The sequence below is a fragment of the Diorhabda sublineata genome, chromosome 8, assembly GCF_026230105.1.
Source record: "Diorhabda sublineata isolate icDioSubl1.1 chromosome 8, icDioSubl1.1, whole genome shotgun sequence".
Lineage (NCBI taxonomy): Eukaryota > Metazoa > Arthropoda > Insecta > Coleoptera > Chrysomelidae > Diorhabda > Diorhabda sublineata.
The window spans coordinates 22,965,400-23,037,488 of NC_079481.1; the positions used below are offsets into that span (position 1 = coordinate 22,965,400).

A 72,089-nucleotide genomic window follows, 5' to 3' on the forward strand; every position below is an offset into this window, starting at 1 on the left:
TATTTTTATAATACATAGCCAAGAACAAAGACAATTTGGACATAATCGGATACACATACAGCCTGATTATGCATCAAATAACATTACTTGTTAATAATTCCAGACCTGTTAAATATAAAAAATGTAAATTAGAAGTTTACAGGAAGCACGAAAATTCCAATTTTAGTGAACATATTATTTTGAAGAAGTTCACTTTGTTACAGGACAATTAGATCTGGAGGAAACTGTATTGAGCAAGCTTTATATAAATATCTTCATGTCCTTAATATCACATTATATAAAATCAGTAATAATATGATAACAAAATAGTATACAAAACCAACTTGGTCCTCAAGATATTTGAACTTCAATTCGTGTCATCCTATGTCACAAAAAAGATCAGTGATTAGCTATTAGTTTAGCTGATAGATCTATCCAACTATCGAATCCTGAATTTGGATGCTTAACTATTCAAAAAGCGAAGAGTGGAGGTGAATAAGTTATAAAGGGCATACTACATCCAAATATTTCACTAAATTAAAATCTAAAACACCTAGAACCAAAAGAACTAATATTATATATCAAGTACCTTGTAATGATGATAGTGACGCTGGCTATAGGGCAGACATCTTACTATTTAGAAAATAGATTAGAAGGTCATCAATACAATAATAAAAATAAAGCTCAGTAAACAAACAATGAGATATCAAAAAAACATACATTCATTAAGAAAAATTGGAAAATTCTTGAAATGGAATCAAAAACACAAAAAATTTTAGAAATTCAAGGAGTTTCAAAAAAAATGATTTCCGTCTCTAGGATAGATAGAAAACTGAAAATTATTCGAGGTTTGCTCAGTAAAAAGTTTTCGCAACGCCATCCCATCCGTATTCAAGAAAAAGGGCGTCGAAGGAAAAAAAATTGTATTGTACTACTTGCAAAATTGTATTCAAATTTAATATGTATATGTTTTGGAAGCTGATGTATCCAATGAATTTGTTTTTATGTCTGACTTCTATTGAGGGCGCTAGCTACACGGTTCGTACCCAGTAGTATTGAGCCTAACTTTTTCAATATTAGATTTATGAAGCAAAATTTCAAGTAAACTTAAACATGATTCAATTTTACACAAACAAGGTACTGATATTGTGTACCGTGTTCGTAATATTTTGATTCAAAAATTATGAATTAATAACCAATGCTGATATAAAGTAATGATAAATTTTTTTCATAGAAAAGACATCTAAAAGCAAACAAAATTATCATGATAAATAAATAAAAGTCTACGAAGTAGAATGTTCATAAAAACTCTCAGTTATTCTTGAACTTTTAAATTATAAAAACAACCAATATAACCACATGATCCTCTGCTAGGATTCCTTCTGATAAGGGAATAATTGAATATTCCATACAACTATAAGGACTTTCTTTCTTATCTTTCTGATCCAATGCGACATCAGAAAACTATTTTTAATTCGGAAAATTCCACCACATAATAATCCATCCCAAACTTATTTCAACTTCTTAATAAAAATAAAAGAGATCATAATAATAATGAAAGTTATCTTGTATTCCGAAATCAGGATAAATTAGAAATTTCAATTGAAACATTGAACTGAATAGGGTATTTGAACGGGTTTACAATATATCACAATTCTGACACCTCACTTTTGCATATTTGACCTATGCAAAAAATCGTTCTAGAAACGACCCTCCACTTTCCAAGATTAAAACCATGTTAATACATATAGTATGTAAAAAAACTATAGAATAAGCTACGTTTATGTCTAGCTAAACTTAATATAAAATCCAGAATAAATTATATACAACTTCTAACGTAAATTGATACTTCACGCTTCAACTACTTGAAATCGATACTGATTTTACACAATACGTTCTAAATACTTGTATTTATTCCCCTAATAAACCGATGGAATACGATGCCTACGAAAGGGGAATTTGCCTTGTAAAACAACAGGAATCAAATTTCCAAACGGTGCATAGCGCCTATAGGATAAATAATTGCACGCGACCGGATATACAATATGTGGAAACAACTCACGCAATCAAATACCAACTTCATAGTACGTGAGGAAGATCAAGGTTAAAAAGAACTGAAACTTGAGTTACGTAAAAATGAACGGAGTGAAGATATGAGATAAAAATTGAGTTATCTTGCTACATCCAATCTTTCTAGAATTGAATATATTTTCTAGATAAGAGACAGAAAGAAAATTGATTCAAAAATAGGTTAGTGGCATAACGATTATAGATTGTAAGGGATTTGAACAAAAATACTCTTGAAATAAGATTCCATTGACCTGACAACAGAGTATAGATGGCTTATTATCCAACTTACCAACCACGATCAGAAGACTTTTGTATAATTTGAGCTGAAGTCATTTGTTGCCACTGCTTCTGGTTGGTAACCTCTCTTTTTATTTTAATGAAATACGCTTTATCTTATGCTGATTTTTTTTATCTTACTTTTCCTACATTCCTTACAATGATCCTAATATTTCTCCAAGACTCTTCTGGTCCCTAATTATTGAAATTAGATCAGTTTACTTCATTATTATTGTCAGTGTTGATTATATCATCAATGTTAAAGAAGAGTCCATTCCTTTGCCTTACCCCAACATTTATTTGAAGTCAATCGGATAGTGATTGTTTTGACAATACACCTCTTGTATTGTCATTTGTTCCTTTATCCTAATAATTTTCTTCCATTTCAGAGTGTCTACTTATGGATAGCATTTGAACTCCAATATTGTCTTCATAACATTTGATTTACGATATATATAGCCTCTACTTTTGATTTTTCTTTTCAAAAAGTTTTTTATACTATCCTATTTCTGATTTTATTAGTTTCTCAACCATTCATTGTTATTTATAGTACTTCATATACACCGAAAATAACTTCAATCATTATGAAGTTCACCATCGACGGCAAGTCTTTGAATATATACAGACCGATAACTTCGTCAGTTTGTGAAAGGTACCAAAATATAATGCTCTGTATATATAATTTTGTTTTGGCAAAAGCATATGTATGATTCTCAATCCAAATACGATAAATAAGCTTCTTCAGATAACAAAATTTTTAAATGAAAATATCAAAATAAATTTATAAGTTCTCTGCGCATACGATGATCGCTTGGTTTTTATCCCTGCACAAGTTGAATTTCGAAAGCCTTCAAGCCAAGATCCTTTTGTACAATCTTTCATAAAATGGAACATTACAACCCCAGTCCTGAGAATCGCGACGAATTGATTGATTTGGGTTTTCTTCAATGCTTTATATGCAGCAGATACTGGTTCTTGAATGCGAACGGCATTCCATCTCTCAGTAAGAATGAACTTGATCTGAAAACGATCTGTTGTTATTCGAATTAGCCATATCTAAGGGATAATTACGTATGAGGATAGTCTCAGAAGTACCCGGCCTGACCTAGAGAAGACGTTAGTTGCTTGAAAAATACCACTGTATTAGAAAGTACACAATATATACAGCAAATGTTTCGAGTTTGAAGACCCCACATTGTTTATTATTTGTTTGGCAGCCATCAATAGTAAACGCTTTCAGTGAATTTGTAAAGATTGCAAAAATTGATCATCGTTATGAGTTACACTACTTTTATTTGAATTTTTGCGTGGTTCCATGACCATGGATGAAACGTGGGTTCATCTCTTCACATCTGAAAGAAAAGAAGAATTGAATCAATGGACTGAAAAGGTAGAACCGGCACCAAAGAAGGCAAAGACCGTTTTACCTGCACACACGGTCATGGCGTCGGTTTTTTGAGATGCGCGTGAGATAATTTTCATCTTGAAAAAGGAAAAACTATCAACGGCGATTATTTTGCGAATTTATCGCAACGTTTGAGCAGAGAAATAAAGCAGAAATGGCCGCATTTGGCTAAAAAGAATGTGTTCTTTAATCAAGACAATGTACCAGCTCTCACATTCGTTATTACCATGAGCAACATTAATGAATTAAAGTTTGATTTGCTTTCTCTTGCATCTTACTCGCTAGTTATGCACCCTATTGGCCAAAGTCAGTCCCCTTTGATTATTTTCTGTACCCAGACTTGAAAAAATGGCTCGGTGGTCAAAGATTTTCCAAAAATTAAGAGGTGATGTCGACAGTTATTAACTATTTTGAGAAGCTTCACAATTCTTATTCTAAAAAAGTTACCTAACTTTCACAGCATCGCTGTGAAAAGCGTATAGAACTAAAAGGAGATTACTCCAAAAAATAAATATATTTTTTCCCAAAATTATTGTGTTTTCTTTGTTGGCCCAGGTACTTCTGGGATCATCCTTATACATCATAACATAAACTAAGAGCACGATTTGTTACATTATTCTGAACTTCGCAACAATTTGCTAGTGTTGCTCTGGTGTAAGTTTATCTATATTGAAATTTCAAGCCAAGTTAATCAAAAACCAGCTATCAGTACTTGTTAAATGAAGGATTGTTGGCAATTTAAGGATGGAAATCTTAAAAATACCTATCATATTAACTGATGAACTTTCAATAAAAATTTACATAAAAAAATACGCTACAAAACCAGTTGCAATGATGTCGGTACTACTTACCATAGTATGAAGATTTGATAAAAATTTCCACTTTAAACTCAATAATACATGAGTAAATTACCTTAAAATCAACTTTGGTCTTTAATGAGTGAAGGTAAACGAGAATCGGCATAACGTGACATTCGTTGAATGATATAATACACTTTCGATATTAACATGATAAATGATGGAAAATTTATGGATAGTTGACATCTAAGTATCAAACAAACATCTTAAGTATCGCATTTTATTGTCAGTCAGTTCCCTTCGATATTTTTTATTAACATCCAAGAAATTAGTCAAATACAAATTCTTGAAATTGAATAACAACTAAAATAAGTTTCTTTAGCCAGCAAAAGTATTGATTTGTTTAACTTTTTAGTCGTGATGACCGATAAATTGTAACATACTACGAGTATGTGGATTTATTGGAAATAGTTGAAAAGTTAGATAGATCACAAAGATATGTGACATTCAAGTCTTGAGCAAGAACATTATAGACCAATGGGATAAACAATATTGATAACACGTTTCTTATCATTGTAGGGGTTATATGAGAAAATGTCTTATATGTCACGGCGTTATTTTCACGCCATCTACTCACTCCCGAATTTTTTATAGCAATTCCTGGAACAACCTATATAAGCCACTTAAGAATAACTGTATCCCGAACTACATTAACATTTGCCTTCCCGTTATGTAAAATTTTGGTCTAGCAATCGACTCTACTCAAATATTGTATTTTAGAAATCAAAGCCCAATGCTGCAAACTATTAAATACTACTAGAATTCTCTGGAAGAAGGAAGAAGAAGGAAGAACGTCTAACTTTTCTTATAAAATATACAGCCCCAATTCAAAATCAGATTATGGTTGTCTTTGTATAGGTGCTTTTCGATCTAGCCCTACAGCTAATGAACCCTCACATTGTAGTAAATAAAAACTTCTTCCTTATAATTTCTCTCTATCATGTAACCCGTTATATCTACCTTTAACAATTCATGCCATTAATCAAACATTCCAGTTATGAAACCCATCACATTTATTCTATCACAGTTTATCGACGGCATAGACCTGTCACGAACAAACCCTTTTTCTATACACTTTAGCCCATGATGGTTTATCAACCTTCTTGAATTCAATACATCAGTACGACATACTTAACACCCAAACGAGTGTTCAAAATGATTTTATATAGGGATGCATCCAAGAAGTAGGAGTGGAATGTTTAGTTACAAAATCACAAATTTCAATAAAATTATCCTTAATATCACTAATCCGCAATGTTCACACAGACGAACTATGTAGTATATTAGATGCCATAAATTGCATCACCCTTCCTTATAACCTCGTATCTATATGTACAGGATCACTTGTTTTAATTTGTTCTATTCAAAATATGTGCACCAATCACCCTATTGTCCAATCTATACACATGACATACCAACTTCACACATTCGTATCATAGGTAACGAACTAGAGATCAATAGGCCAAAAATGTTTTAACATATACCATCAATGGCAATATAATTAAGAATCAGCCACCCAACATTCACTTACTGATATTTTATTGTGATGTTTGTTGAACCAGGAGGTGGTTGAAAATCGATGAGATTCAATTATTAGACACGATTAATCAAAAACGTGTAATTCGAGTCAATTAAACCTGCGGTTCTTAAGCTATGGGTTGCGACCCAAAATTGGGTCGCGAAGCATATTTCTTGGGTCGCGCTTTGTCGAACTAAAAAAGTTAGTAATACACCAAATAATAACTAATACCAACACCTCCTAGAAGAGCTATTCCCTAATACAAGTTATTCCCTTATACAATGTTTCGGTTTCACCGCTCTTCGCGTCTTATTATTAATAGTGGAGTGATCAAGCTGCAGTGCATATTGTAAAATTGTAATCACCCTAATAATGGCAAAACATGAATACAAGGAAGCATTTTTAGAATTAGGTTTTACTTACATTTATGATCGAGGAGTGACCAAACCGCAATGCGTGTTGTGCAGTGAAATATTAAGTAATGAATCGATGAAACCGAACAAACTTAAAAGACATTTTGATGCAAAACATAAAAATTTTTCCTTTGAGGGAAAAGATCGTACTTTTTTCGAAAGTAAAGAAGCCCATTTAAAACACAGCGTTTGGATGCACCAAGTAGTAATGGTTTTCTAGCATTCTACCAAACAAGCTACACTTGCTTCTTTTCATGTGGCTTGGCATATTGCAAGACAAAAAAAAACCATAATATTGCTGAAAAACTTATAAAACCTGCTGCCATTGACATGGTACGTATCATGTGCGGAGATGGTTCAAAGAAATTACAAAAGATACCATTATCAAATGATACAATTCGTTTACGAATTAATGATATGTCATTTGATATTAAGAATCAACTTATTTTTGCTATAAAAATTGCTGGTTTATTTAGTATTCAACTGGATGAAACGACAGATGTAAGTAAAGATGCTCAACTCATGGTTTACGTGCGCTATCCAAGTTTAACAGATATACAGGAGGACATTTTATTCTGCAAACCAATGTCAACAACAACTAGAGGTGAAGATATTTTTCTTATGGTCGATTCGTTTTTTAAAGAAGAAGGATTAAATTGGAATCAGTGTTTCAGTATTTGCACCGACGGTGCAGCTGCCATGACAGCATCTCAAAGGGGATTTTTTACAAGAGCAAAACAAATAAATCCACAAATTATATCGATTCATTGTTTGTTACATAGACAAAATCTTGCTTCAAAAAAATTATCACCCGAATTATGTATCGTTTTGGATGAAATTGTTGCGGTAGTCAATTTTATCAAATCAAGAGCTCTAAACTGTAGAGTTTTACGCGAACTTATAATTTGGTTCAAAATACGAACATTTATTATATTATTCTGAAGTTAGATGGCTGTCCCGGGGCAAAGTTGTTCAAAGAGTATTACCATTGCGGACAGAAGTCATATTTTTTTTGAGAGAAAAGAAACACCCATTAGCTTCTAAATTCTCCGAGTTGAAGTGGATTACTAAAGTTGCTTATTTGTCAGATATTTTATTTGAAATAAATAATCTAAATATGTCTATGCAAGGACGTAATCATACTATTATTGAATTAACTGAAAAAATTACATGTTTTAAAAATAAACTCAAATTATGGAGAAATAAGGTTGAAGTAAAGAAACTTGCTCCATTCCTGACTCTTAATTTACTTGTTCAAGACAATAATATTGATATCACAGATTTTGAAATACAGAAAATTATTATTAATTATGTAGAAAAACTAATAGCAGACTTTGATCGGTATTTCCCTGCAGACGATGTTTTCAAATATAATTGGGTTCGAATGCCATTTAATTTTGATGTAAGTGATTTGCATGAGGAGTTTGTTAATATTAATCAATTTCAAGAACAATTAATAGAAATACAAAGTGACCAAGCACTTCGATACAATTTCTACAAAAATACTGAATCTTTATGTGCTTTCTGGTTAAAATTAAAAACCGAAAAGCCAATAATTGTTAAAGAAACCGTAAAAGTATTATTGAGCTTTTCAACAACATATATGTGTGAGGCTGGTTTTTCGGCTCTGTGTGTAATCAAAAACAATTACCGGAACAAGTTAAATCCTGAAATAGATATAAAGTGCTCCTTGACAAGCATTCAACCGAGGTTTGAAGATCTTTCAAAATGTATTCAAGCACAAGGTTGTCATTAAAACTGTATGACTTGCATTTAAAATTTAAAAGACCTAGGTAACGTATGTATTGATATTTCTTTTTTTAGGAATAAGTTAAAATGTCAATTATTTTCAAAAAGTTATAAATATATTTTAATTTGATCAATAAAAATTATTAAAAACACTTGATTAATAATTAAATTTTCCTTGGATCGAAAAGTACTTTTGTTTATTTTTATTATTAAAAAAAATAAATAAAAAAAAATAATCATCGTAGGATTGAAGATTTTTTAAAAATACGATCTAAAATAAAACAATGAAAAAATTTTGACTTTTTTTGGGTCGCGACATGAACATATTTCTCAAATTAATAATAATAATATCCAAGTCCAAGTAATATCAAGGAACCTCATATTTTGTATATATATACGAATATGCATAAATTGCAGTTATCATTACGTGTACTACGGTGACCGTCATGATGACGTACTATTATTACTTGTTATTAAATGTGTAAATAAAAAATATACCAGTGATTTTGAAGACATGGTTTTATTACGTTACTACAGATTAGAAGACCCTTATCTTGAATCAACACATTATATCTTCTATCTCTAGACCCAGTTATACTAGTTGCAGTTTACATGAAATACAGCTGATTCAATTTAAGCCTAATTACAAAGATTCGGAACAAATTACCTACCTACTACAATTCTTTTAAGATGTAAAATACCATAAAATATAGAGCAATTGTATATTTATAATGTGTCAATGTGAGTATATAATAATAAATTGTAATGGCACCTGTGCAAGTGGCCAGATCAGGCAATTCAAAATGGAAATATTTGAATGGCTTGTCTTAATAGAAAACAGCTTCAAAATAATATATGGTGGTTTAATGCTATGGTAGTTTACTATAATTTCCACAGCATTCCAGATAAAACGAGTTCTTTCAAAATATTTATATCTGAATCCACATCCAACTTCAAACTCAATATTCCCGTTTATGTTAGTATAAACTAATAAACAAGAAGTTTACAACTTATTTTTTGCGATATCTTCTTGATGGCTTCGGATCTATTCTCATACATAAAGTTTGCAAACTTCGCCACTAGGATATGTTTTAAATAAACGATCTTTCACATATATACAACCGATAATTTGCAAAGAATCTAAAATATGTTATTTTTATAAAGAGGAATGAAAAATATGAAGCACATCACTAGACAATAGTGATATAATAAAAAAACCTATAAACAGACTGTAAAATATATCTTCGAATCAAAATATTGATATCTATATACTACTTTTGGAATTTATTCATCGCTGTCTGTCTGGTGGAAAAATAGACTACACAATTTCTTTGAAAAGGCCACAAATAATCGGAAATATATTAGTTTCTCACGTGTCGCACAATATACTTTTTTTACGGATGCGTTGTGTATATGTGTTCAAAATTTGGTCAAAAATTACTCGTAAAAGCATAGTGAATATTATATTATTCAGTTGTTCCATTTTACTTCAAATTGTAATTGACAGCGCCAATGAGCTAAAAACATTTTTAACGATACTGTGGTGACACATCGACGAATTGCCATCTTTAGGTCCTCCAAAGTACATTCAGATGAAAATGGACTCATTAAAAATATTAAATTTTCATTTTCTTCAAAAATGGTAAGCATTTGTCGACAAAATTGTTCGCTGCTGGGAATCTTGCTCTTTTAACTGCTGCACGACGACTATATTGTGAGGATGGAAATTTAGATCTGTATGCAGAGTTCGTCTCACGGTACCGTGCGTGCTGCTGAATGCATCTGAATAGAGAGCGGCGTGGGCTTCTGATAAAGGCTTCCCTCACTCGTTCAATGTTCTCCGGAGTGCTAGCAGTTCGTTGGGGACCCGGTGGTTTTTTCTTCAACATTGATCCACTTGTTCGAAGGTTGTTTACCCATCGCAATATTATGTTACGAGAAGGAACACTTACATTACGATTGATATTAAATTGATAACGGAGATCTCGCTAAACAGAATTTACGGATTCGTCATTTCTCACAAAACTGTCATACGCGTACAATCGTTGGTCTAGCGTCCACGGCTCCATCTCAAGGACTGAAATGTAAATGCTATGAATAAAGAAAACGTTAGATACCAGTCACGTGCTCCTCCCACCATGAGCGCCCGTGTACTACCCACTTCAAAAATTTCGGTTCCCGTAAATGACCCTGTATAATAAAGCAGTAAATTGCATATCTACTCCTTTTTTTGGTCGAGCTGTTGTTCTACTACCAACTAATATCTCAAAAATACTGTCTGTGATTTACTAATTAATAAATTTTCTGTTTCTACTATAACATTAGTATGCCTCTTCGTCGCGCATTTTGTTTTCTTCTTCTTAATGGACCAAATATCAATCATTATTCCAAGTAACAGGTTTTCATTTCCTTAGATTCAGGGTTCATAATCACTAACTTCTAAGCAATTTTAGTTTCATTTGTTTCTACTCAATTCTCATTTGCAGTTTTTCGCATATACGTTGTTAAAGATTTTTTCATTGAATCTATTAAGCCTCTCTACGGTTCCAAAGATAAGGATATATCATATCCCATCGATTAAGGGGTTAAGAAAATATTTTAGATAGTAATAATTAATAGGAAATCATACGAATTTCGAGTCTAAGTTTTGAAATTGTGGGCAATGGAAAGCACCTTCGCCTAAAACTCAAATAAAAAATTATCTTCAATTTCTTATTTCTTAGACCTTCTGATATATTAATGCATCTAAATGTTGATTTTAGGTCTATCGGAAAAAACTAATTTTAAAACAGAAGAGACCTTGAATCAAGAACATTTAGATAAAAAATTATTCGCTACTGCCGTTATCTTCGGGTCTTATCAAGAAATTTGTACATCTATCTGTATACTTGATGCTAGGTGGAGCTTCTATATTGAAGTAAATCGTCTAGCCATCACCGAATTGGTCGCACCGTACTTGGATTTTCTTGGTCTCCAATACTATAATTTATACGTCTTATTTAAAATCAGAAACTTTATCTCAAAATAGATGTATGGACAACAAATCTTATTTAGTATTTCTCACGTATATTACCATTTCTCCGATCACTCATTATGTGGTTCATATCTTTTTATCATCATTTCTGGTATAAAATGAATTATTGAAACAAAATACAAATTTATAGAAAAAAAAAATTGTGTGTGTCAGCTCCGTCGCACGACTGGAGTTTACTCCTTAAGTTCGATAGTCTAACCAGACGCAAAAAGAGTTTATTTAACTTAAAAAAGATTGATACTGTATAAAAGGGTAAATTTGTTAATTAATGAAAATAATATACATATATAAAAATATATTTATTCAATTTATTCATTTCATATACATTTATTATAACTAATCGACGAAATATTTTACATTAAACTTTTTACAATAGTCAATAATCTCGATAATTCATATTGGGTTGATTATCTAATTTTATGTGTTGTTTTCAAATATATATTTATATGAATTACATCGATAATTATTAAAATATTTAATAAATACAAATTGCACATGCTCATACATATAATACATGAATTATAACGTACCTTGCAACCACGTGTTTGTTAGATGTTCCGGCAATATCATCTACACCTCTTTCTGCCATAGTTATTTGAAAATACTTTCAGTTCACTTTAGCGGAACACAATGATAAAAATTAAAACTTCACAATAACAATATTAATTATTGATATTTATAATAAAAACAGCAATATAAGTATGTCGACACTGACAAATTAGAAAGTTGCGCATCATAGGGTGCGCTCCAAAAACGTAACGAGGTCATTCATCGATAGATTTTACTCCTCACATTTTTCTCATACCGGGCCCCTTATATATGCAAATCGATTGTTAAGGAGTAAACTCCAAAAATATTTTAAATTGAACCTGGAAATTCATCAAGTGTGTATGAAAACTAGAATTTAATCTGATATATCTAACGATTGAAAAGAAAACTATCGTTGATAAATACAAATCGATCCACTTTTGGAAATCGACAAATATGCTTTAATGTAAACAAAAACAAATAATATACGTAATAGAATGGTAAAAAATGTTGTGGAGAGACTGGGATAAGTGTATTGGATTTAACAAAAAAAAACTAGAGTATCGATATTTTGTCTGAATCCAGACTGAAACAGATCTTGATATGTAACTATGTTAATGATTAGTACTCGTATGTTATACAGACGATTGGTAATGATAATAATCATAATAATAATGAACAGTATCACTTTTTTATATGTGTTGTTATTCAATATAGACTAATTTACGGATTTACGGATTGAAAAAATTCCCAATTGTTATAAGTGGAAGTGAAGTGAGACTAAATAGTTTTATTCTAGTGAACTTTTAATTGCATACTGTTTCCTTCAAAATAATTTGCTTGAAAAGCCACCACGTAGTGTAAGAGACGCTTCTTTATGCTGGAACTATGATACTAGGGTATATTTCATCTGGTCAGTTACAACGTATAAATGTTACGTTACATCACAAAATGATCTACCTCCAGGTAATTTTCCAATTTTTGGAGAAAAACTAAAGTCAAGAGGTTTTATGTGAGGATATTGAGAAGTCACAGTAATGTTAGAATTCAGTAATAACTCGCTTAGTGCATTATTGTTGGACCTTCGCATGATTTAAAATTTTATCAGTTTTAGTAGTTGCAGGACTAATGCGTGGTTTCATCTTTTATTGACTTTTATTCGAAAAATGCTTCAAGTGACCAAGGCATTTGGACAAATCACTTTTTCCCTAAGTCTTCTGAAGCTTTGCAAAGGTTTATGGAATATCTTCTGTCGCTTGTTGAGCTTCCGATATGCCAGTATTGCTGTATCAAACGCTACGTTGCGTCTCATCACTCATTTTCCACCCCTCTTTCATTTCGACAAAATGGAAATGTAAATACTCTAACATATCTTCACTACTCCACCAAAAATAAACAGTTTTTCCACTTCCATTATTTATGTGTTGTTAGAAATATTTACTACGTTTGACCATGTGAGCCAATTTAAATAGAAGCTTTAACTACCTCTCACGAAAACTATTATGAATGATGAAATGAGGCTCACAATTTCTCAATCTTAATTTTATATAATCAATCCATTTTTTGCTCACAATTCTACACAACTCATAAATGCAAAAGTAGAGTGGAAAAACATTGAAAAATATTCTCACTATTTAATACTCTGAGCTCTGAATAATAAACTTATCCACAAAAATTTTCATAGCAAACTTCAATCGGCAATCTGGTACTGGTCAGAGCTTGAAGAATTGAGGAGTTTGGAAAGCACCAACTGTTAATATCATAACGTCTTAGAAGATAAACAATAATTAACAATATCTTCTTGGTAGGTTAAACGGATATAATCAATCATATTTTTAAGGAGTCGGTCCTTTTCTGAAATGTTAATAGAATCTCAAGTTTGGTGAATTCTTTGTATTATTTTGGTGACCAGCGTTTTTGTTTGCTTACGGTAAATTAGGAATTTCCTGGAAATCTAAGATTCCGGAATGTGATGATAGTGTATGTAAAAGAGTCTCTAACAGCAGGGAAGTCAGTAAATAATTTGATGTCGTAATGAACACATCCGGATAGTAGGAAGTAAACCAAATAGTGAATTTGAATATATTATGTGGAAAGTGAACGGACCCCACCGTTCTCTTATTAAAAACTTTTTAAATAAATGAAAAGAACTTTATAATATGGAATCAGTTTTTACAAAAGATATATTTTTTCATTGGTTGTATACGTCTTTTTCAATTGGATATAAAACTTCTATTATTACTTGTTTCGCCCTTGTTCCGGTGTCCTGAATTGGGTCAGACTTTACCGGCGGGCTACTTGAATTTGGTAATAAGCATTTTCATGAATACTATAACACCAGCACATTCTCCGCATGAAATATTTTTCATTTCACTGTCCAAATTCTCGATGTTGTGAGAAATCGACATTAGTGGAATATCAATGCAAATTATCTTAATAATTCAACCTGTCAGTGAATTTGTGTATACAACATTTCAAAGACTTTTGTATTTCCACTTAACATCCCAAAAGATGTTGGAAACACTTAAGAAACCTTACTGCACTTGGATTGCAACATATACTTTGGACCAATTTTATAATATTCACTATATAAAAGTACGGAAGAAGTTTCAATAAAAATTAAGTAGTGGAAAAGAAACTAACTAAGTGTACCTTAATAAAACCATTTATTAAATTTTATATACGATTTATAAAAGTAAAAAGTGAATTAAAAAAAATCTTGTCATCGGTCTAATATAGAAAACCGGTTTTCTCATTTAGACCGCTAGCTTCCTGAATAGGACCAGTATGAATCCACGTGTGACTTTTCATACATTGTATGATATATTTTTTCTTGGTTTCTTCACACAATGTACAAAACCATGAACCACTATTGTTAATTATTTTGTGTTTCGGAATTTTGTCAAAGTTTGGTAAAATCATTTTTTCTAGTTTATTCTGTCTAACTGTGATTTATAGAGGCAGTATGTTATTTTCACTGCTTTCTGGGTTATTGACGCTCTACGAGAAAACGAAGGACCATCTGTATTTTGATTTTTCTTTGATAACAGTGATATTTCTTCAAGATCTCTCCCGAATCGTTTATTCTCGTTGTCACTTCTATCTTCATCATCACTACTGCTGTTGTAACAGAGGTTGTAGGTTGGGACCGTTCAGATCCGTCAATTGAGAAACAGAAGAAGAAAAAGAGCAGAAATAACTCATACGAAAGTATCTTCGACAAATTCACGACAACATCCATGCTGTGAAAAGTATTGGATTGCCCGAAAATGGCAATAAACAGTGGTCGACTAATCCACAATATTTGCCACTCGGATATTTGCCACTCGGATTATTTGCCACTTAATTTTCAACTGATCCCAGCGAAAATAATGGATTCACAACCTACAGCGGTGAAAAGCCAAATATAATAATGGATTCATGTGCATCAGCCATAGGACGATAGGATTTATCGCGATGGAACTAATTTTGAACGTTACAATCATATCAGGTGATTTGAGTAAATAATTATTTGTTGTGAATAAAATTAACTGACACATAGAGGCAACTTGCCTACTCTAGATAACTTTTGAAAGAGTAATACTAAAAGACGCTACACTGTTCAAAGCATTGCTGACGTTACTAAATGTGCATTCCATGTGAACCTCAAAATTACTTGAATAATTTCTCAACACGTGGCAGTTACTAGCAAATAAACCACAACTATGCCATGTCGTCATCTTTACTTATAAGGCATCATCTTGCAGTATTTGAAGCTTTGTTTTCAGGAACGACCTTTTTCAAGTGTTTTGTGTAAGTTGATGGTCAGTGGAGTTAAATATACAAACTAAGATTATAATGACATTAGGATTTATGATTCACTGTAATAACTACACAAATGGAATGTAGTGAGTTTGGAAATTGAAGCATTTTTCATCAATCTCCATAGATGATTTGGTATGTCCATGTAGTGTGTTTGACGGAATAAATAATTCTACATTACTCTTTGAAGGCCAGGGGCGGCTCATGCCAAATAGTTAACAATGCGTAACTTTTACAGGGACAACATGTACAATGTAAAAATGGCAAAAATGAATTTTTTGATTTATTTTTTAAGAAGACAAGACCAGACAAGTGTTGATACTATTCTTTATATTCGCTAATAAGTTTTTCTCATATTTTTGCTTCTTATATAGTGCTCAAAAAATTAATTAATTTCTATTAATTTCCTTCTGTTTGAAGCAGCTATAGATAAAAATTTCTCACAAAAAAAATAATTACAAAAACAAATCTTCACATTTCCCATTTTTCTCAAAGGAGAGAACATGTTATTCAGCATAAAAATTCCGATTATAATCACTTACTCTAATTATTTATAAAATTTCAACTGATGATTTGAGTTTTTTTGTGTGTTTGTTGCATATATAACAGACTGGGTGTTTCAAATTAAGTGTGCACTATTGCTAACTTTTTCAATATTCTAGATACGGAGTCGGTTAAATCAGCAAAGTAGTAGTATTTTTCACGCTGATTGAGATAGTGAGAACAGATAAACAGTTGCTTGTACCGTTTTGGAGTAAATCAGGAAAATAGAATATTTTTCAATAGAACACCCTGTATATTTTTGGCTCAAATTTTTCCAAAGTAGTGTAAATTTAAAAATAACCAAGATATTATCCTATTTATCTTTCTAACAAGTTGGCTGTCGATATTTATTTCTTTTGACAAGTTGGCGGTGTACGCCAAACAAAAAACATCATTTTATGTATCAGAGGATTACACTGTTGTCAAAGAAAATGTAATTTATATTAGTCTTTATGGATGAAGATTCAAAACTATAAGTTTATAAAATGGTGTTTACGCATTTAGAGAAATGCGATCTATTAGAAGCGTATATCATATGTAGAAAAAATAGTTTTCAAGCATTGGAACGATATGGTCAAGTGTATCCCGAACGTGATCAACCAGACAAGAAATTTTCTAAAATTGTATAGAAAATTCAGAAATATCGAAACTTTGTAAAGGTGAGAACTGAGAAAAAATTCATTCATAAGTGAACAAGTAGAAGTAAACGTATTTTGAAGCGTACAAAAATAATTCAACCAGAGATTTGGCCAGGGATAGTGGTTTAAGTTTATCTACAGTCTGGAGAATTCTCACTAAATTTAAGTTTGTGCCCTACAAGTACCGACTAGTGCAAACTACCCAGTGATAATGAAAGAAGATTGATCTTTTCTCAATGGTTTGTAAATATGTGTAGACAGAACTGCAAATTTTTAAAATCTATTTCATGGACCGACAAAGCAAATTTTTCAAATAAGGGTATGTTTAATCGTAAGAATATGCACTATTGGTGTCGATAAAATTTATTTATTGGTCATCCAAGAAATTCACAAAGACAATTCAGTATAAATGTATGGTGTGGTTTAATAGGCAGCAAAATAGTTACGCCAGTTTTTCATGAAGGTACTTTAACAGGCAGGAGATATGTTGATATGCTATTAGAGGTACTGGAAGAATATTTGGATAATCTCAATTTAGAATAACGTAACCAAATTTATTTTCAACAAGATGGAGCTTCTCCCCCTCAAGAACGCGAAGTCGGAATATAGTTGGAAAGACTTTTCCAAGATAGGAGGATTACTACAAATGGTCTTACACGTTGGCCCCCTGATCTCCTGACATAACTCCCCTAGAATTTTACTTTTGGGATTCATTCAAGAACGAGGTCTATAAAAGAAGATATACTTCAAGACAGTATCAGACACATTATAGCATCCATCGACGGCAGGACCGTTTTAAAAGCTACGCAACGTGTACTAAAGAATACTCGAAAATGTATTGTACAAAACGGCGAAATTTTTGCACATTTAATCTAGTTTGTATTTGTTTTTATACTGTAAAGAAATATTTAGATTATATTTGAGTTTTATATCAGCCAACTTGTTAAAAAAATAAATATCCACAGCCAACTTGTTGAATAAGTTGAGAGATGAATAAGTTAATAAGTTGGATATTTTTAGATTTAGACTAATGCTGTATAAGAGCTTTTATATTTTGTGAATAATTTGGAATAGTTTGAGCCAAAAATATACAGGGTGTTCTATTAAAATATATTCTATTTTTCCGATTTACTCGAAAACGGTATAAGCAATTGTTTTTGTGTTTTCACCATCTTAATCAGCGTGAAAAATATTACTACTTTGCTGATTTAACCGACTTCGTATCTAGAATATTAAAAAAGTTAGCACTTAATTTGAAACATTCTTTATAGTATATTAGTATAGTATATTAGATATATATATTTTATTTACGGTATTCGTCTCATTCTTTTCGGAATCATCCACATGGTTGGTAGACAACCGCCATAGAGCTTACTGCAGTTAGTCGCCAGTTGCCGTTGACCGGTGAAAATAATGCCCTGTATACAAAATTTCAAAGATGTAGCAATACCTTTTCCTATTGCTCCTTAATGTTAGTTTTATATGCGTGATAATTTTCATTTCGAAATTTAAAGATATATCAGTGGGACGAAGATTTCCAAAATTGAAATATTCTTAACCATGTCATAAACATTTGGTACACTGACCATAATAAAATATGATTATCTGAATCACTCATTTGCTTAAAGTGAAATTTTGCTGCACGACAAGCACCTATAATGCCCATTATCAGAAGCTACAATAAATTAAGATGATAGAAACAGGTGGATTATTATGAGATCTACCTTTGTCGTCAGATATTTCATGATCTTCGTTTATGAAATTGTTTAGTTGTTCTGGCGTGAAAGATTAATTTTTTTAGCTTCATGTTTTTCAGATTGTTATTTAAACATGCTCGTAATTTCAACATCTATATTGCTTCCATTATTTATGTTAAGTATGCCTTTTAGCATGGTGTAGAACGACCATACAGACGATAATTTATATTTAGTGCTATTTTCTTACTGCTACATCAATCTAGAAAATTTACATCTTTATGTTAGCTTCTCGAATTTTCGGGCAGTATTTTCTGTTATGGTAACAATAGTTACTTATCCTATTTGACATTATCTCATTTAAAAACGTCAAAATCATCGAAGACCCTGTTAGTTTCTGATTATATATTGATATGGTTGATACAGATTTTTTTTTCTAATCCTGGAGCTACTTTGAAATTAATCACTTATTCTCGAAATATATTATCTATGCTCAAATATTATTTGAAATACAAGATATATCCATGTAGCTTGCTAAAGGATGTTACAACATTTCCCTTTAACCCTGGTCCTGTTTGGTTATAATGGAAATAGATAATTTAGAATTCGCCGGCGCCGGTTCGCTTTTTTTATAAACAGCGGAGTTGTTTATATTCTTTTTCACTTATTTCTAGGAAGGTGTTTTCATTTCTTAGTTTGCTTACTTTCTAGAATTCTAGAAACTTAGATAGAAAATTATGATAGTTCGAATTAAATTATTTAAAATGAAGCAATTTTAAGCATGCTCGAGGCTATGTTGATGATCCCCCTTTTGTTCACCTTTCTTGCTATGTACATTAGAAACATAATCAAATACCCATAAAATTAGATTAGAAAATCGTTTACAAAGACATATGCCAGCTCTTGAGCAGTTTCGAGCAGTTTCGCATACACAAAAACTGGTTTTAATAATTTTATCAAGAGAAACACCACCAAATATTCCTAATTTAGTTCTGTACAAATTAAAATAATTAAAAAAGTGAATCTTCCTAGACCAAATTCGAACCCTGAATCTCCAGTATGACTGCACGAAGCATTAGCACTCAGCTGTTAGCGACATAAATCTCATTGTCGTATGCCTGTTTCTTAATGTATTATGGTTTTTGAAACAATTTAAAGAATGATGTATATTTTAAAATAAAATAAAATAAAATAAAATAAAATAGACTAAAACCTGACAACATTTTAGTGTATTTATATTTCTCACTGTTTTATTATTTTATGTTAAAATATGTTGAAAAACCAATTCAAAATGGATTGAGAATGAATATGAAAGTGACTTATTCTTAAACCACCAGAAATTAGAGAAGCTGCTGAAGTTACCTTATCAAATTTATTGCCGGAAAAGTCAAGGAAAGTATTTGAGGTTTGAACTGGCAACAGGGATTATTATTAACTATAAATATATACCATCCTCTTGTTACATTAGTTAGATTTCTGTGTTGATTATTATGGAGATATTAATTAAGTAAAAACTTCAGCAAAAATATTTAGTATAGTATTCCACTCGCGTATAATGAGTTATTATAATTATGTATTATTATATATTATATAGTGAAATAGTTATATCAAACCACATTTGTACATTTTTTTTCAATTTCCAATCATCAATTATTTTTTGTACAGAAGTATATGAATTATTGTGGTAAGATGAAAATTTTCGAAATAATAAGATCAATTTTAATTTTCTTAATTTTCCGATTCTCGGTTTTATGAGAGTCATTCCATGTGACTTTGAAAGTTATTGGAATGTAGCCGATGGTACATCAAGATGATTTATTTATTGTGATGCACAAAGTTGCAGAATCCATGAATTATTCATAAAATCAACTTAAAGAGCCATAAAATTTTTGTTCGAACCCATAACATTTTACATCTTGCGGCAGTTGTATTCATATATATTCATACATTGAAACAAGTAAATGTATTTATGAAATTCCGTATACAAGATGTCGAGTTGAAAACGTGCCACCCTCTATATTTCGGCCCTTACAAAATTCAAAACCAATTTATATTTTGTTAAAGAAATCATAACCTCTAAAATCTAAAATTTTTTGATATTATTTAGTTGAATTACATTAATTGAATTAAACTTGTAATGAGTACTAATCTAGCTTCACTTGTGGTATTCGATAAACTTTTAAAGAAACATAATATTCATTTGAACATTATTATTATTATCAAAAACTAGAAAAAAAAAGATATAGGTCTGGTATTCTTTATTATTTCTGACACCATTTCTTGTCACAAATATTAATTTATCGTGAAACAAGATGGTAGAGTTAAAAGTTGTACGTATATTAGTTCAATTTTTTTCTTGAAGTTGGAGTTTCATTTATTGTGGAAAATATAACTGGTAAGTTTTACTTCACTTCTACTTAAATTTTTTTCAAGAACATTCGAAACTAGTGACTTGCATGGAATAGTAAGAGTAAACTTACATTTCCAAAGCTTTCTGGATTCCTCGTCTATTCCGACGTGCAAAGATATTTGTATTGAAAATTGTTCATCATTTTTAATTGCATTTTCCTCTGCACTTCACTCGAATATGTTAGATGGAACTTTGGATATACGTGAAAGAAAAAAAGATAAACATAGCTTGAATAGGTATTGTATTTATTGTCTATACTGCGTACCCAGATAGATGAAATCACTCTTGTAAAATATAAAATATTTTCGATTCAAATTTTCATTTTATAGAGTCCAATTGTGCTTGATTAAATACTAATTTTCAACATAGTTTTGAAAAATTCAGTGTCTAGAAATTGATATCTATTTTTTCATTAAATATGGTACCTTAGATGTGGCTAATATGAAAAAAATGTATCAAGATAAGTTGGGCATCTGTGATATTTAAATTTTTATTTACATTTCTCAAATCAAAGACCAGTATTTGTAACAGAGACTGCCATGGAAAAACAAAGTTGTATCCATAACAACATTTACCTGTTAAAATGAACTCTCGATCCCTTTTTTAATGCACTTTAACTATTTCAAAATACAACGTTAACATTAGAGCAAAAAGGCTATGTGATTCATTGTTGTGAAACCGATAAATATGATGAGTGAAATGTATCAAAACGGTGCATTTAACAAAAGTACTGCATTTAATCAAGAGATTTCTTACATGTAATAATAAGATGAAAGATAAAACAGCTTATGATAAAACTGATGATGGTACTTAAGTTGATTGGAATAATTCAATAGATGCAAAATATCACTCAGAAATAGAAGCATTCATAGAGAATATATGTTACGGTAAAAGTAATAGCGATGAATAACTATAAATTCTAAGACTTGTTAAAAAAATCCGATTTAAATAAGAAAATTATTCAAACTGTTTTAAACCAAAAAAATCACAAACACTGCCAATAAGTTATGATATTTATCACATTCCCCATTAAGAGTTGGGAATTTTATGAACTAACCGGTAAATTTGATAAATTTTAAATATTTTATCATATTTACCAAATTTAGTGGTGATTATGTATAATCACCGGTAATTTTCTATAATCACCAATTTATCATTTTTACTGTAACAAATATAAAGCAAACAACATTTATTTGTACAAAATACATAAAATTTTTTACACTTCAATGTGACGAAGCAAAGCGATTGCAGATTTATTTCTTTGAGGAAACTAATTTCATAAAACATTCACGAATGAATAATTTTTTGTGACGAGAATACTTTTAACAATAATTGAGCCTGTATGATCTTATTTCATTTTGAGGTTTTCCTGGTTTTAATAGCATGATACTTATTATGGAATATTATTTGATTAAGTATTTTGTATTATATTGTCTGGCTATTATGGAATTCTAAAATTCGACGAAGGCGATGTACGATTGAAATATCAGGAATTCTAGAATTCGCCGGACGTCTCCCCTTTGATGTTTACTTTTTATATAACTTTTTAGTAAAGCAGTAAAGATAACATACCAACAAAAATAGAACTTTCTCGCTTATTTCACGACAAATTTCCAAATTTGTCGCCTGCCATAACGAACCATTAGCATGATGGAAAAGCGTTCCACATTGGTCATGTGGGATAGACAGAAAACTACCCGCGAAGGTAGAAATTGATGATACGAAATAGGTTATTATGCTTGAGTTTCCAGAAAACTCACATAATTCAGGTCGAAAATCAGCCCCACTCCACTGTTGAACGCTACCCATTTATTAGATTTCCAAATATTAATTGAAAATAAAATGCATCACTATAAAATGATTTCAACTGAGAAGGTTTCTTGGAAGACGATTTCAATAGAAGAACGTAAGAACAATGTGATCCAATTAAAAACTGTTTTGTTTTCTGATGAGTGCACATTTACACTTCACTGTCATGTTAATCGTCATAAAAATTGTCGCTATTGGTCTAATGAGAATCCTCAATGGACGAGAGAAAGGTATACGCAATATTCTGAAAAGTTAATAGTAAGAACAATGATTATGTAGCCAGAGCACACTGCAGCGAATCCGAAAATTCTCAAGAACTACTAAACTAGAATGATCTCTTTCCTGGAAACTTTTGGAAATGTTGAAAATCTGATAGGTTTCTCAAATTATATATATATATATATATATATATATATATATATATATATATATATATATATATATATATATCCATGATGCTTTCTAAGAAAATATTAGTTAGAATCAATCCCTTTCCGGAGGGAAATTGATAAGAGACAAAATTTCTACAAGTAAACTGTTATTCAAATATAAATTAAACTTCAAATATTGTCCATAACGCATATGAATAACTGTTGCATTCGATCTATTGAATAAAATATTTGAATCGATAGTCATTGCAGAGCATTTATAAATTGTGCACTCGTGTATTAAATCAATTGGTATGAAATCTATTTGTGTGCATATATCCGGAAATTTCCACATTTCATACTCCAAGAAACTCTAACACAATTGATTTAGAGGTTAATTATTCGATTTAGTGATTTCAAATGAATAAAACTAGTTCGTTTTATGTACCAGGCGCACGACTTACGAATAGAAGACTCGTGTCTTTTTTTACAACGTGCGTGCAAAAGTACTTCACGCACGAGTATCCTACAATATTTTATCTACCACTTAAAAAAATACTTTTGTTGAAAACAGAATTTAAATTTATGGTTGTTCTGAACATTGCATAATGGAACAATAACGTTGATGATATCCATTGATTTTGTCTTAACTTCTCCGAGAAATATGCAGTCAGAATACTTTTGTAATTTTTGACTTTTTTAGTGTTGCACCAATCCAAAAAATCGCCATATGACTCCATGTATATTTTTGCACTCAGATTCTTCTTCCATATTTATTTATCTTAACAAGCAGTATTCTATCAATCAAAATTTGAAAAATTTTCGCTAAATGACGATGACATTTCTTAATAACTCGATAAAGCATTGTACTTTTTCGTACTCTTTTGGGTGTTATAATGAAACTTTCATTCAAAATCATTGTTTTTTTTCGCACGTTTTTGGACGTATGTATAATATGTGATTTATATATACTTATATAAATTTTCAAATGCTATATTTTAATGGTGTTCGTCAATAAACATATTTAGTACCCATAATAAATCTTACAGGAAAGAATCTTATCAGAACATTCAAGATTAAAGCAGAAGATGGGCAGCCTACGAGAATCTATATATATGAAATCGTGATGCTCGAAATCAACTACACGACAGATAGAAGAGAGGGGATTGATATATCAGTAGCCATTTATTATATATTTTCAAAAAACAATTCAATAAGAAAGTCGCCATTAGTATTCATTAGTACGTCCTTTACTGAAGGAGCTAGTATAATAGGAAAAATCTGAGTCTACACAATTAAAATGCTTTGATATATTTATTATATATAATTTATTCCAAAATTCCACTAACGTAGATCAATTTAGGAATAGAAAAACATATATTACATGCCGATATACTGTTAAAATATATTATTATCTTGAAAAATATGTGATTCTCCTCTTTCAAATATTGAACTACAGAACTAGTTTCAATGAATGATTCCAACCTTCTCAAAATTTCACAATATATAATAGTGACATTAATGGATCAGCATTGAATCTGTATTTTCCCTACTTAATAGGGAATCCTTGTCTCCCCAAAAAGTGTGTCACACCTATGTAGAAGGGAGGAAAAAAGAATCAAATGCCCTTTGTTATCCCTATGGTATATCATGGAACGACTGCTATTTTTAATGATTAAGACCAGTGGATACAATTCTAAATATAAAAAGAGCATTGTTTACTACAGCATTCCATCCAGCAATCCGACCTGTGCCCCATGAGTCAGATTTACCGATTCTATATCCACCTGGCATTTTTATTAATTTACCAGTTAAATCTGAGAGTGAGGGCAATTTATCTAAGGATAATTTTACTCCAGGAAGACGCAATGAATCACAACTGTTTCCCTAAGCAGAATTTAATGATTTGGTTGAAGATTTAAGCCTATCAAAATACGAATCTGAAGTTGCTCAAAGTTGGCTCAAAATTGAAATAAGAAAAACCTTTGACCCAGGTATATTTTTTTCATGGTATTGCTATTGAAAACGAGACTTACTACCTTTCTCTGAAGAAAAAAATTGGTGTTCTGTTGTAATAGAACTGATCTATTGAAATATTTTGGAATTATTTACGAAACATCTGAGTGGAGATGGAGAACAGCATTTTGTTAAATTGCCAAGAGACAAATACTAGTACTTATATAGGCAAATGTTCAGATTAATAAACGCAATGTCAAACAAATGTCAACAATTACTTTATCTTAATATAAATAAAACAACTGACCCCGATGTTACAATAGATTACAATCAAATTGGACTTTTTACTTTTTCAATAAAACTTACAATCTCAATCAACATAAGTATATTTTTTATAGTGAGTTTAAATAGAAGCTGTATAATAAACACATCTTGATTCATCTTTTTATTTACAAGAATACAGAACGTTTTTCATCAAATAACTTACAATTTTTAATACATATTAAATTTTTTCAATACCAAATTACTGGAACAATGGTATTAAAATGTCATTCCTGACCTACCTTTCGTTAAAGTACGTGTTCCGGGAGGACACAAAAATGCTCTTATAATCATCCTTTAAGACTGCTTGTCACCTCCTTCAAGTCCACGACACGTCTTTCTTTTATCACTTTCTTATACCAAGAGGTCGACTTCTTGGGTTTTCTCTTCCTGTCAGGGTCGGAGAAATCTACACTATACAAGCCGAATTTTTCACTAAAATTATTCAATATATATTTTAGCTTAACTGAATAGTAAACAATCTCAAACTAGTAATAAAATTCCGAATAATACTTTCATATTATATTCACTTGTTCGAAAGCTCAAGTTTTGTGTGAATGTATAATATATATATATATATATATATATATATATATATATATATATATATATATATATTACTAATTATTGACTTATCATTGATTCAAATATTTGACAGTAAAAAACGAATTGATTTATTTGGAAATTTGTTATTACCTATATCCTGCCGTCCATTCAAAACTATCCATGAAACTCCATACCGTATATCCTTTAATATTAACTTCATCTTCATGTATGGATTCTAATATAGCTTTCAAATATTTCTGGAATACAATCAAAATCGTACATGAACGATTTACTAAAGAACAAGTTTAGGAAAGCAAAGTTTTACTAAACGAAAATAACTTTTCGAGTGCAAACGAGAGCAGCTAACATATAACTCAAAAGCTGTATAACTTCTCCTACAATGTTTATTTGTAGCATTTTATGTTAGTAAGTAAATAATAGACATAAAAGACATAGAAGTTTTGAACTATTAAAAAATATTGCCACATATGCATATTTGTGGGGGAATAAGTATATTTATATGATTGTACTTGAAAATTTATTATAAATTATACGCAACCACTATGTGAGACAAGAAAATTATTTAACAAGAATTTGCTTGTCTCCCCCAAATTCAATAATTTGTATCGGTGATATTTATGTCAAAATTTCGTATAGGTAGATAAGGTTGTGTCTAAAGCTGCAAAGGAAACATGTCTATAATTTATTGAATACTCAGTACTCCTTTACTTTGAGTGAATTTCTTCAGAACTTTCAGATAGAGAATCGTTGAACGCCCATGTCAATTGTAGATGTGATGAAGGACGTATTGAAGTCAGCAAAGATAGTGAGGATTATGAATAACTAGTTACGACCTCTGCGTGACAGTCACTCTTAGCAAGATGAGAGAATGTGCTGATTAAATGCACTTAAAAAGATTTCTAGGTCTCAATGTACATCTTCAAAATATTTCGAAACAATATGTCCATTTGCTTCGACGGAAAGCTGTGAAAAAATGTTGATAAATTTGACTACTCAAGGCTCAGTTATAAAGGCGAACGTATGGAGCGTTAACTACGTTGAGATTCTTGCCTCGAATTTCCAGACCAGTATGATTGAAATGAGAAGGTAGTGTTTGTTATTATTGCGTGCCTGCGGAGTTGGTAGAGTCCAAATTCCTATCACGAACTGTCCAAAAAAATCGTTTAGCATATAACAGAAATGTATGTTAGAATCCAGACTATTGTGAATACAATGGTCGTGAGGCGCTTAGGTGTTATGCTAGATAGTGACTAATATTCTGTTTTCTACATCTGCAGGACGGTAAAGAACACGGCGATAATGATTAACAAATGGAGTTGGATTTCTACCAATAAAGAGCTCGAACAGTGGTAAAGGTGAACATGTATATATTGCCATTTAGAGTATAAGGACATGAGTCACATCTTATATGTCTAAAATTTTAACAACTTAGAAGAAAAAATTCGGAAAGGTTGTGAGAATTTACATCACTAATTTCTCAAACAAAAGAAGATGAATCGTCGATAGACAGATGAAAAATAGAGACATAATTAGAAGGAAATAAGAAAAAAGGGACGATGTAGTTGCTGAGATACTAACACAATGTCAGTTCATGAAGGTATTACATATATCTATGAAAAAAATTCAATACTCAAGACTTTGAACTAGAAAGTACTTAGCACTTGAAATTTACTGGAAGTGATTTAAGTTTTTCCATAATATAAGCACGAGATACTTTCTGTATAAAATATAATCACTACCACGTACAGGTTGTTATGATGTTAGTTTATATCTTTTTATCGTCGGTTTCCTGCTATCTTTATTATTAATTCTAAGATACAGAAGGATTACTTTGGTAATAAGGATATACAATTATGAATTGCTTCCATAAGGATAGGACGATGGGCAGAAAGGAAACTGCAGAAGGATTTGTTTGGTGATTAGGATCTACAAGGCCTCTCCATTCTTAGTGACAGTTATAGTAACACTTATTGAGTTAACTTCTCTATTCACCTCTATCACTTTACAAGATAGAAGTGAAAGTACTGGTGCTTTGGTACTATCACTATTCATTTATGACTGAAAAATTATGTTATTATGAAGAACTGCACCTTCTAGTGATTTACTATTAAGCTTTAGAATAGTTTCATACTATGCTGTTTTACAAATTTGAATATAAGTTCAACTGTCTGTGAGATCAAGATGATTTCCTCCTTTATTTAACCATGCTAGTAAAACAGAGCACATTCATTTCGAAGCATTTTGTATATTGAAAGTTTTGTCTTTAGAAAATAATCACTTTTTGCTAGGTACTTGGGTATTCCAGTTTCTAGGGAAACTATTTATTATCCCAACTACTTTTCTAAAGTGTTCACTTTATTTCGTGTACTAGACTATTCCATCGTGTCAAATTTTTGCAATAAATTTTGATGAGATAACATATCATTAAGTAGCGATAATTCACTTCATCAAACAAAATAGCTATATTAAGTATGCAATTATGTTGTATTATCTGTAAGCCCATAACGGTATCTGCTAATAGAAACTGTAAAGCTATCAAATCCAAGGATCAAGTACAAAACAATTCATAAAATGTTCTCTATAAATATGAGAAATAAAATTTGAAGTAGCGCGTAATGTTGCTAATTGTAGTATCTCTGATTCGTCAGGCGATAATCATTAGAAAATATCGATAATACCATTGAAATTTTTATTTCGAGTTCATTGAGAAAAATTGTGGAAAAATGAGATATTAGATTTTTTTCTGTATTCGAGAAAATTCTCGAACATCTGTCACAATATTGGTTAAATTTGACACGGCTATTTTCTCCATAAGAATCTAGTTTTATAAAACAACCATTACGTAGCTATCAATTTCACTATGATAATTATGACTGCTATGATTATTGCATGGCCATTACTGATAATTCCTGTACCCATAATCATAATGTATCCCACACAAAGAATAACTTTTACCGTTACTCAGATACTAATAATACCTGGTTGTACAATAAGTTTTGTCATTTCAATAGTTCCAGTGGTATCCTGATTAATGAATACCATCTCTAGAGTGATCGTCTTAAAGGCTTTCGAAGCACACTTCCATAGCTGCCGTTAATTCTGAGTTTATTTCACAATGACATATGTTAAAGATATATTTCAATTTAGTGAAACAGCAGAAATTCACAACTACTCCAATCTAGATTCTTCGTCGTGTATCACGTTTCTTTGGCTGTAATTTTGGCTGCCAGATTTTTGACACAAATATCTGATGTATACATGTCGTCCGACAAAATGTGATGTACGGAGAAAGTTCTTAGATTTAACTATTCATTTCTATTGTTCACAATCAAGGGTAATCGCATTTTCAATGTTATCGTTAATTCACCATTATCTCTCTGAGCTAGGGTGATATTCAGTGTTTTCTAGTTCTTAGATTAGAGTCAGTTAAAAACTTACATTCTTCATACGAAATTTTACCCATAGACCTTTCAACAAAATTTGACTGGGCAGCTTTGATTTAAATTCCGTTGTTCCATTTTTGAATCCCGCATTAAAAACACTGAAAGTACTGTCAAATCAATGTGTTAGCTGTATGTAGTTAGAAAAGCTCTAGGAAGTGGAAGGATTTGGTCTGACACAAGTTAACTACCTTAACATCTCCACATCCTCTAGCTTGTTATCAAGCTTGCCCAATCCAGATTCTCACCCCCCCCCTTTTACAATTTTTCTATTACTTCGATAAAATCTGTTGTGTTATCTCACAGCATTTGAGGTTGTTTTTCTGTGAATACGTAGCACAGGTAGAACAACTGCTTGATCGTTTTTTTTTTCTGTTACACTTTTCACAACATTTGTCCCCTGTCTCTCACATACAATCTTCAGTGATCACTCCATTGTTCTTCTGGATTGAGCGTCTCATGAATCTTTTCGTTTTTTTTTGTCCATTTTCTCTTTGGTGAAATCCCTCTTAATATCATGGGAATCACTTCTGTTTGTCCATATCTCTTGCAGTTTATCTGTAATTTCTGTAGCATCTTCCAATAAATCTATCGATGGTACACGGTAACTGTCTTTTCGTATTCTTTCACTTCGGCCCGTTCAGCTTAAGAGTTTTCCTACACTTCTTTTTATCTAGGTACTCAGCAAAGGCTTATTCTGATATCACGAATCAAGGGAGTACTCCGCGATAGCTCAGTACCATGTTTTTGTTGCTATTATGCTATTATTGCTGAGTCTGTCTGGCTACCTATTTAGATTGTTGTGTTACAGCTTGATTCACTAACTCAACAGAGCAGTCTTCTCTATCACTTAAATTTACGATTAAAAGATGAACATTGAATTTTCAGAATGTAGGTATGTGAGACTTGTGTATGTTCAGTTTCTTTAAAGACACAGTGGCCGGTGTTCCATTTTTTGTTACCGAGCATTATTATGCTTTCTTAGAATATATTGATTCATTCTTAGTTATCCTTTACTGCTTTTATATTGTGAACATTCATGGTTCTATTATATTTGGGAGTTGAAGATCCATACAGAGTAAGTTTTATGTATGGAACGCCTCAATTATCTCAGATACCTCAGATCTTTACTTTTTCCGGAAAAATATTTTGTGTTTCTAGAGATCCATAAGAAATATTTTTTATGCAATATTCTCTATACGTAAATTCCATAATTTCGAAGTTATGGCGACATTTAGAGTATCTTCACCAAAGCTACAATAAATATTATACATTTAGATGGCTACGATTGAGTGAACTTGATTAATTTCAAAATTCTTTGATAATTTATGTGCTAATCCAAATCTCGTAACAAGGTCTAGTGTGAGTGAGTTAGTAACGAAACTGATACAGTAAAATATTCGTATTTTAACAAAACACAAACATCTAAAGATTTGTTTACAGTTGATGCAGTTTTTCTGCGTCTTCTACTGAACCAGTTTCGTTAAACTTGTTTACCAAAATCACTCTGTATAATAACAAATTCATAAATAGAAATGAAATCATATACACGTTAAATTATATAAATAAACACATCTTGCTATTACCTATCTTAATTTTCATTTCTGCATAATAACAATATTCAACTATAATTTACACTAATGCACAAACAAACAAACGCTTTTATAAAAGATTGGAGACTTACTTGGAGATATTGTATTCTCTTAACATCATTTATCTCTCCCGTGTCAGGGAAACCATTTTCGGTAATGAAAATTTCTGGATCATCATATTTGTCCTTGACCCACTTCAATACCTTTCTAGCTCCTTCGGGCACAACCTAATAAACAAGCCATTAATATTACATTTCAACTCATATTTTGGAACTGGATCGTGTCGACACCTTTTAATGTGTTAAACTATCCGTTTCCACTTCATATGAATAAAATTTTGAGAAAAACAAATGGAATACATTTATGAAAAAATAGGAGTAGCTTTGATCAAAATAAAATGAAGGTCGAATTACTCGTATTCAACTTTATTTGGAAAGTCTTAGTATAGTTTATTTGTTTTCTTAAGAAATAGTTACTTCCAGTGAATATTTAATCTTTAGTTTCAATTGCATAGTAAAAGGGATATTCCATGTTGATGTTTGGGGAATTTGAAGAAGTTCACGGTAATGAGAGAGCAATACTATCAAATGATACACGAACTGGTACAAGTGTTCTATGGAAGTACCTTCGACAAATATTTTCTAACAAATACGTAAAACTGATAAAATCATAAATATTACGTAGTGATACATTTTTACAGACTGCTCTTCGGTGCTAGGATGATTTAGATATGCCGTAAGAACAAGGAGGTGAATTTACTCGTCAGAAAGAGCAAATTATTTTACTGACTCAAGAAACTTTGGACTTTTCATGTCTATAGGTTAATGCACATCTTCCAGGGCTAATTAACTCCAAAAAGTTTCTACGGAAATTTGATACTCCAAGACCTAAGTCAAGTTATGCCACTAAATGTCTAACAGGACTTGATGAGACTAATTCAGCAGAAAATGGCTAGTTCATGGTAGGAAAAGACTCGAGCTTAGCTTACAATCAAATTCAACGCGATAAATACTTTGGATAAGAAACTTATAAGAACAAGAACGAACAAGACCTCTAGTTCATTAAATATCTCTAACTAGATGCCAAACTGTATATAATCCATTGATGAGAGCGGTTCTTTCGGAGTCTTGTTTAGCGGTACATTCTACTTTGTCCATTTTTTCTGATCATATTTATTTGGGATTTATTTTTTTTTTCCTACACAGATAACCTTCAATAACTTAAAATAATTTTTTTAAATCTTTTATTTCCTCACGTTTCTACCGTAAAACATTTATTCTGCCCATTTCAATAAACGGTTTAGGTACCTTAAAGAAGTAGGCTAACACCTTGGAAAGTGGAGCACAAAAGTTCCAGAAAAATACCTTTCTTTGAGTGGATCCTGTTTTTTTAAACAAAACAATGAGAATCGAAGTATTGTACAATATATATTTTGGATATAAGTGAAGAGTGGTTGAAAAGCCCAAACAATTCACCAAACAATTTACAATCCTCAAGCTTCTGTTTACTCTAGGTACCCAACAGCTAGTCATTCATTCTGATAACCATCAAGTCATCGATCGATTAAAGAATTAAGGGTTTATTAGAATCCTTCACATTTCCATTCAATTCATTAGAAATTTTTTTTATTGACACAGCTTCTCTACTTGCCATTATTATATCCTCTATCATTCCGAAAGTTTCCTTTCACTGCATACCAATTTGATGAATTAGTTAACCTCTCTAAACAATTATGATAATCATTCAATTCTCACATTACAATTTTCATCAGTTGTATTTTTTATGACTTCAACCACTAAGGAACATTCACATTCAAAAATATCACAAACTATGTTCATGTACTTTGTATATGATATTTTTGGCATATTATATGAGTTGATGCTTTTAGGTACTTATTGTTTGAAGTGGTTATAAATATTTTTGTTGACATCACTTAAGATTTTGTTTTTTTTTTCTTTCTTCTTGAAATTTTAGTATACGAAAATATGTTTAATAGACTGTGTACGATGAGTAAATCGAATATACACTACGGATCAAAAGTTTTTGCTCACCCTATAGTTTGCGTGATACATAACAAATAAAAAAATAATTTTGATATTTATATCTGGAAGAACATATATTGGTAAGAATACAGTAGTAATAAAACTACAGTCTGTGATTGTTACATATATGAATTTTTGATTCATCGATTCATCAACCCCCTCCAGCTTTTATTTTGTTGCTGCACAATTTTGGCATTATATGTTTCGACAAATAATTGTTGTCTATTTAGTTAAATCTAGCACTTCTATATCCACAGGATATAGAAGTGCTAGAAGGACACTGCTTTGTGATTTCCCTTTCCTATCCAATTTATCCCACAACTCAATCGGGTTGACATTGGGCGACTGTGGCGGCCAAATCATTACTTTCAGTACATTCTTCCTTTCCAATTCTTTAAAATACCCTTTGCACAGCTTCGAGAAATGCTTGGGATCGTTGTCATACTGGAAGATAAATTTTTTGCCGATCAGTCGCTGGTCGGAAAGCACTATATTTAATATTTGTATAGCCTCTCTTCAAAATCTTCTAGTTTTTACCAGCTCTCCAGTTGTCTTTCTTCCATATTCCGAAACCATCACTCAGCCTCCGCCATGTTTTACCACAAACAATTTTCTTTTAAGCCAAAAATCCTCAAATTTTTACTCATCACTTCATAAAACTCTCTCCCACTCAAGAGTCCAGTTTATATGTTCTTTAGCCCAATGCAACTTCTTAATTTCATTTTGACATCTTAAAAAAAGTTTCTTCTCTACAACTCTTCTAAAAAGGCAAGCTCCCCTTCTTCTTTTTACTGTAGAAATACTCATAAGCAGATCCCTATATTCATTGATCTGATCTGCTATCCCTGGGCTCGTGAGTCTTTGATAATCAACACAATACTTATATTTTCAGCGGTTGGGATTTTTCGAGGCTGGATGCTTTCTATCGCCAAAGCTCCTGGTGGATGCATATTTCATCAAGTTGTAGTCAATGGTGCAATGGTATTTTTCATTCGGTAGCAATGGTACTAGACTACGAAGACAATAGTTCCTTAATTTAAGTCATATTAAAACTTACAAGTCTGTATATTGTTATCTGACTCTTGGTATTATGAGAAAGGGATAAAGAGGTATGAGGACTGATGAGTTGTATCGATAGTCTTTTGAAGATCCAATTGGGTTAGATACAACTTTGTACATACGCAATATGTTTGTCGTTATAGATTTTCCAAGGATGGTGTAGCTAACTGTGTAGTGTCTCTAATATCTCATCCAGAAGTGGGGGTGCATAATTTATCTATTATTCCACTTGCAAATTCATTCCAAACACCAATTTCTATTTTGATATGTAAAGCTTGCTAATGATTTTGAGCTTTCATACTGGTCTTTGCATCTCCTGGGTTTGTATTAGTAATATAAAGTGGATTCACTAATGTTGATCAATAAAATAGATACCACGTAAAGGAATAAATACTTACCCTCAACCAATCAGAATTGGTTTTAGTCCATTCCGGATCTTGATAGAACGTAACATTTGCATCTTTATTTAAGCAAGTGATGTTATTTCCAGTATAACCTTGCTTCACCAAATAAGTAGTGTATATATTCAAACCAGCAAAATCGTATGTGCCTTGTATGTAATCTGCTTCTTGAGGCAGTAGACTGGGCATCCTAGATTGAAGGTAACCTTCACTTTTACTTACATTGTCTACCCGCTCTGATACAATTTTTGGATAGTTTCCATCAGTATGGAATATAGGGTTCATCAAAGATCCAATCTAAGAGGTATATACTGTTACTACAAACTTACGAGGAAGTGAATAGTTACCTTGAATTCACGAGCTGTCTCAGCGGCTGCAATATCTTCGGGAGAGAAACTTCCAGGTTCGTACCATGTTGAATTGATAGCGATACCAACTTTTCCTAAAAATTTTCTCCATTTAAAGTTTCTGTGTAAGTTTTTTTTTATAACATTTGTACAAAATTATTTAAAATATGAATCAGATATTTTCAGAGATACATATTTTTGACTATTTCCTTCGAAAAATTTAAGCCAACCAAAAAGCTGTAATATTTTATGTTTACCTAGCAACGATAAAATTTCAGCGATAATACTGCACTAGTGCAAATTATCGATAATTTGCACTAGTGCCAAATTTTCGTCTAGGATTAATAAACATCATTTGGTTTTAATTTTATATTTTAAGAAAAGGAACAATTATTGTTTATTTTAAATTAAATTTTTCTCAGGAAATAGTCTGCCAAAATGCCCTCTCGTGCATGCCAAATTGTCTCTTAATTTCCTCTCGTGCGCAGTCGCCCACTCGAGAAAATTAAATTATCGACAATTTGACATGCACTCGGGACATTAATATTGAATATTTCCCATACTTCACAGATTCACTAGATGAAAAAATTCATTTACTCTACTATATTTCTTCAACAACTTAATAAACGACCTAATTTCTTCGAAAACTAGAAATTTATGTTATTTGATATTGTGACGAAACACACTTGACTGCGCTGGTCATAATAAAAAGAAAACTGTAGAAGTAATGGTGGCTCCATCTATTTGGTAGGAAATTAATTATTATTCTAGATGTTTTTGGAAGAAGTTGTTAGCTGCAACTAGACACGGGATGTTCTAGCATCGTAGACACTTACAGTAGAGAGTAGTAAAAAAATAACATATGAAGGAAATTTCTTAATTCAATATACATACTATAATGAAGTTTCAAGAAATGATACAATATTTTTTATTTTCCCACTTATATTAGCAATATTTCAACTACAACTGATTTAGAAACTGAACCGATTTACAGTTCATACAGATAATATAGCAAAAACCAAAATATAAAACAAATACCTTTTTGAATAGTCCGAAATTCATCGTCATACAAGTGGTAAGCTTTCGCATGTGCTAAAAGCATAACATGTTGACATAGATAATTGGCAATGCCGGGTTGATTCAAATATGGAGGATAATTATCGTCTCCGTATCCTTTTTGGGAAGTATCCATCGTTATCCAAAGTTTCACTCTATCTCCAAAGTAGCTGAATAGGATTCTGGCATAATCTTCAAAGTAGTAAGCCATATATGGGTTAGTCCATCCTCCAAGTTGTTGAAGAGTCATTGGTAGATCGTTGTAATACATTGTTACCATAGGTTGAATATCTATAATATCAGTTTAAGATTTTAAACTCGATCTTGTTCAATCATACGAAGAATGTCCTTAAGATGTACTAGGATTAAATATAAACAATCCTATATAAATTCGTTAAAAATGAAAAAGAAAAAAGATAACATGGGTCGATAGAATAGAATACTCAATGAGGGGCAATCGTTAAAATGTTTCTAGTTTAGAATAGATTCAATTTTTAATTAAAAAAAAAAACTAAAATATAATGGTCCACAAAAATATTAATGTTTAATGTTTTTCACTCATTCCACTTTTTGTGATACTAATTAATTTATATAATTATGAATTGAATAATCTATTTACGACATTTTTCATCCCATTTTTTCCAGGCAATACATACTTCTAAAATACTGGACCTAACAAGCAATAAGAGAGGCAAACTGAGCAAATGAATCTTTCTCGTACTACACAATAGTATTTGCTTTACATCGAACTGTCGAACTATTTACTTTTCAAAATTAATTTAGGATAATATTAGGAGTATTTATTGGTAATTAAATTCATTTCTCCATGAAATTATTCGGTTTTGTTTTTATTCAAATATCAAAAGGCAACCTTTGGCATTTAGTGTTTCCAATATGCGAACCAATTAACCGACGAACTTTTCTAGAAGTAACTTTCAAGCGAGAAACCAACATTCCAAAAAAGTCACAAGATGTTTCTATTTTATTAATTTTTCCATGCTTCAGATGTGGTGATGCTTTCAATAACGCATGCGAGGTGAAAATATGAATTATATCTAAAAGTAAAGTACCTTCATTTTTTATTTTTATAATATCAAAAATTAATTATCAAGAAAATTCTATCCGAAGAAACTAATGCCTCAATAACAATTAATCCATTTGTTGAAAAAAATTCAAGATCCCCCTCTCTTGTCTGTTTTGAAATTATTTTGACAGTACTTTGACAGTTGCTTTTCTATAAAATTTCTAATGACTTAAAGTAGTTTTCTTCTGTTTTTACATGTTTTGTTCCTGTGAAAAAATTTATGAACCTCTTGTATTTAACGATAAATTATATGATCTTCTTAGAATCATGAATAATTCATCATCTCAAGGAAAAAAATGATATTTGATAAATAAATAAACAATTTTATTATGAAAATTATTATAAATTATTCATCAAACATCAAAATAATTTTATCTCTTCATTTACTTCCACTTTTGACAAATTTAATATTTCCAATAAAACAGGATTTTTTAAATAAAAACCACTCCATGTGTAATTCCTAATGAGATAAGTTTTCTGGGCCATTTTTATCTTATAAAAATGATCATAATTTGAACTTTTTTCCATGTTATGTTGCACATTGACTACAACTGCTTTCTATTCATCACAAATCGAAGTAAAGCATAGATAACATTCAAAACGAAATAGCATCACAAGTAACAGAATTATGTGTTCATGAACTTAAAAAATAATAGATGATGAAATGGAACTAAATAGAGCAACAATACATTCGTGAAACAAATACCCTCGAAACCCAAATAATATAACTTACCATGCTCAATTAATTCATTGATCAGATCATTATAATATCTCAAACCATCCCCATTAATATTGTTGGCGTACCCGCTTGGTAGTATTCTGGACCAAGAAATCGAAAATCTGTAAAAGTGAACTCCTAATTCTTTAAGAAGCTTCACATCAGTTCTCCATTTACGAAAAGAATCACATGCTATATTTCCATTACTACCGTTATAAAATTTCTTATGATCAGTTTTAGTATAGTGATCGTATATATTTTCACCTTTACCTGAAACCATGATATAGATTAATATATTGCGTTCATGCATTTAAGAAGCTTTCGGAAATTATTCCAAATACTAATATTTCAAAGATGGATAATATATTGAAATGTATTTAAGACGGAGGAAAATATGATTCATACCACATATTATTTTCAAATTAACGTTCTTTTGAAAGAGAGAAAGAAGTATGGGGCATCTGCTATATTTCAATAATTTTGAATTGAAATTCTTGTACGTTATTGTATTCACACTAACATTATTGTTTTTATGAGAATATGAGATCATAATTGGTGTTTATTAAAAAAGGCAAGTGAAGTATCTAGCATACAGGAAGGGGATAGGGTTTATTGAGATGTTATAGTCTAATTGCTAAACAGTGCGGGGCTATTACCTAGATCTTTAGTTGATTAGCATCATCCCTTTTCATACTCTATCATAGTCATCTAATAATAATATAGCCCAGTTCCTGGAGGCCACAGGCACAAGTAGAAGCAAAAAGGCTGAAATTTTCCTACTACAAAGTAGGCTAATTGATATAAGAAAAACTTCAGAGGTCGATTGACTTTTCAAAGTAAAAAAAATTAGAGAATCATTTTGATTTTCAAAATTTCCCATTATTTCAGTTTGAATATAGGAGAAAATAAAAATACTACGTTGTAGGGTAAGTTTTTCTCGTTAAAAAGGTCTCTTAGACTTTTTTGTAAAAGCTATAGTTTTCTCTGAAAAAATTCTAAAAAGTATTAACGCATCTCGCGCACAAGAGTCACGCTGGCTACGTAAAATACGAATCCCGCATAGTACAGTTGCATTATTACGTAAATGGAATGGAATGTTGAAACCATGCATTTTGAAGCTGGAAATCTTTTCGATTTTATCTGAAAAGTTTTTGAAATTTTTTTCTATTTTCAATTGTTTGCTTAAAAAGACAGAAATATTCCTTTCTTCGAAAGTAATTTTATGAATTATTCAATGAAAATTGATAAGCTTGATTGCCTTAGAAAAACGATTTGATATATTTACGCATTTTTTCCGAGAAAACTATAGCTTTTACAAAAAAGTGTGAGAAGTTTTTTTTATCGAGAAAAACTTAACCTAAAACTTGGTACTTTATATTGTCTTGTATTTTTATCACAGATTGGAATAAGGGAAAATTTTGAAAATGATTTTCGAATTTTTTTGAGTTTGAGAAATCGACAGACCTCTGGGATTTTTCTTAAATCAATAAGTTTAGTTTGGAGTACTTATACATAACAAACTTTTTGCTTATATTTTTTTTCTTCTGGTGAAAAATTGCTTCCACCAACTGGGCTAATACGAATCTTACCATTCTCTTTATATCCTCCCTCAATTTGATAAGCACTAGATGCAATCCCAAACAAGAAATCTTCGGTAAATTTATATTTACCAATGCCATCAGCTCTGTAAAAATTCAAATTTTGAGAAAGTTTTGTCAATAAGTTCCTCGAAAAACTGTTTTTAATCTATTAAAATATATTTAATCAGAAAAATACCATTTTTTCCATGAAATTTTAAAGGATATATTAGTTTCTATTGAGAGTAATATAATATTTATAATGTGGAAACCAAATATCTCTGCTTCAATTAGTCGCAATTTAAAAAGAGCTTCTATGAAATGAAGCACATCTTCCATCGTTATTGATATATATAGTAGTATATATATATATATATATATATATATATATATATATATATATATATATATAAATTTCTAAAATTTTCTATTTCTTAGACCTTTTGATATGTTTATGTTTCAAAAATGTTCTTGATGTTAGGTCTCTTCTGTTTCAAAATTAGTTTTTTTTGGTATAATTTTTTAAAAGAAAGATAAATATTGACGTTTTGACCAATTTTAAATCTTTATCAAAATATAATCTTTTTAGTAGATCCATTTTGTATATTCTAATAAAACTACAAATAATTTGATTGATTAAGTACTACTACATATTTAGGATATAAGGACTGAAGAATAAATTAATTCTTCATATTAGAACAAATGTTAATTTCGATTTTATTCTTATTTTGATGTTCATGATGAAGGTGATTTATGGATTAATATAAATACGCAAATTTTCAGTGTCAATATCATATTCTAATAAATACTTAAAATCAGTGGAAACGTCAATTTATTTCTGTCTTTTAAAAATTATTAAAAAAAAATTTTAATATATATATATATATATATATATATATATATATATATATATATATATATATATATATGTTTTTCCTTTTGAAGAATGGCGATAATTCTGTTCAACATGCCTTATGCAAATACTGCTAGTTTCCGAGATACATTAGTATTCAAAGTTTAATTTAAATTTTCATTTTTGCAATAATTTTTCATGTTTTCACAATTTCTCTTTGAAAATTGGCAATGTTACGTTGTTTGGCATGAGGAATCATAATTTGCATTCTAATTTAACATTGCTAATAGAAGGCGCTAGTTACACTTGTTTGTGTTAATTAAATCAAAATAAACTTTTTTTGGGCCAAACTTACAACTAAAATATTAAAAATATTAAAAAACGTTAAATTCTACAAAAAAAAGTTACTGTTCTTTGATTCGTGTAACTCAATCGGTTGTCGAGTTATTTGTTCAACAAATTTTAATTTTTTCATAAAAAAATTTATTATTCCTTAAATATGTAACAATAACAAATTTGCAAACAAAAATGAAAAACTTCAAAGCAAATGCTCAAAATGCCCACCATTTACTTCAATACACTTTATGATCCGCTTTCGTAAAGATCCCTTAATATCAAATATTCCTTGTCTATTATTTTTAATTACATCCGTGGCTTCTTCTATTTTCTTTCGCAGTTGTGGAAGAGAAGTAATTTTTCTTTGTAAATTAAGCCTTCATTTGCGACCAAATTGAAAAATCCAAAGGATTTAAATCAGGGCCTCTTGGTGGTCAAGCAAACTCACTTCCACAACCAATTCATCGATGCGGAAACTGTTCGTTTAAGTATTGACGAACTTGTAAAGAATAACGTGGTGGTGCTCCGTCTTGCAAAAACCACATATTTTGTCTTAAAGCGAGAGTTATATCTTCTAGTAATACGTGTAAATGTTCTTGAAGAAAATCTAAATAAAGAGGTCCATTTAAATTGGTTGGCAGTTCAAAAGGACCTATTAAATACCCACATATTACACCACACCCAATGTTAACCTTAAACTCGTGCTGAAAATGTGTTTCCCTCATAGCATGTGGATTTTCAGAATCCCACAAATGATTATTTTTATAATTAAATATTCCTCGTCTGGTAAATGTTCCCTCATCAGTAAAAATAATTGTATCCAGAAAATCTGGGTTAACATTTTGTTTATCTTGCAAAAAATGGGCTGATTGTAGACGCTTAGGTAAATCTTAAGGTAATAAATTCTGAACAGGAGTGTAATGATATCGATGCAATTTTTCCCTCTTCAGTATTCTAAAAATAGATGATTTGCCTGTTTGCAGACTTAATCGGCGAGTACTGATATCTGGAGTCTCCGTAACACAAATTAAAATTTCATCTTCTTCATCGGCAGTGATTTTTTTTGTAGCACCGTGCTCAGTTTTAGAGCGTAAAGACCCCGTTTCACCTAAGCGGTTGTAAAGATTTCGGTACAGTTTGTAATTGGGTTGCCTTCGATTTAATAAATTACTATTACACTTGTTAATTACTAAATTGTTAATAAATGATATACTAATGTATTACTTATTCTTATTATTATCCAATTTTTGCTTCTACACAAACTGTCTAATAGCGACACGAGCCTACTTGAAAAGAAAACGAAAAATTAAACCACGGCTTAATTCACGAATGTGATTTTGATATTAAGAGATCTTTACGAAAGCGGATCATAAAGTGTATTGAAGTAAATGGTGGGCATTTTGAGCATTTGCTTTGAGGTTGTTACATATTTAAGGAATAATAAATTTTTTTATGAAAAAATTAAAAGTGCAAAGAGAAAGAGAAATTGTGAAAACATAAAAAATTATTGCGAAAATCAAAATTTAAACTTTGAACAACCCGTACCTCAAAAACTAGCAATATTTTCATAAGGCTTGTTGAAGAGAATCATCATATTTTGAGGTCTAGAATCTACAGTTCAGAGATTGGACATTCTTAATGAATCACCCTGTATATTTCGATGGTATATGATGTGTACAAAATGTATCAAAATAAATGATTTCTACTATTCACCTCTGAAATAATTTCAAAAATCAATATTTCCAAAATGTATTCCGCCATTCTTCAAAAGGAAAAACATATAGCCTTTTGTCGATATTAACATCCCCAATGGCTCGCAATTGCAAGAAGTGGATGTAACTACTGACTAGCTTCGACGTTATTACGTCTCATCATAGCAGTTTAATACCCCTCGACTTGAGATCTGAACTAAAGACAACGTCGCATTTGGTACATATAGTTAAACAAGAGATGCACTGATGAATGCTCCCTAGAGCTATCGTCAGACCACACACCAGCTATAATCATATACTATTCTAGATTTCTAAAGAAATAGAGAAATAAGTTAGATAATAAAAACTCATTAGATTGCCGACTAAAGACAAATTTGGATGTGGAACTAGTGGTTGAAGAAGTCACTCAAATTATTCAAGAGGCAGCTTGGTCTGCCACGCTTGATTCCATGAATACCCAACTAAAAGAGGAACTACCTAATGTTGTCCAAGAAAAGCTATCAGAAAAACGAAGATTAAGGAAAAATGGCAACAAACTAGTACTGCGGAAAAAAAGCATTTACAATAAAGCGACAAAAGAGCTAAAAAAAAAGCTACTGGAACTTGAAAGTCACCTGATAAAATAAGTACCAACAATCGAAACGTACTACTTTCTGTGCAAAGCGACTAGAAAATTGAAAAAACCAACACAACATATTCCCCCAATTAAGGGTAGTCGAAATGGGCAACGAGTAACAAAGATGAAGCAGATGTTTTCTTACTCACCTACAACAAATGTTTCAACCATATCCGCGAGACATACTCGGTGATGAAGGTGTAATAAGACAATTTCCAGACGCACCATACCAAATGGATTCACTCCATTGTAAAATCAAAACTTCCGAGATAATAGAAATAATTAGTAAAGAAATTGGCATTAGAAAAGCACCCGGTTTTGACTTAATCACTGGTAAGGTGTTGCAAGAATTATCTGATAAAAGTTATAGATACATAACATTCTTGTTTAATGCTATACTTCGCATTAACTACTATCCAAGTACCTGGAAAGTAGCTCAAATAACTATGACAACTTATAGACCTATTAGCTTGTTCCCCATCTTGTTCAAGGTATATACATAAAAAGACTAAATAGCATTATAAAAGAAACAAAAGTCATACCACAACACAAATTCGGATTCCAAAAGAAACATGGCACAATAAGATAGATACACCGACTAATCAACGAAATAAATAATGATTTTGAAGCTAAAAAATATTGCGGCAGCCTTCCTGGACATCTCACAAGCCTTTGACAAAGGAAGGAACGAAGGATTATATTACAATCTGAAAAAATACCTACCTCATACTCATTACGAATTACTAAAATCTCACCTTACCAATAAATCTTTGCCTGTAAAATACAATAACACACTCTATCCAACCTCATCTGGAATTCCTCAAGGAAACGTCTTCGGACCGGTATTGTATTTAATCTACACAGCTTACCTACCAGTACATGATAGTTGGTACATGTCGTTGAACATTTCCTAGAGAACGCTAAGTGGCGCCATCCTCACTTCCAGCTACGAACCATTGATCAAGTAGAAATCTAGCGTAGTCGCCGATAATACTAAACTAGACTTCTACCAAGTATTACTAGAGTAAATTCTTGTTGAGGCTTAGACGTAGAAAAACATTTCCTTATTGTACTAGTTAACCAAGAATCAATTGGTATGTATTTGAATGCGAGTCAAAAATAGCAAACATTACTGATGGAAAAGAAATATAGAAACAAATGGTTGACTGTTCCTTTGGTATTACCTTATGGTATGGTAACATAGGGTAAATCAAATAACGATATCGACTCTGAATGAGACAGAGCTATTTGTTTGCCAGAATTCTTTGAAGAAGTTTTAAAAGAGAAGAGCCGAATCATTCTTTATCATGCCGTTGCAAGTTCTCGCATCGTTGCTCAAACAATTGAATTTTTAAATAGCAAGAGGATCAAGTGGATCATCTATCCACCATAAAGAACTGTTTTAACACTTCTTTTTGTTACTACAAAAAAATCTATTCAAACGCATGGAATATTTTAAAAAACAATAGTGTTGATCGTAACTAATTATTCTTTCATTATTTATGTTTGTAAATCCGCTAAATTTTTTTGTTCGTTATTTTTTGTTCAATTATTGTTTTTGGAATAAATTAATTTAAAGTCTAGTTTGAAATATAATGTAAAAGTGTATTTTGGACTGTGATAAGGTCAGAAGTCGAGTTGATAAAGAACTGAGAGAATCAAGAATACGTTTAGAAGTATAGTTCGCTAAATATTCCGAATTCTTAGGTTTGAGTAGTATTTTCGTCTCTGATCGAAGCATGTGACACTTGACTTTCTCTGATAGATTGCTAAAGTTACCCAATATATGGTCTGTACAATGTAAAACAGTAATAGTTATTTACAATCCTGGAAAAGTTTCATGAGCAAAATGAAATCACTTTTAACACAAATGTCATACAATATTTTTTGTATAACTGCCCGATTTTGATAATTGAATAGGCGAATTTGTAATGACAATAAAGCTAAAAGTTCATTTTCAAATTCAAATAGTCCCAGCACTGTATTAACAGCTAATATGAACACCACCACATAAACTATTGGCTCTCATTAAACGTGTCACTTTTGATGGTAGTTGTACAGAAAATAGTAAAACTAACTTCTTCAACCTTTTTCCTTCATTTATTATATACCATTATAATATTATAAAGAGCAAAACAACCTTAATTATTAATTTCGCACTATATTTTAATCCATTTGATAAACTTCCTATTTCAAGTCTATCTCTACATTGATCTTTACTCTTTATGAATGCTGAAACATTCAAAATCGTCAAACTCATGAAATATTGCTTCCTTATTTTTACTTCACCTACTCTCCTTGAGTAAAAGCTATTTACTTAGTGCATCAACTTTCTTGTCTTCCTTTTTCTTTTTGGTTCCTGCAATCATCCTCTTTTGAATACACTTTCACACACACTTCTGCGTTGAAATAAGCAATTTTTAATACTTTTTCACTCAATAATCAGTATTGTACAATATTATATTCACATTATAAAATTTTACATCTCTTCATATAACTATCTAGTTTCCAAGAAATTGCACATCAGACCCAACAGTATCCTTTTACAAAGTATTTGCTTGCAAGGAAAAAGTAGCCAGTTTGATACGAAATTTTTAAGCATTTTCGATGATAGGTTTAAGCTAAAACTTTTCACATTACACTTCTACTACCTAAAAATTCAATATCCATTCCATTCAATGACGAAAATGAACATTTTGATTATAATGAGCCAGCCATATGTACATTGCTCGGTTTGTTACATTCTAATCTTACAAAACCATTAAACTTCGTTTTGCAAACAAAAACATCAAAATCAAAAAGTATGAAAGAAAAAATCAAATGATTGAAAGTGTGAAATCTTTTGTGATTAAATTCAAAAAGAATGAGTATTTCATTTTTAAAAAAAATTGCATTGTTTTTATTTTTTTACGTAATAAATAAGGAAATGAGATTTTGTAAGTTGAATCAATTAGTAGACGGAGTACTATAACGGAAAAATGAACGAGTTGGCCAAATCTTTAGACAAGAGCAAAAAGTGTAAAAACCATGCTTTTATAGAGTCTAAAAGGGGGGAATATACTCTTTCATTTTCCAGAAATCTTTAATATATTGTGTTTCTTAATATAATTGCAAATATAAATCTTTATATATCTGTAACTATATGAAAATTGTAGTTTATTTCGTCTATTTTAAATGTCTTTTTCGCTATAGTTCCAACTATAATATACAATTCCTAATAACGTGATCAATTTTTTCATTCGTTTTATTTTTATAAATGCGATCTACTTAGCAAAATATACCATTCATAAAATGACACTACCATAACAATTGTCAAATTACCTTGCTCTGAATAATAAACACAAGACACATGCTGTTCCCAATAATATCTTCATAATTTTCCTATATGTATACATTTACAAGAGCATAATGTTATCACTTCAACTTCTTATCACCAACTAACAGATCTCTTACAAAATAATGTAATTAATATTACCAATAACATTATCGCAACATGAAAATGAAATATCACTTTCATAATATATTATTCAGCCAAAAATATACAATTAAATTGCTAGAATGATAATGCTCCAAAATCTGGAAACGACGATGCAAAGATAGATATTTTGCTGTCATTAGAAGACAGCCCCCTCACGTTGATACAACAAAAATGGCATTGCAACAAAATGTTAGTCATTCGTTTGTATTGAAGGAAAACTGCACCCATACTAATTTCAATTTGTTCACGATCTCCCACGATATGATCGGGACAGACGTTTGGAATTTTGTGGAATCTTTAGGAGACACGGTGATGTGAATCCCAATTTTTTATAGTGTATTATTTTCAGACGAGGCAACTCTTCAAGTTGTACAGTAAATCGACACAATAGTCCCCACTTGATTCAAACAAAACAAAACCAGCCCAACGCCACAAAAAAATCTAATATTTGGATAGGAATCGACAGGAGAAGATTCATTGGCCATAGAAAATCGGTTTTTCTGACCAGTGTCAAAGAAGTACCCAAAATTTTGGGTGAGGCGTCGTGTGGTCGAAGTGCGCATGTCATTCGAAGAATGTTTTGCTTCTAACATTAGCATTAGAACGTTGGCCAAAAAATGTAGGTTTTTTCAAACCGCGCTGAAGGGGTACCCAACATCGAAACGAAATTGCAACCAATACTTATGATACAACTACCAACACTTCTTGTCCTCTTACATATGAACACTACGCGTTTTGTATGGAAAAAAGAATTTATATCTGTTCATCACTTTTTGCCACGTTCTCATTTCTTTAGGTAAGGTTATTTAAGGTTCTAGCCTTCGTCTAATATTCAGTCAACGTTGGAAGGTGAATGTTGGCGCAAGCACTGGACGCATAGTGTAGTTGCAGCACTGCATCAAGCCTTCCTCACAGTGTTCAGCCATACGTTGGAAGGTGAATATTGACGCAAATGTTGTACGCATCGTGTAGTACCGGCTTAATTAGTTATATGATTACTCTGAAATATATCACGTACAAGTGTTTTTGTAAATTGTTTATCCTAGTTTAAGATTTGTTAACTATGAATATGGACTTTGAGTCAGCATATTGAAACGTAAAAATTGGGTGACACAGACGGGACTAAAGAGTAGAGCTCTATACTTCAAGTAAATATAATCAATCTAGTCAAAGTGACATAAATAGTAACTTTATATATATTTTATATCTAAGGCATCAAAGTTTTTATATCTCTTTCTATCTTTAGATAGGCTTATTGTATTAGTGTAAATTTAAGATTCGAATAACCAACCAGAATTTCAGACATACAAATTGACACTGATCATATTTCAAGTGAAAACTGCTGAACTCTTCTCAGGAGTTTATTTAATGAAATTATTAAATGGTGAAAATATTTCAAAAGCAAATTCGCCTGTACTATACACACAAACGATTACTATATTATGTGTTCCCTGTACTCAACTCAATTATCCAACGAACTCTCATCTGTTACAGGTCCAAAGGTCAACCACAACCGATTATTGGAATTTCGTGCCACCATTCAGGAATCCAATCAAGTGGGTCAGGAATTCCAGGTGAAGTCGGCGACGCTGTGGCTGAAGGCGGATGTGCAACATCGCTACGGAACTACATCGACGAACATGTGTCGTACAACCGATTTGTTCGTCTTTAAAGTCATATCGAGGACGTTGCCTGAATCTATCACCCTTAGTTCGAGAGTAAGTGCTTTTTATTCAATACTCCATTGATAAAATACTATTGGGGAAGTTAACATTTATATTAATCTATCGAATACTTGTAAATATTATTTAATACTGATAAAATGGGAAAAGTTCATTAAAACATGATATGGATGAAAAGAATAGAAGGTCATAAAATTACAGAATGTTCTAAAAAACTTTTGTTATTATTTTTCTCTATAATGTTGAATTAACTTGTCTGAAAGAAAGATTTTTCATTCAAAATTTTTAATTAATTCATTTATATTCGATAGATAGTGAAATTCAATATTTTTTTCGGAATAATTTCTCTAATAACAATACTTTGAAAACATGATTGTCGATATTGTATAATTTGTTTTCAAAATATTTTGTCTTGAATTATAATACAGTCATTTTGTACTGGAAAAGTTTCGAAAATTAGTGCATTAAAAGATTTGGAAATGATCTATTCGAATTTTTACTTTGCCATCTTGTATCTTTGAATTGGAAAAATGGCGTGCCAGTTTTTTCACAATAACTCCTTTCCAATTCATTTTACGATGTAAATAGTTATTTAATAAATTAAACTATATATAGAGGAAAATTTTCTACAATGTATGTATCGATTTTTTTTGTAAAATCAATAATATCGATCTACACCAACACACACTTCTCGTACGTTTTAGCGGAAAATATCACACTACGTATTGAAAACTCGGTCTACTACCTGCCTGAACGGCTTATCTATCTCGAATATGGCGTCGCCCCCCCTTCCATTATACGGACATCTGCCGACAGAGCTCAAATCACAGAACATACCAAAAAGAAGGTAAACTTTTATGTAAATCTCGGCAACACGAATTTAGTTCTGCCACCTGCCAATCGTGACGCTGGTGTAATAAAAATGTGTCATCACTGTCAATGTCAATATGTCATTCGTCATCAATTTCTGAATTCCCGCCACACTTCCTTCATATTTCCACCAAATTATCGTTTGTATGGCAATCATTTTCTTGATTTTAGAAATTGCAATAGAAAACATTTGAAGTTGAAGCTATCTCATCTACTATTATCTCTCATATGCCTTCCTCGTCTACTTCCATTTATGAAGATCACAGTTACGCCAAAGTTCATATATAGTAAACCAAGAACATTCATATGCTTTAAATACTGGTAGTTATAGTGGACACTGATATGATTTTCAAGGAGCATCAAATTGATAGTTCGAGTGTTCATTCCATAACATCCGGCAATTTACCTATAGAAGAGCCATTGGAGTCTTCAAGTGAATTCTCAGTCTCAACTGTTACATAGAAAATTAATAGTTTTTACAAAGAAAAATCTGGTTTTTTATTGTAGCTGGAACTATCAAGAACAATCTAACACCTATGGAAATGGTTATGTATCAAGTTCATCAGAATAAAATAGCCAAAATATCAAAATTGAAAAACAGTCTAAAGTATGACAAAGAGCAGTTAAAGGCATTGAAAAAGATGTATGGAATTAGAAAATTTGAGTGTATAGAAGAAAGTTTGTATAATGTAACGAAAGAATTCATTACTCACAGTTAAGAAATATTCGATAAAACTTTTGATCTTTCTATATACAAAAAAAGTCCTAGGTTGTATAGATAGTTATCCAATTATATTCAATTGCCTTCAATTTAAGCACTAAAAGGAATGTTGTCAAGAATACCTTTTGAAACTGGTATAAATAATACTATCAAGGAACAATTGAAGTTTCAAGGGAATAAAGTTAATTAACTTGATCGCCACTGAGTATTATTACTTGATGAAATTTCCCTGCCTTCATTATGAAAAGCATAAAAATCCTGTTTCAGGATATGTAGATCTTGGACACCGTGGAAGGAAAAATCAGTTGGTTGACCATGCACTAGTTTTTCTAGATAGAGGAATTTGGAGGAGTTGGACGCAAGTCATTGCCTATTATTCTATATCACATACTGCCAAATATAAATTTGAAATTTGTTGCTACAGTTTGTGATTAGGGATCTAGAAACAGAGCCTCGTTGAATGAACTCATGCAAAAAAAAAAAATAAAAATAACACTTCACCTGTAAACTGAACTCCAGAAGAAGTTTACCCCCAACGAGGAAAGCATCATTTAATGGAAGTGGAGGACGAAGAGATATTATCTGATGGTATCATGTGGGATAAAAATTTTCTTTTGTTTATTATGGAAGGCTGATTTGTTTTTGTCTTTCAAAATTTTTATATTTTTGTTTGAAAGGCTGTATTGTGTGTAATTGGCTTTTTTCATGTTTTGAATTGTTTCGATTTATTCTGAGTGACGTTTTTGAATTGATTATGAATTTTCGAGATTTTTGTTTGGATATAATATTATTTTGTTATCCCAGAATGATAGTATTCCATTGTTTAATTTCTGGTTTTTGTTTATTTCCATACTACACTTTTCAATTTGTGAGAAAAATCTGTATTTTGTTAGTTTTTATTTTGAAAATGATATTCTAATCATACTAATTTCCCTTGGTTTAGTATCCCAGTTCTAGGATGTTTTTTTACCGTGAATTCAGGAAACTGCAAAATCAAAATTGCATGAAAATGAATAAAATAAAATATAATAGATATTCATTGTTGTAAATTTAAATAAACTGCGAAAATAAATTAGCTCTGCCACCTATCAACACAGACACTGGCATCTAAAATCCGCCATGTTATTTCCACGGATTAACAAATAAGTTCGCATTTCTTCTTAAGGTATGTTCTGTGGCTCAAATAGTATGCCTAAATAATCGGTATAAGTTTATCGTTCTACAGTGTCGGTCTTATTTTAGAGCGAACTTTTTTATTTCCGAAAATTCATTACAGGTGAGGTCATTGAATTGGAGGTGAAAGGACTGGAGATGTTCTATAAGTCAAATTTTCCAAGAAAGGATGACAAGCGCAAAATTTGAGAGGAACTGAAATCAATAGTGGTTCACGATGGGTGTCGAAAACGATACAACAATGAAAAATTATCCTCTGATTCTTTGCATAGAGAAAGCGATGTACCGACTTCCTGTACGCAACTGCGATCCACTCCTCCAACAGTCTCATTCAAAGATCATTGTTTTTAGTGCGGTGTATGAATAATACCATAGGTTATAGTGAAACAAAAACAGGAGCGCATGTGCTATGGTAATATTCTGTCTAGAATGCGTGAGTTGTCGATGAAAGACACGTTTTCAGAACTTGCTAGAGCTAGTATTGATGTTGGGAGTTGAGCGATTGTTGAACGTCTCGAGCAGAATATCACAATTCGTGCATGAAAAAATTATACGACGCACCTCCAAATGGAGATACCTGTGATAATTTACATCTTCCACTACAAGACTGCGGTGAGGAGGAAGAAAGAGAGTCGGATACATTTATGACTGAATCGAGGAACAAGAGGAGTGCAACAAAGCTGATGATTCCTTTGCTAATGGCGTGGAAGGAATTTCTATTTGTGATATTTCGCTAAGTACCGAAGAAGATTAATTTGCAAAACCAGGTCCATAAAGAATAGCGATGCATTTTTCCAGTATGGCGGCGCAAGCGACAAAGTTACAAGGTGGCAAAATGAAAATTCTAAAAGAGCACGCTGAAATCTCCAAATCAACAATTTTCGAAGTTTCCAGGTACAACTACGAAATGACTGGACTATAAATAGAATTAGAATCAAAAACCGCGTATTTTATGAAAGTGTTACTTTCCCGCACGCAACTGCAGTTGTCCCGAACGACGCGGAACGGAGTTAGGGCAAACGGTCAAGGGCGGGAAAGACACTTTACGCATGAGTTAGGAACATTATTTTTTCTACCACCGTATATACAAAAAAGTATACCAACCCATTTTTCAAAAATTTTATTCCAACAAGCATAATAATATACAAAATTTTAACTAAAAACTACTAATTATTATGAATATTAACATTGAAAACACAATTTGTTGCATTCTGTAGTAAGAATTGCCGGTCCAGTGGAGTAATTTGGTTCCAACTGGAAGGTAGATGACGTCGATGAGGATGACATCGGTTGCAGGTCGCATAAAGATGACGATGACGGTGACGGCAACGGTTTTAAGTCATTTGTAGTACAAAGAATTTCATTTGATATTTTTTTCTTCTGATTCTCGGAGTCCTCCAAATAGCCCTCAGCGACAGTAGTAGACTTCCAGCTACCGAGTCGCTTTAGGTTGGTTATTTCCTCGCCGGGGTCTGCTAGGAACGTTGCCGAAGAACATCTGAAACTGTGTCCTGTATAACGTTCCGGATTAGGTAAGCGTATATATGCAGCAATCTCTTCTGGCATCTTACCAAAAGTGTTTACGCCAACGCATTGAACTGAGCATTTTCCATTCTTATAATGAATAAAAAATCGGCGATGTAGAGTGGTAGGTGGTCGTAAATCTGCGTACTTTCTGTACAGCGTCAAATAGGCTCCATCATTTATTTCTTCAGATAAAACAAATGATCTTGACGAATGATTTTTGGAATCAAAAATTTTCACAACAATTGGGTTGCCTTTATCTTGAATGTCGTCGACAGTTTAAGCTCGGATCTGCGGAGAGCGCCAACCGGTGCAAAAATGGTACTCACTTTAATCATCATCCAGAGCTAGTATAACCCTGGAAATATCTTCTTTGGTAAAAACTTGCGCTTTCTGTGCTCAAAAACCAATATTTTTTTGTTTAAGATGCGACGTTAGCTTATGGAAATTTCCTATATCCAAATTTTGTTTTATTTTTACTAAACTTTTTACCATCGAATAGCGGGACCATAATATATTTGATTTCAAAACCTTACTTAGGTTTGACAAATACGCCAGAAATACCTCTTCCTTATAAGTTATGGCTCCTTTCTCCTTACACCATGTAACAAAATGATCGTATTGCTTCTCATACTTTAGTCTGGATTTGGCAAGTAACAGCTAGGAATGAGCTTCATTTGCAGCCTTCCAAATGGCTTCAGGAAGTTCTTCGTCGGATTAATCCATTAATATTATTGTATCGGATTCGGTTTAATGTAGTTTAATTTAGTAGAAGATTATACTTATTCGGTCACTTCCAAGACGTTTTGAACAACTTTGACGTTTTAGTAACAATTGCACAGTTGTCATAGCAACTGATATCAAACCCGGGTGGTTTTATAATTGTTTTGTGAAACTCCTTTAAAGAATGTACATGGTTATATAAAAAATATCTTTATTATTTTATATTTTCAAAAAATTTAAAATGCAACAAAAAGGTTTAAATTTTATTTGATGGACAGGTAAATATTTATTTACCTGTAGTAACAATAGTTATAATCTCCGAAGTAAAAAACTATCTAATAAGGAAAAAAATTTGCATAATTTTACTTTCCCGCACTAGTGACACTTTCAAAACTAAAATGCGTGCGGGAAAGTGGGTTAAAACGCACGGTCGTAGAAAAAATATTTTTTCTATGTAAATCATGTAAATCATTTCTGTGTTAAACGAATTCATATGTCCGAGATTCGCAATCAACATCAAGATAGTACATCAATATAATACTAGGAATAATACTATAAGTGTAAGTAAGTGTAAGAAAAATTTTTTTTCAGGATTTCGATCGCCTTACGTCAGACCCCATTTCTATAGCCTTAGAGGAGTCGCACACTGGCTGGCAGAAAGTCGACCTCACAGAAATTGTTCGTGAATGGTTAGCTAAGTCTAAAGATCAAAAATTAAAACTTTTTGTTGACTGTAGCTGTTGTTCAAATTGGCACATCCATCTTTTTAACAATAAAAACGAGAAAAATCGAAAAACGAACATCAATAGGCCGTTTCTAGTTATACATACCGATCCCAGTACAGCGAAAAGAGTTAGACGAAGAGCAATAGATTGTGCCGAAGATTCTGGCAACACATGTTGCAAACAACGATTTTATGTTAGTTTTAGAGCATTAGGTTGGGACGACTGGGTAATAGCACCTCAAGGGTAAGTTGATACTTATAAATTAATGGACATGAAATTAGTGTTTTTATTTTTCGTAAAATTATCCTCAACTGATTATCACTAAGAACTAACAATTTTTGTATGTGGCTGAAACTGAAAGAAACTTTTCTCCTTGCGGTCCATCGTTGGAAGTGTTCTTCATCTTAAAGTTTTTTGTAAACAAAGTATCTTCTATTCTTTCGATGATGGAGCTGGAATGTGTATAACAAAAATGAATCTTTCCTCCCATTCTCCCGATTATATTTTTGATTCTCTTCATCTGTCAACGTCATTTGCTACACACTTCGATATTATACAACTTATTCTCATTTTATATACCCTATTCACTAATGGATATTCAATACGGGTAATCCGATTCCTCATCTCATCGTCCTTGTTAGAATATTAAGCTATATATTCACCGTAGTTTTATCAGACGGAGACGACTTAAAAGAATACGTACTATGCGATATTCCTGCAGGTGAGAAGGGCCACACATACTGCCCATTCTAATGACACTAAAATTATCATTTGTTGGCTAAAAATGTCTGCACCAAAATAACACCCACTATTAATAGTTATCATTTTAATTATGTTAAATTATTTTCTATTCTTCGTAGTTTATTTGAGTGAATCCGCAATCTCTTGACACAATTTTGAATTGAACTTCTTCTTCTCCTCAATCTCAAAGATTTATTTAAACTGGATATACTTTTTGCTTAATGCTTCATATTGAGGCTTTCACATTTGACAATTGATATATATCAAATGCTTAAAATCAATTTTAATTTGAATAAATCTTGATTCATTCAACTGGCATATTAGAAAATTGATTGAAACAAAAATACTTCAACTAAAAACAATATTTGATACATGAGCTGCACAACATTTTTTCTCCTTGCTCTTCACTAATGAAGCTACGTTTACTGAAGATGTATAAAATTACTTATTAAACCAAAGAATTATATACACTTTTTTGAGATAAATAATAATAAACCAGTTTTTTATTTATGATTTATGTTATAATAAATAGGTCTGAATAGAATTGTCAAAAAATACAGGGTGCTAAAGCCGGTACTGGCCAGTTAGATTAGCACTCATTTCATTATAACTGAACGAACAATGTTCAACACGATAAATGGGTTGAAGTAGTCCGTTGATTCATTGGACACCCAGAGCGTCATAATATTGGATATTAATTTAGAATTTTTTGTGAAGTAATCTCGCAAAAAGTTTACAAAACTCGCTCAAGCGATATAAACAAACTGTCCAAGAAATTCACAGTGAAGTGCATTAATTATACTTAAGATTGTGATTTTCCTAATGTTAGTAAAAATATTCGTATTTGCTACGTTGCTACGACAAATATCTAAAATGAGATATGAGATGAGAATGCAAGAAGAAACTAGAATCGTAAATTCAAATGAATTGTAATATTTAGATAATTTGCTATTAACCTTATTATTAAGTGAATCCCTTCGCTAAAGCTTCACTAATAGCTGACTTTATAAATTCAATTCAAATACAAAAAATCAAGCCTTATTTCCCATGTCAACTATTGATACAAAGTGCTCTTTTATGACTGCTGATTTCAACGACTCACTCAATTCTTCTGTATGGGGCGGAGGTCCTGTCAGATGCTCCGAGAATAAACAATTACTGCGAAGCGATGACGATGGTACAGAGACAAGGTGCACTTAGAATGGCCAGCTCCTACCGGACTGTCTCTGGACAGACTGTCCTAGTGGTGGCGGGTATGATCCTCGTAGACCTCGAGGTTTTTAATGTAAGATGATATGCAGAAGCAGCTCAGATTATAACACGACAAGATGCGGCAACCATCGAACGCACTAGAACAATATGGCAACAGTGGTGGACAGAAGAAAATCGGGTGAATGGACGCGACTGTGGACCGAAAGAATGTTCGCAGTTATTAATTTCTATATTACCAGCTTCTGACGGGACATGACCACTGCCGACTCCAAAAAATGAGTGTACGTATTGTGAACACGACTCAAATGATGCCGCCGAACACACGTTCTTCGTGTGTAACCACTAGAGGGTTTCGAGAGAGGAAGTTGAGAAAACTGTCGGCAGTATAAACACTGATAATATCGTCCAAGTGATGCTGCACAAAGAAGAATGGTGGCAACTGGTTGCTAGCTACATAGACAAATTGTCAGTGTCAATATCATATTTCATCATTATGACCGACAACGTGTTCAGCAAAACGCAATTTTTCGGTTCGACCATATTTTTGCCACAATTACCACAGTCAATTTCATAAATTTATCTTTGAGATAAATCCCCTTAAGACGATAACTTGGTTATCGTGCAATTGTGTTTTGCTAGTGCAGTGGTAGTGAAATGTTAAGTTGTAAATGAGTAATTGAGACGACCGATTCAATTTCTCGGAGTCGAACTCACTTGTGCTCAAACTGCAAGTCCTCTTATTTATTTCTTTCAAATTTAACACCGTTTATTTGTCGGTCAGCGCCTCGTTCCGGTATGTACAGCTGTTATCTCTTAACCTTACCGTTGTCAACAGGTTTTATCACTAAATTATCTACATCCGATTTTATGTCACATTTCTTATTTTACGCTAAATTCACAGTTTCAATTTATGGACATTTTATTTTGTTGTAATTTTTATTACACCCCTCATTTTACGAGCTGAATGTAGAAGAAAGATAAATACGCGTTCGATAAATATAACTATAGCGGACCTAATAGAAAATTCAACAAAATTTTTAATTGTTCCAGGTACTATGCAAATTACTGTCGTGGTGACTGTGGACATCATCGTACCCCAGACACGTACGTCACGTACCATACGCACGTCATTGAGGAAGTGCGCAAAACGCAGCATCTTTCAGGTATGACACCATGTTGCGCTCCCTTGAAATTTTCCAGCATGAGTTTAATATATTACGGACCGGACTCGACCATCATCAAAAGAGACTTACCTAAGATGGTAGTGGACGAATGCGGTTGTCCGTAAACAAATTAATCAAGTGAACTTGGTTTTTGAGTTTCATTTACTGAGGAGCGATTCAAGAAAAGTATTGCTCTTAGAAAAATAGTGACAGTTGAAGTATAAAATCATATGTTATTAGTTTGTACGTAACATTTGATATTTTGGCAAAGTGTAAAAATAACAAATTTCAGACGGATATTTTTTATATTCAATATTCCTTAATAGATATCATAGGTATCAAATTTAAAATCTTGATATGCCCCATAATTCCACTAATGGAAATGTTTGTGGTTGTTCAAAAAGCTACATATATTGAAATAGTATATTCACAACAAAGCCAACTCGACTTTAGTAAAGTCGACTATTATAGCTTTTTTTTGTAGGAAAAAAGTGAAAAGTATTAGAATTGACTGTAACTAGAGAAAGTATACTACTGAGTTAGTGCAAGTTGACTTTTTGTAGGAAAACATTCTACTACCTAGGTATAGGAACTATTTGTTAAAAAATGATGAGAACTTCAATGAACAGTGGAATAAAACAAATAAAATATTTGATAGAAACAGTAAAAATATGTGATAAACAAAATTCATAGACGAATTACAACATGAATCCGGACCAATATCCATAGGTTTCAATGCAAATTGCGGTATAATTATTAAATTGGATTCTGACTAAGTATTTATTAAGTTTGTGGATAAATTAATTGATTTCTTTTCCAGAGATTATTCACTACCTAAGATCCAGCCTATTTTAGTGTTTTGGTTTTGATTTAATTGAATCGGACAGCCTACAAATAATTTCTAAAATAGGTTGGCTCCAATTAATAAGTCCACATTTTTAGTCACGGAAAATTGTTCATTAGCCAAATTTATAGTGGACGAGAACTCGATCAAAGATTTGTTGGAGGTAATGGAAGGTGTTGTTCGTGGTTTGATTTGGTTCAAAACTATGCAACTAAGATTAGTCGTGAAATCTGGGACACGAGATTTAATAGTTATGTTAACCTTTTCGGAAACATGACTTTCGGTTAGATTATCGCCAGTAATAATTGTACTGTTGATTTGCTTCCCCTTTAAGCTGAGTTTTGTTGTTTGTTTTTGAACCTTGATCTAATAAAGCACAAGTGTAAAAGTTACCAAAACCGTCCATTATTTTGCAGTAGATAGGATAACTTGATTTGGATAAGAGACATGTAAAGCAGCAGCAATATATGATGTTTGCTGTTACATTCCTCACAAAACGAATTTGATTTACATTGATCTGCGGAGTAGCTAGATCTTAAGCAATTACTACACAATTTTTGAGTTTCTAGTTGTTTCAATCTTTCTGTTACCGCTAATTGTGAAAATTCGTTACACTGAAAACTGCTGCGTGATTTTTTACAGAATACGCAATTATTTTTTGTAATTAGATTTGTGGAAAATCTATAATGATTATTGTTGTTGTTGTTGCGGTTGTTAGTTCTTTTGGGTTGATGGTAAGTTTAATTTGAAGCTTTGAAATTAGCAGGTTTTGAATTTTGAGGAATGTTTTTGATAGATGTGACTGTATGATGATGTAATATTTGACAACGTTTGATAAAGTCATTGAACAAATTAAATTTAATAGAGTCATTGAACGAATTAAATTAAGGTAAATCCTTTTGAAGAGTAAATTGCAACTCTTTTTTTGTAGCATAGTGGATTTTTTCTGTAATAATAGAGGAATCTACTGGTAGATTTAATATTCTCGGTGCAGCTGAATTATTATTAATCATATCCAATAATTGACGTAATTCAATGTATGTAGATTAACTTACGGGTTGAATGTTTAAATGTGTTTGATCGTGTTGGTTCACTATCAATCGTTTATTCTTAAAAAGTTTTTTCAACAAACTGATAGCATTTTCTTGGTTATCATTAGAAATGGTTAATTATTCTATGGCGCGTGCTGCTTCGTCCTTTAAACAACTGCAAAAATAATGGAATTTGCGTATTTATCACAGATTTATATCATCATATATTAAGGCCTTGAATGAATCATAAAAAGAGAGCCAATCGCTCTAATTACTAGAAAAGATAAGTAGAGGCAAAGGTTTTAAGAATGTGCTGCTTTCTAGTTCAGTACCATATATGTTCATATTTACAACGATTGAATTTTGACTAGAGGCTGATCCTGCGATTAGTTCGAGAGAGAATCAACTTTATGTTCGAAACTATTGTATCATATTGATTTTCAACCTCTTGTCTTTATAAATTAGCTTCTTCTTCCAAAGCAATGGCTTCCTCTTGTTTCTGTGTAGGTGTAAACATCAACCATTAACTATCAGTTTGTACCGAATTATAAGTTTTAAGGTATCAAACTCGCGATTCTAACGAAAAGGTTTTATCGCCGTCACCGTGTTGTTAATAGAGTTGTTCTCACTGATGTTTCTGATATGTTTAACTTTCACTTATAAGTTGATTCAAGCCTACTAGAAACGGATCAAATGTTGTTTGTATTCAAAGGACCGATATGTACAAAATGATAAGGACTGTATTTAGTTTTTACTCTTTATTACGAATATTTCTAACTATCTAATTAAAACTGTTACATATTCTTGTGTTTATGACTACCTGAGGGTAGGAGATGCAATTCTCACTTATTTAATATCACAAGAATTTTGTACAGGTATTTTGTGGCCTACCCCACTGCGATCTTCTCAAATCTATAGTGGTTCTCTTAATCTAAATTATAATTTTAACTTATTTCTTTCTTATAAAGTTTATCACCTCAAAAACCGACTATTCCATTTAATTCCTAGCCAGTTGCTTTGCTATACCAAGTACCGATGATAATTCATTTGTTGAACTATCGTTGAAATATAGAATACGCTCCGTAATTTATTTTTCTGATCAACAAGTTTTGCATAAAAACTTCTCCGTGAGCCCCATCTCATCTTCACCTATCAGGTCTGTTGTTCTTACACAAACCGTTTTACTATTACCTGGTGACTTCTGCAGTAAAATTCAGTGTTGGTTGGTACATAGCGTTGTGTAGAAGAGAGAAAACAATGAATAATCGAAGAAATATACATAATTGGGTTTCTATCATCTATGTTTTGAAAACAAATGCTGCAATAAAATGGAAAAATAATACATAACTACCATAACTAAAATCATCACTGGAAGAATCGAAGTCCTGAACCACTCTACATGAATTCCCTTTTAAACTGTTTTACTTCCGTATAATGCGATTCACTGCTTCTCTAGAAAAAGTCGAAAAAATGCATCCATCAGTTTTATTACACCATTTACGTTCAGCTGAGTGTTTATAGATCACACTTAACTTTAAATGGAGGTCCACACAAGGATTAAGATCGGTGGTTAGACGACAATCTTAAGACGTCATGGAAAAGTTTCTCAATAATTGATTATATGATCAGGGTTCCATCTACCAAAATGGGTATATTTCTGCTCAACAACCAATTTGTATCATATTTTTGGTTGTAGTGAATGTGAGACTTTGTGATACGACACCTTGCTAATGACCACAACCTGTTGGCTGGGAAATTAGGAATGAGCTGATCTGGGATCCACTTCTTTCGTGATTTTTATAATTCATCGAATCGAAATAATTCATTTTCATCTGTATGAAAGAGATAAGTGAAGAGCTGATCGTCCAGAACTATGGAATTGTCCACGTGATGTGACTGTGCCCTAAGAAAATATATTTGAAAATTGAAACCCTGAAGATAGAAAAGAGAGCTTAGCAATTTATATTGGGCTGCAATACTTCAAACTCATTATTATTATTTTTTATTTAAAGAAGTCGTACTAACCATGGAAGGTTGTTAGCGACAAAACATTGGTTTATGGAAGTTATTATCCTGAAATATGTCCCCGAATGTTTTAGATTGTTCACAGTTTTTTCATTTATATGATTCTTTAGAAATTCTGTGCGCATATTTTCACATTACATAGATCACATATTGGGTTTTCTTCATGTTTTATCAGCTAACTATAGGTAAGATTAGTAAGCCCTAGCCAAAAACTTGAAATATGCACTTGGTGCTGTTTATTATTGTAAAAGGAAAGCCAAGGTTTGATTTCACGTAGATTTCACTTACGGTCCACTGAGATTGTCATAATAAGATTGTTTTCTCATTCCAAATGCTTCTAAATCCGAACTAATCACTTTAGAAATTAACACAGCACAAATGTAATTGCATGCATTACGCATGATTCTTTGTTTCAACTAATACCAATATAGGATGAGATTAATACAAACATTGCCTCATTCTGGTAATGTAGAACTCGTTCTTAAAGTGATGAGTATAAGAGTGTTTTGAATGAATTATTTGTATAGATTGGAAGAAACTGAGTGAGTATGTGAGAATGGTGAAATTTTTTTGGCTTACATGTGTTGACGATTGTTATATAACGCATAGTTTTGTTAAGAGAATCATTCTATTAGAAGGAAGTTTGGATAGAAGTTTCTTTGAATCATTTACGACAGCTGCTCTCTCTCTTTCTGGGTAGTTCAGCTAATTTTCTAGAGTTTTGATAAATTTGGCTGGCATATAATCTGGGTTTGTGATTTGTTTGTCATGGATTGTTGAGTTTTCTACGCTATTTGGCTTTCGTCGCTATTTGGAATCTTAACTAATCAAAGTTCTATGTTATACGTGACAATTGAGTAAACTGTTGGTGAACATAGGTAAATTTGTTGAAAGAGCTTTCTAATTTTATCATAAAACGGTTTTGTTACCCTCAGATTTCCAGTATTTAATCATCCTAATTTATTCGAATAAGTATACTCAAATGTTGAGTTTGGTTTATTGGTAAGAATAGTAACTGTATTTCTACCGTATAGTTCTCGAATTGGACTTAAGGGTAACTTTCATAAATCCCACTGTAGACTATCAACTGGTATAGTCCTGGAGACTCTAAGTAATTAATGATGATGTTGTTATTATTTGTTAAAAATTTTATTTACATTATCGCTAGTCTAATTATTGGGAAAATCGTTTTGCCTAGCTATTATTTGATAAATATTGATTACCCTTGCCTCTTACTTACTTTTCAAGAACTCAAACCAATATAACACTCACTCTTATTAATATCAAATAATATGAATAATAATAATAAGTTTTATTCTCACACTTGAGTCCACTTGGAAATTATAGTTTTTTAATTTTTGTTTATGAATTCATTATTTTGAGAAAGATATTATTTTAGTGGAACTTTAATTCATTTAATTTCTTATACATGACTTAAGAAATTTTTTACGCTTTTTATTGTGTTTTTATAGTTATTTTTTTCGCAGTTCGGCGTACTTACTGCACACAAATAACCATAACTGGCGTCTTTTAACGGCAGTGCAAATTAGAGTCCAAATTGGCAATCTTAATGCAAACAAAAAGTGAAATTATCAAATACCAAATAGGATTCATGGAATGAAAAGATGGGAAATGGGAATACATATTTGAAGTTCAATTCTAATTTAATATCATATATTCATACCAATGTGATATTTAACAGAACATCAACCAATCACAAACTAACATTGAAGATATATAAACTAGGTTTCTTAAAGATAAACTCAATTTCTATAAATTCTCACTCATTCTAAAACAATATACTCATAATATTCTCTATTAAAAAAATGTAAGTAATAATGGGGAACAATATTTACAAGAACAATGTTTCTACAGTTTGCTATTTGACTAATTTTTGATATATATTTTCTAATTTTCTTTTACATCCCATTGTTACAATTGAAGAACCCCTAGTTTCCCTACAGAAAATTGAAATTTGAAGAAAATATGGTACAGGTAAATTGCATGCTATTTTTACACTTGCTTTAACATAACAAATGTGACAGGAACTGAATTTTAACAAACCTTCAACTGCCGCATTTTTTCAAGTCTAAATATGAATTTAAACAAATGTAGTTAAGATCAAAATAATAAATAGAACTATATATTGAATTAAGAAAATATTGTGGTGATTTTAGTTTCTGATATTGTGTTACCATTTCGTTCGATTGAGGACTGAGACAGTATTTTTACTGAAACCTATCGTTGAAAATTGTTAGTAGTGGTGGAGGTTAACGGAAAATGATGAATATTTTTTTAAACATTGTCTACATCTACAAAATGAGCTCAGACATCTCTTCGCACAATATGTTCAATAATATACTTGAAAAGAACTTAAAGGAAAATAGATTTTGTCATTTGTACAGCTACTTTAACTGATTCAGCTTTCAATATTTAATATTATAATTATGAAATAACTATTTACATAATTAGTTATTAAAAGAAAGATGTTGTTCAGCAAGCGTAATATTTGCAAAAATGAGGGCCTGCGAGTTATAGAAATTACGATTTGAACAATATCGATCTTTTCATAAATTGTTTACATAAAATGTTTTATCTAGTTCTACGCTTTCATAATATTTAATAGAATCTTCAGTTACAATGAATGATGTGGAAACAAATGGTGTTAGAAGTATTGTTACAAACAACGATTTTTCAAAATAAGTCATAACAAGTCAGAAGTAATTACTTGAAATGTCTTCAGATAGCGAATCAGACATTCCATTTGAAGTAAGAGAGACTGAAAATGCTGTAGTGAGTAGTTTAATACCTAAAAACTTAAAAAATAGTTACTAGTTTCTTATTTCAAAAACTACCAAACATTAAAGGCGTGAATTACATAGTTAATGTTAAAATCTGAATTTACCGTGCGCAAAAATATCTATATCAAGACTACACTATGTTTTTGGCTTGGTTGAAGAGACGGTCAGCATGCAAAAAATCGGAGATTTGGACAAAGGAAAATGTAGGAAGATAGAAGACGGAATAGTTTTATTAGTAAAAGTACGATATGTTTATAATTTATTACTAAATAAATATATTCCTTAGGGTGCAATGATAATAGAGATTGCTGAAAATATTGCTGGTGGCAATCTTGTTGACCTCCTCAAAAATATAGAAATATTAGACCTTCGGCTGTGAAGCACGACAGATTTTTGTGTGATATTATAATGGAAAATGTGGCATACAACCGGTGGGCCTAAATACCATTAGAAAATTACCAGCAAAGATTGCTCAGTACTTGGGTCTACCTTATGTTAAAGGATACACAGATATTCTAGTTAAATAACTGTGTCACTGATAATGTTGTTTTGAATCTTTATACATCTTTAAATACTATTGAATTAAAATAGAGTTAATTGTCAGTTTAAATAATGGAATATGACAACAGTCTTATGTTAAGAAAGATGAATGAAATATTAATTCTAATGAAAATATGAATTCGAATTTAAACGTATGCTCAAAATATTTAGCAGCCTTTTCTACTTACCAAAATTAATAGTGTCATTAGTACTTATTTTATGAGCAGTTATATATATGGAATGTAATATGTTTGGCTTGTTGCCTAGTTCTTGATATTGTAATAATGCAGTTTTAATTGCAAGATTCTGAGTGGTTTTACGATATAGCCGTTTTGTAGATTGTTCAATTGAGGAAACATAATTTGTGCGACGATAAACATACAACACTTCGTCGGACAGCAATCCGCTTCTAAACTTATAGTGATCATAAATTAGGAATATATTCCTTCGTATGTTTTTGTATACAGACAACTTAGTTCAAATGACTCACTCTTTCTACAATGTTCCTTGTTATTTTTCTATTACTATTATTACAAAACTATGCAAAAATTGAATTCATAGATACCATAAAATTTTATTTATATTATTTGACCTGCTTAACACTCAAACTTTTGCTGAAATTGATTTATACAAAAAATACTTTATCCAACTAAATCGAAAGCATGAAATCTTTTGTATAATCAGTTCTGTGAAAAAATTATTCTCTATGAAAAGTTTCGCTTGCTCTCAAACTAGGAACATAACTATCAGATATGAATTTTTTTGAGCAATATACCAGGTTGGTCAAAAAATATTAATGTTGTATATATGTATGTAGATATTGGGGTATTATATACACTGCGACCCAAAGGATCTATTGTGTCCCCTTTCTTGTTGTGATACTGGGGTTTACAGCTAATCTGTTAATTTTACTCCTTTTAGAAAGTTCAGAATGTGGAATGGCTGTAGCTTCTAGAGATCTTCGTCTTCTATTCTTATTTGCCTTGATTTCCAGTAATATGCAAACTAGTCTTTTGTAGTCATCTCATTTTCGTGTTTGTTCCAGAGAAGTTCACTACCTGGTGCGACTTCCAGATATTTCTGCTTTGTTTTCCATTCAATGACATGCCTGTCTAGGTTCAATATAACATAATTCAAGAAAATTATATTATATTTCAGATCATGTACTATGGAGATTGTATTTTTTAAATAACAATATTAGATAACTAGAGTGGAATATTTTATAGCAATCACAGCAAATTATAATTGCTCCATAGTCCAATAGTTCAAACAAAAGTTTTCTCCATATTTGGGGAATCTTCCGACAAAGACTGATCTGGTTTAGGTCTGGATTCATAAGACAATTAACTAAAAAAACATTAAACTAGTTTAATGAACATTCCTTACATTGATATTTGTTTCAACAGAACATAAAAATATGGCGTCATAAAATATATTTCGCAAAGATTTATTATATTTTTACCATAATATCAATCAAAATAGTATAAATATCAATGAGCGAAAGTTATACAGTCCATAAAATTCCAGCTCAACAAATAAAGTGCAGAATAACTTCTTGTTTCTTATAAAATATCAAATTTCTACATCAATAACAGTAAATATTTTATTAGGAACATATAATATAGTGTGAATATAATTTTTGGAATAAAAGAATAAAAATTCAATATATTTGCAGAAGTTTTTATCAATGGTTTTTTATACACTTTCTATTCTATCGATTTGATTTCAAACTATGTAATGATTTCATGTAATTTTGGAGTTTTATCCCTTCATAAAATCATGTAGACTGGATTGTCAATAGAACTATAAAAGAAAAGCTGACGCCCCCTCTATAATTTTTATTGAAAAGAACGACGGAAAATATCCAAATATTCATGTAGAAAGTAATGTCCGATTTATCCTTAATTTTTGAGAATCCTTTTTCTACTAAAAAAGGTGTTAATTACGTAGAATTATTCTCTTTTCGGATGGTGTTCCAATTTCACTGGTGTAGAACTTCTGTGGATGAATTTCATGATTTTCGATCTTATTCATAGCCTATTTTTTCTAATAAAAAAGACTAAAACAAATGGTATTCAGACGGTATAATATCCGAGCTATGCGATGGTTGTATTGAAAATTCTCAACTCAGTTTAATCAACGATGTATGTCACCTGATATTATATTTGTGTTCTTGTCCCAGCACTTTTGTGGACTTTCCTTCTGTAATCTATTTGATTGTTGACAGTATACGACTAAATCCACCGTTTGGCCAGGGAAGTATCGCAAATTTTGGACACAATCAATTGAATTTACTGCAGTCAATGTATGCAGCACTTTAACATCTTTTTTATTATCCAGCCTTTTTCGGAAGATTCTGAATAATTTGGAAGTTGACGTCTAATTTGTCAAAGACCGCATGAAAAGCTAAATATAAAACTCGATTACTTTCAGTATCTTCATCTTACCCAGTACAAATTTATCCACTTGTTTGTGATACGTTAGCCTTTTCTATAATACAGAATAAAGAAGGTTTCATCAAAACTTTCACTTAAACGTATACTGATTCAAAAAATTATTGTGGCCTCAAATTCCACTTGTGAAACATTCATGAAGTTATCCAAGTTTGTTCTTCACATAACAGAACTAAACATCTGAATAATACTTGACGCGACCACAGATCTTAGAAGGAACGATACTGAAGGTGTTTAAGTTGTTATAAGTGATAAAAGGAATATACACCCATGGTAGATTATGGAAAACATTGAAGTTTCTGCTTTCATGCGTCTTGTAGCTCTGAAGGACGTTTTCTGCATAATGCGTTGTAGCCTTTTTCGTAAAGAATGGTTTACTTCTATAAAACTACAACTCACGTTAAAGGGTGTAGAATTTTTGATAAACATACTGATAAACAAAACTCCATTCATAAAAATATAACCTCCCTCTACATGTGAAACGTGTGGCAAATTGACAAAGTTAGCCTAATATTTCTCTTTATATTTTTATCAACACCATATATTATAATAATTGGTGCATTTTAAATAGGCTATTAATTCTTCTTGAATTAATGCATATAATTTCTAGTCAATTCCAATGAATAATATGTTTTATCTAAATATGTTTTTCCCAAATAAAATGTTACAGCAGTACAGTATTTATATTTCAAAGCTGGTATTACAATGTCTGTTGAAAGAAAAATAATATTCATTCAACAATAATTCAATTAAAATATTTATATATCTGTTTCACACAATCAAAATTCATTATCATCGAGTAAAAATATACTTTAGTATCCAATAATTTCCCATAATTGCTTAAATCCTGTCATGTATGAAGATACCTAGTTGTTTTCTTAACTATTGAGCTAGATTTTTATTTTGATGGCAGTTTCGCACACGAATCTTGTTTGTGCTTATGTTTCAGATATCCTACTATTATAATTTCATTTCTTCTTGCACTTCTTCAATTCAACATACTCATCTCAAATTTGACAACGTATTGAAATTAGAATTTTAACAGTTTTTAGCCCATGAATCTAATACTCAATAAACGAGGTTATGTTTTCTGAGCAAAGATACTCATGTAGCTAACCTCGTAGTATATACTTCCTCGTATGCATGATTCTGGCAGTTTTAAAATTATCATTGGAAAATATTCGCTACAGAAACTATCAAAAAGAACAAAATTAAATGTCGGGTTTACGATAACTATTTGAAATCATTTTGTATTCCCTAGAATCTATCAGAACAACCACTGTATAATATGGTCAGAAAATTTTGATGAAAGAATATGCTGAATTTGAGTGAATGAGAAATTATCGTCGATCTATCAAACAATTGTACTTACCTAGGAAATCTGGAAGCTTCATGATGTCGGTTAAGATTTCAAATTACTGTGATTCGTTTTATCTGTACAAATATCGTTCTTCTGTTGGACATTTATTTCCAACTGTCTGAGGTGTAAAGGGGAAAAATGTATGAGTATGCAATATGTGTGGAATAGGTGCAGAGAATTCGAAGATGGACGTACATATTTGGAGGGAATACTGTCCATCTATTTCCTGAATTGAAGAAGCACTTAGGAGGGACGAATTTCACAACTGATGAAGAGCTAAAAGAAAAGGTTTTAAGCTATCTTCGCGGCGCGGCGGCACACTTCTACGACTCAGGATTCAGGAAGATGGTATATCGCATGCAAAAATGCATTGATCGAAACGGAAGTTACATCGAAAAATAGAAGGAAGTCTATGCCTCCCAATGATGTATTATTTAATGCCAATAAACATGTTTGTACTCATTATTATAACTTATATTCGAGCCTAGATACTCTTGTCAAAAACTATGATAATGTGCAATATCCAAACATTGCGTTTCTTGACGAAATCCATTTATAGTTACAATTCAAACAATACCAATATCATGAAAAACGAGCAGTATTGACCTAACTTCCGTGTGGAGCCCCTATCTCAGAGGGCATGACACATATTTTGCAAAACGCTGCCATAACTTATCTGTACATATATTTCGATATAGGTACATAAGATATTTGCTGGATCACTTGTAAAATTTTCACCACCATGTCTCAATTTCAACCTAAAAGGGCTTTCATTAGTAGTTCCAATCTTCTTTTTTCATAATTCTAGTGCCCACAAGCACTTTCAATGAGAGGAAAGAGCAATAAAAAGATTATTTAAAAAGGAAGTCAAAGGTATGTGATTCCTAGATTCATGACAATATTTCCAATTGAATAGATTTGATTTTCAAGGAGCTACAGCAAATATTCTCATAGAATATGAATAGCTTGAGGAAAATAATTTCAGTTCTAGACAAAACACTATTCAAGATTCTTAAAGGGGTGGTTGAGAATATTAGATGTCTTAGAAAAGAATCATTAGGCTACGTTACTACAAACCGCCACCATTTGGACTATAGTTGACTCTTTTTTTTTTAAATAAAAGTCGAAATATCAACAGCTTTTAGTTAGATTATGCGATAGAACTCTGGATAATCTTGTGTATATGTTACCGTGAATGACCGAAATTTGAGAATGTCGACAAACACCAAATACGTGGAAGATCGAATATTTCCTTCCATTCTTGGCTATTCAGACCCTTACCGGTGTATGTCGACAATAAAAAATATACTCTGGTAGAGCTTGAAAAGGGAAGAAGCGGCAAAGAGGCTACTGGCTATTTCTTGCCAAATCCTTTGTTCTGCTTGGAGTCATTCAGCTTTCTCAGTGTTATGCAAAGTTTGATGATTAGAGCAACGTTTCTTTAATTTTCTTTCGAATACCCTAATTTATACAGAATGGACACTTCAGGTACTCTAAAATACTTTCTGAAATGGTGTCTGCTAAAACTAAGTGCAATACAACTTTGGATTACAGATGATTAAACTGTTTTTACGTTATCACAATTAATGACGAAGTTATTTGTACCATTAAAACCAGTAGAAGCGAATATACAGTACATATTATGTTATCAATGAGGAATGGTTTAGTATACTATGTGAAACTCACACAAGACTAGTTCACGGAGAAAAAACACGTATGTTCAATAAATTGCAACATAAGTACATTTATATTACATATCAAGTTGTGATGTATTCAAATTTATGCAGACAGTGCCAAAGGAAGCACAGTGCACCTAAGAAAAGTATTGTTGTGAAACAATAAGTTCGGAGTTAAACTTGGGATGTCAATTTTATCTTATAGATCTGCAGGCAAACAGAGATAGCGAATATAAATTCATAATGGTGTATTAACATCATTAAACTTAGTTTGTCCAGCTACAAACTTTGAGAACTAAGAGGGCGAAAGAAGGAACGTATCACGTTCTTTCAATATTTTTAAAATTTGGGGCTCCAGCAAGGATGCAATCAGATAATGGTGGAGAATTCAGTAATCAAGTCATATCCAAAATATGCGCTATGTGGAAAGAAAATAGTTCATGAGAAGTCTTGATGTGGTCAAATACAAGGTTTCGTTGAAAGGACCAACCAGGATGTACAGAATATGGATGAAAGACAACAATACAAAGAAATGGTTTTAAGGTTTACTTATTGTTCAATTTATCAAGAATACTACATACCCCGAAGGAATATGCCAAACTCCTTATGAAACCATGTTTAGCATTAGAGCCAAAAAAGAGGCGTATTTTTTGCATATCGAGTAAATCGCAAATATTGAAACCGAAGAACAACTTGAAAAAATTGCTAGTACTTTCCAACCGAAGCACCTCTGAAATGAAATACTTCTAGAGAAAATTTGAGGGTAGTCATACCGAAGACCATATTCCAAATTAAAAACCTTGGTATCTACCACGTCTTCACATCAAGTTATGACTGAAAAACACGAGTACCTGCAAACAGCTTTACACACGTAATCAGTTCGTAATTTGTAAAGAAACGTTACTTTCCAGAAATAAGAAGGCGAATGAATTACGGAGATGAAAATATAGAACTCGAACATGTTCAATACTTCCCATTAGTGCATGTTGAATCATTTAGATCAGAAATAAGGGTATTTAGCAATTATTTCGGACATACACCAAGCGACAATGTTGACATTCATCGTTGAAAGTCGACATTCTCCAGATTTCGATGTTTCACCGTAACATATACATAGTTTAACCTATTTGGTATATTTAACTATTTTATTATTTACTTTAAATTCAAGTAATTGAATTCGATCACATTCTGAGCGCTGATATGAGTAAAATGTAATGAAAAATATTCATCATTTTCAAATGTAATTTAGGAAATGAATTATTTTTATATTCGGCCTTATAGATAAAATGTGTATGTAGCCTGATTATATCAGGAAATTCAGTATTTTCGAAAAACTGTTTTATTTATGTTTCGCATTTAAATGTCTGAATATTAAAATAAAAAATTATTAGTTAGACTGTAAAGCAGTAAATATATCTATGATATTTTTACGTGAATTGTATATTTCAAAGCTGTTATAAGCTTTACTACTCAATAATAAAATTGTATTAATTAATATTTATTAGAGCTAAAATAATATGGACTTATTTCAAAACATCTTATCATGACTAGATCATCCTTTGGTAAAAAAGCCAGTCGGGCATTCTTAAGCCAAAATAAATATCCATCATTATTTTTGCTAGTCACGTAAAGTTATTGTTTTGTTATTCCATCTCTCTAACTCATTAGTTTCTTTTCCCCTATCAATCTACATTGTCTGGGAAATCGGGCAAGTCGTAGTTTTATAACAAGTCAACACAAAGTTTTTCGTTTACTTATTCGATTGGTATACAATGTCTATAAATTATTTGTTTTTCAATTGCTTCGAAAGTCACTGTTATACGGAAAAAAAGAAGTTGCAACAAATAATATGTAGTATCTATCTCTTGGATTGAATTAACAAATCTCCATAAAATAAGCTCACCCATTGATTATAATCTTGACTTTCATACCATTCACTTCTCCATAATACACTTGAATTTGCTGCTCTTTTTGTTAAAAATATTTCTAATTTTCAATTTAAGTGTTTTGAATAGAAACTTTAAATTGGCATAATAAGAATATTTCGAAAATAATATCTGTACTTGATATAATTCAAAACAAAATTTGTGTAAAGTTTGTGGTTATACCCCAAGCACTTTTGCAACATAAAATAGCAAAAAAAAATATTGCATTTTATAGAAAAAGCTTATAAGGGCAATAAAAATAAAATGAAAAAAACAAAAGCTCCGAATTTGATGTCAAGGAGTGTCCAGAAAAGCTTTGGTTTGAAATGCCTATAATATAGGGAGACCCAAGAAACCAACTTTCTTCGTGTAACCAAAGTTATGAAATGACAAAAAATATTATGGGGCTTACTGTATTATAAACTTCGTCAAATAGTACCAATACCTGTATTTACCTTCTTATCACATAGGATAAAAAAATCTCAAAAGGAGTTATCTTATTTTGGAAGCAGAGCAATGAGATACAAAAAGTCATGCACAAAATATCTTTTTAAGTGTATGTGTAGAACAGTTAGAAATCCCAAACGACACCCCAAAAAATCTAATCTACTATAGCTCGAAATTTATATTTATAAAAAGAGCATCTCGTATC

The 72,089-nt window shown here is 31.5% G+C and overlaps 2 protein-coding genes across 2 annotated transcripts; one reads left to right on the plus strand and one right to left on the minus strand.

The window, feature by feature from the left end:
* Positions 1-25,417: 25,417 nt before the first annotated feature.
* On the minus strand, positions 25,418-46,212 carry LOC130447230 (myrosinase 1-like). The gene is made up of 9 exons (XM_056783935.1): positions 46,092-46,212; positions 39,266-39,360; positions 37,692-37,946; positions 35,857-36,165; positions 34,819-34,913; positions 34,469-34,768; positions 31,062-31,196; positions 26,067-26,173; positions 25,418-25,805 (listed from the first exon to the last, which is right to left on the minus strand). Exons 1-9 carry the CDS (start codon positions 46,163-46,165, stop codon positions 25,661-25,663), a joined length of 1,515 nt encoding a protein of 504 aa, XP_056639913.1. The 5' UTR covers positions 46,166-46,212; the 3' UTR covers positions 25,418-25,660.
* Positions 46,213-47,690: 1,478 nt separating this feature from the next.
* On the plus strand, positions 47,691-56,907 carry LOC130448282 (inhibin beta chain). The gene is made up of 3 exons (XM_056785568.1): positions 47,691-47,966; positions 53,533-53,909; positions 56,670-56,907. The coding sequence occupies exons 1-3, from the start codon at positions 47,691-47,693 to the stop codon at positions 56,905-56,907; spliced, it is 891 nt and encodes a 296-aa protein (XP_056641546.1).
* The last annotated feature ends 15,182 nt before the right edge of the window (positions 56,908-72,089 follow it).

What these genes read in the sequence shown, in the direction of transcription:
- LOC130447230 (XM_056783935.1), bottom strand. Translation starts at nt 46,165, where the DNA reads ATGTATACATATAGGAAAATTATGAAGATATTATTGGGAACAGCATGT. An exon ending in GGGAGGATATAAAGAGAATG is followed by an intron (nt 37,947 to 39,265) that starts GTAAGATTCGTA and finishes TCATGGTTTCAG; the next exon opens with GTAAAGGTGAAAATATATAC. An exon ending in ATTTCGGACTATTCAAAAAG is followed by an intron (nt 34,914 to 35,856) that starts GTATTTGTTTTA and finishes GAAAATTTTTAG; the next exon opens with GAAAAGTTGGTATCGCTATC.
- LOC130448282 (XM_056785568.1), top strand. Translation starts at nt 47,691, where the DNA reads ATGTGTTCCCTGTACTCAACTCAATTATCCAACGAACTCTCATCTGTT. An exon ending in CTATCACCCTTAGTTCGAGA is followed by an intron (nt 47,967 to 53,532) that starts GTAAGTGCTTTT and finishes ATTTTTTTTCAG; the next exon opens with GATTTCGATCGCCTTACGTC. An exon ending in TGGGTAATAGCACCTCAAGG is followed by an intron (nt 53,910 to 56,669) that starts GTAAGTTGATAC and finishes TAATTGTTCCAG; the next exon opens with GTACTATGCAAATTACTGTC.